This window comes from Galendromus occidentalis, unplaced genomic scaffold (genome assembly GCF_000255335.2).
Source record: "Galendromus occidentalis unplaced genomic scaffold, Mocc_1.1 scf7180000077466, whole genome shotgun sequence".
NCBI lineage: Eukaryota > Metazoa > Arthropoda > Arachnida > Mesostigmata > Phytoseiidae > Galendromus > Galendromus occidentalis.
In genome coordinates, this window is record NW_003805454.1 from 578,073 (window position 1) to 647,051 (window position 68,979).

At 51.1% G+C, this 68,979-nt stretch overlaps 8 protein-coding genes across 8 annotated transcripts; 3 read left to right on the forward strand and 5 right to left on the reverse strand.

Moving 5' to 3' along the window:
* Window positions 1-516: 516 nt before the first annotated feature.
* On the reverse strand, window positions 517-1,169 carry LOC100904187 (uncharacterized). The gene is made up of 2 exons (XM_003744406.2): window positions 964-1,169; window positions 517-863 (listed from the first exon to the last, which is right to left on the reverse strand). Exons 1-2 carry the CDS (start codon window positions 1,160-1,162, stop codon window positions 679-681), a joined length of 384 nt encoding a protein of 127 aa, XP_003744454.1. The 5' UTR covers window positions 1,163-1,169; the 3' UTR covers window positions 517-678.
* An 8,765-nt stretch (window positions 1,170-9,934) lies between these two features.
* LOC100908935 (gliomedin) lies at window positions 9,935-15,698 on the forward strand. Its single transcript, XM_029111765.1, is given in 17 exon segments — window positions 9,935-10,087; window positions 10,269-10,454; window positions 10,724-10,787; window positions 10,921-10,965; window positions 11,043-11,204; window positions 11,452-11,496; window positions 11,626-11,754; window positions 11,995-12,147; window positions 12,241-12,369; window positions 12,472-12,639; window positions 12,909-13,067; window positions 13,542-13,613; window positions 13,692-13,838; window positions 14,065-14,517; window positions 14,995-15,146; window positions 15,226-15,405; window positions 15,528-15,698. Coding segments are annotated over 17 exon segments (2,568 nt in total).
* Window positions 15,699-16,331: 633 nt separating this feature from the next.
* Window positions 16,332-21,148, reverse strand: LOC100904326 (sulfhydryl oxidase 1). Its single transcript, XM_003744407.2, has 12 exons — window positions 20,989-21,148; window positions 20,553-20,787; window positions 19,894-19,994; window positions 19,629-19,786; window positions 19,301-19,537; window positions 18,749-18,992; window positions 18,486-18,660; window positions 18,069-18,269; window positions 17,818-17,986; window positions 17,581-17,691; window positions 16,886-16,989; window positions 16,332-16,784 (listed from the first exon to the last, which is right to left on the reverse strand). Exons 1-12 carry the CDS (start codon window positions 21,001-21,003, stop codon window positions 16,738-16,740), a joined length of 1,797 nt encoding a protein of 598 aa, XP_003744455.2. The 5' UTR covers window positions 21,004-21,148; the 3' UTR covers window positions 16,332-16,737.
* Window positions 21,149-36,106: 14,958 nt separating this feature from the next.
* Window positions 36,107-38,439, reverse strand: LOC100904473 (17-beta-hydroxysteroid dehydrogenase type 6). Its single transcript, XM_003744408.1, has 7 exons — window positions 38,127-38,439; window positions 37,725-37,783; window positions 37,477-37,630; window positions 37,211-37,393; window positions 36,863-36,995; window positions 36,560-36,725; window positions 36,107-36,423 (listed from the first exon to the last, which is right to left on the reverse strand). Exons 1-7 carry the CDS (start codon window positions 38,380-38,382, stop codon window positions 36,235-36,237), a joined length of 1,140 nt encoding a protein of 379 aa, XP_003744456.1. The 5' UTR covers window positions 38,383-38,439; the 3' UTR covers window positions 36,107-36,234.
* Window positions 38,440-39,955: 1,516 nt separating this feature from the next.
* LOC100909082 (microtubule-associated serine/threonine-protein kinase 2) lies at window positions 39,956-42,266 on the reverse strand. Its single transcript, XM_018639956.1, has 7 exons — window positions 42,123-42,266; window positions 41,608-41,931; window positions 41,193-41,420; window positions 40,862-41,073; window positions 40,581-40,702; window positions 40,251-40,462; window positions 39,956-40,162 (listed from the first exon to the last, which is right to left on the reverse strand). The coding sequence occupies exons 1-7, from the start codon at window positions 42,264-42,266 to the stop codon at window positions 39,956-39,958; spliced, it is 1,449 nt and encodes a 482-aa protein (XP_018495472.1).
* Window positions 42,267-45,387: 3,121 nt separating this feature from the next.
* On the reverse strand, window positions 45,388-46,312 carry LOC100909223 (trace amine-associated receptor 1). Its single transcript, XM_003744439.2, has one exon. It carries the CDS (start codon window positions 46,231-46,233, stop codon window positions 45,388-45,390), a length of 846 nt encoding a protein of 281 aa, XP_003744487.2. The 5' UTR covers window positions 46,234-46,312.
* Window positions 46,313-49,365: 3,053 nt separating this feature from the next.
* LOC100904766 (peptidyl-prolyl cis-trans isomerase) lies at window positions 49,366-51,598 on the forward strand. The gene is made up of 3 exons (XM_003744409.2): window positions 49,366-49,765; window positions 50,759-51,051; window positions 51,302-51,598. The coding sequence occupies exons 1-3, from the start codon at window positions 49,508-49,510 to the stop codon at window positions 51,432-51,434; spliced, it is 684 nt and encodes a 227-aa protein (XP_003744457.1). The 5' UTR covers window positions 49,366-49,507; the 3' UTR covers window positions 51,435-51,598.
* A 635-nt stretch (window positions 51,599-52,233) lies between these two features.
* On the forward strand, window positions 52,234-53,474 carry LOC100904908 (methyltransferase-like protein 9). The gene has a single exon (XM_003744410.2). The coding sequence runs from the start codon at window positions 52,260-52,262 to the stop codon at window positions 53,259-53,261; it is 1,002 nt and encodes a 333-aa protein (XP_003744458.1). The 5' UTR covers window positions 52,234-52,259; the 3' UTR covers window positions 53,262-53,474.
* The last annotated feature ends 15,505 nt before the right edge of the window (window positions 53,475-68,979 follow it).

Here is a 68,979-nt window from a genome sequence, read left to right on the forward strand (position 1 = left end):
ATAGCCTAAGGCGCGTCTAGAAGGCCTAACAAGCAGTCGGAATCGGGAAAAATCGTTTCGTAGTGAAAGTGTTTACTGTCTCTTCGAAGCGAATCCTTCAACATGGAATCCTATCAGAAGGGCAATCGTGACGAGTGTCTTATGAGCGAGTTTCTGTTATAAGCGAGTTCCCAAGTCTCCTATATGCGATTTTTTTAACATGGGAGTCCATGGGCTCGGGAACCGGGGAATAGAATCTGTCTCTTATAAGCGCAAGTCTCTTATAAGCGCAAGTCTCTTATATGCGTATCTCTTATAAGCGGGTCCGCCTGTACGAGACGGACTCCGGATCCTGGGTCGATATATGCACGTACGCCAGAAGAGGAGACCACAGGCAAAAGTTCCCGTGCTCCGATAGGGATGGTGCATTCGAGAGACGCCGTCGCCGAGACGCGACCCCGCTCCAGAAGGCTATGAGCTTCGAGCTCTCGATCAGCTGAGCGGTATCCTCGCGCCGAGGAACGATCGCAATGGTTATATATTCGAACATTTATTTTTCGACTCTAGTTACTTAAATGCGGTCATCCATATGTGGGTCTACAATCCTTCATCGAAAAAGAGTGAAGCACGAGTTGATTTTTTTCGTCACGGCAGTGAACCAAGTTACAAATTTGAATAAATATCTGTCAACTGATGCTCTCAATCGTGAATATAGTATTTGTCGAATTCCGGCGCCGGTTGTGCGCAGAAGTTAGCGATGAGTGTGTTCATGGTGCACGGCCCGTGGAATTTCGAACAGCAGAAACAAGGCGCGCTCTGCGTTCTATTCATGCAGACGAGCTCCCTCGTGCTCCGGTGCCACATATAGGCCGAGAGCGGGTTCGCTATGGGGAAAAAACAAACGAGATGTGAGTTTCCGAAACAAGGGCTTACCACCGGAGAAGCTGATGCGTATCGAGGTATGAAGAAAGGAGGAGAACTTACTCGACATACCGCCCCTCTTCCGTCGAGCGATGCCTCCGAACGGTTTACACACCATAATGAGAATATCGGAGAGCTTGTCGCCGCACATTCCTAGCTTTGGAGAATCGTCGACAACCATGCTCGAATCCAAGCGCACATTTTGTGACAGACCCACTGCGATCAGAGCGACGAAAGTCAACAATGTGCTCAACAGCTTCATGGTCGCAATGAGTGACTCAATGTGCAACGGCTCGTTTAAGTACGCTACTCGCCGGATTAGTCGGAGCTATGAGACCTACGCAATCCGCTACGTCATACAGATCGCCGCGTCTTGATTGGTCGTTAGATATCGGTTTCTTCATTCATAGCAAAATTGGGAAACCTGCAAAACTAGAACCCCCTCCGAGAACAACGACTCCGGGGCTCAGCGAGCGAGCGTCAGCAATCGCGGGAGGCTTCGATGCTTCAGAGCATATCGGACGGAGATTTCCCGGCGAGATTTGGACCTCGAAGCCGAAAGCTTCGGTGGAATAGATTCGTCTTTGTAGGCACCGGGTGTGACTCAATCCCGAGGTTGGTCGTGATTCTCCCGGATTAAGTAGCGAATTTTGACACGCACACTCCTTCCTTGACGAAGTCGACGATGCGCCACAAAGTACAAAGCGAGAGAATACCTGCTCAGATGCTTTGACGAGGAAGCTTAGAGACAGGCCGGTTTTCACTTCTGCGAATTTTCCCAGACCCACAGGCTTCTTCAGAACTTTTAAGGATCTCCATGCTTGTTCACGCATGAATGCCCCGGAGAATTTAATATTTCGGCAGCATACTAGGCGTTCAGCATATCAGCCCATCGGGTGTTCGCCTTTCGTCCGGCTGGCTAGTGGGAGATAGCATCCTGATAACGGAAAGCTCGTAGCGGTAGATGGGTCCGCCGATATCACCGCCGAGGGTGTCGATTTCAGTCGCGAGCTCTGACATCCGTTGAGCCAGACTTGAGCTCTGCACATAGTCACGCTCCTCAGAAGCCATGACTCAAGGAGGTAGATTGATCGGGTTAACGCGGGATCCGGCGCAGAAATGAGCCATCCTGAGCATTCAGAGCTGAATCGACTTCCAATATCCAGAAAATAGACGAAACTCAGAGATAATGACAGCGGAGGAAGATGTATTCCAGATTCGAAGTTGTATCCGGTATCGGCCGGGCGGTGGAATGTATAGAGCCAGGAAATGCGGCGATCTGATCAGCTGGGCTGTTCACTGAATTTTTTCATTCCTTCGTGACGCAAATATTCCCAAGTCCCCGAGATTGAGGTCGCCGATGACCAGAAACACTGGTCCCGAGTTTTGAAATTTCGCTATGCTCTGGGAATGTTCGCGACGCGTCACGGACGACATTTGCTCGAGTACATAGCCTACTTTCGCCTTCAATTATTCTGCTGATCACCACTTGAGCTTAATGTTGTCTCACTTAGTAGCCTGAATAAATTTGCAACAGACTCCCCGCTCGTGTCTGGTCGCTCTTCACCCCATATGAGTTTCATCTAGCTCTGCGATCTCAATAATGATTTTCCTGTGAGATATTCACCCACGTGGAAGACGATCAATTCTAGGAGGAATTTCGAGAGACACGAATGAGACCCGGCAGGCGACCGCTGCGAATTTCCTTCGAAAAGCTGAACACGAATCGAATATATGCTGTCCGACGTTTCCTTTTCTTAGCTGACCGAACATTCAAGGTACCCTCCGAGGTATTCCCTTTCGCTCCCGAAGGGAACGACAATGGCCAAACTAGCCACATCATCCTGTCGACGGAATAATTCGGGCTTCAAAGTTAACGAAAGCGATCATTCTATATTGCACGCTGAAGACATCGATCGTGGGAAATCGCACATCACTGCGCATGGCAAATCCTGGTCACTTGAAGTCGTGGAATGGAGCCAAAGTGTAAAACACTCATCTCGAAACCATTTCTCAACGAAAATTGAAAGGGGAGGTCCTCGATTCGAGCATGGGGGCCACGAATCTCGGATGTGTCTCTTCCGCCATGTGAAACGACTTTACACGCAGTTCACGCATCATTCCGATATGCCGAGAATTCATGCTCCGTCAAAATGACTCCCCGTCTTTCGGCCAGGGCGTCGCGCACGTAATCGGTGTGAAGGTCCTTGAAAGGAACTATCCCTCCCGCAATCATCCCGACATGTTCACGAAGTCGATCACCGACTTCTCCCATTGAAGAGAAGCGAGCCCAGCTATTCCATACGATTGTAGCTGCTAGCGGAAGAACTCCGTTCGCCACGAGGAACGACTCAGTTTATTGATCACCTCTGATTGAATACCCGCTCTGTCGCCTTACGCGATCGAAGATTATGAGGCGCAACACCATAACAGCTCGTCGTTCTCAGTTTCCTCTTACAATCAGACTACCTACTACATATTCTGCTGTGGCGACGCTTATCGCATCCTGACTCCTGACACCGGATGAACGAGGGACCAACCAAGGATCAACTCACGCTAATCGTGTTTTCTGCCGGCATTTTACCTCTATAGAACAAAGTCAGCTCTAGATGATCGACAACTTGACGTAAACTTGTCTACCCTCAAGGTCGGCACGATAAGGTTCGCTTTCATGCTCCCTAGGAACATGTAGCTCATTAGGGTGCACATAATAAGCCACAGTTCTAGCATGAAGCGCCCGAGCCATGACTCTGATGGCTTTTCCGATGATGCGGGATCATTAACGATATTCATCTGAGCGTCCCTATCCAATCGAAGCAAGTATTCATCCAGTCCTGAGGCTTACGGAAAACAGCTGACCGTCCTGCAGAAAGGAACCGAACATCGTAAGAGACCATCGAAAGGACGGCTCTTTGACGGTCATCGACTTGGGTCGACTGCCGAGCCAATTGTTGCTCACAGACGCAGTCACAGCAAACGTGAAGCTTCCGAGAAGAGTTAGCCAGGCCAGAGATCAGAATATGGAGGTTCGGGACTCCCGATCCCGAAATCAGGCGCTTCTCCGGTGTTTTCCCGGTTAGTGAGGAATACCCCCAGCAGCGTCTCCCGGAACCTCCTCAATCGGAAATTCGGACTTTGCAGTCCTTTACCGTCGAGTCGAACGCGACTGCGAGCCTGGAGTATTGACGTATCAATTCTCTATCTTCGAGGCGGAAGTACGTCGCGTAGATCCGAGCTGTCCCCCAGAGTTCCTCCTAATAAACTGAACGGATCGCGACAGGTCCTGTTACTGTCTCTCTCTCCGTCGTACACGGCTCCGAGCCTCAAAGCAGTCTATGCTCCGGTTTCCCGACTCACCATTCCGTAGTGGACCTCGGTTGGTCCTCCAATAGGCTTGTGAACGCGCTAACGCTCGTAGGAGTCCCCTCGTTCCAAGCTTGGGAGGCGATGAGGAAGACCCGAATCATTCGAGTCAGACGAGACCACTTCATGATTTCCCCGTTCGAGATTTACTCACGTCAAGAATCCAGTTCTGAATGAAGCCTGACCTTGGGTTCATCCACGCTGAAGTTTCACGGATATCATGCTCAATTCCACAAGTGGCGATCCGCAGAGACCCAGAACGCTCATTTGTCCTGACACAGGATCCGCGGATGAGATGTTGTACGGCTATAGCTGGGAGCGTCATCAACTTATCACGATCAGCCAAAGGTCGATTGGGTGTCATCTCCGGTGCTCAAACCAGATTATCTCCTCAATGGGAATGGTGCAACTCATGGGGGTAACCTCGATGTGCAGGCTCCATCCGCTCCACGGCTCCATCCCTTGATTATTTTGATGGATTTACGACGATTAGCTCTGTCGAAACTCGCTCCTATATCACAAGTTGAGACCCGATCGCGGTAGATCCCCAAATCGAGAGCAGCGCGGAGCTCCGAGACGTGGACGAATGACACCGAGCAACAAAAAGTCTAGCCCTGCCGAAAGCTGCGATACCCGCATGACTCATTTGCATGCGACGTCGATGATGATGCTGAGCTAATGGAAAGATGAATCAGCCAGAAACCTAAGCGCCGCTATAAGCGGTTGCAACGTTTATGGGAGATATGTACATATATACTGGATTCATTTGTACGTCTCGGTCTCGGGTTTGTCTAACCTTACGCAATCCATCTATAATCTTCAGGGGAAAATTTCGATGCGCCCTGGTCCTGCCCTCATCCCGAATTCTACTAAGATGTCTTTGGAGCTTCACTTCGGGTCTATGGTGCTGCGGAGTCGGGAATGAGGCAGTTGCATGAAGTCTTATCAGACTCCAGAGAGGTGAGGATTCTAGACAGCCCGATTCTCAACGTCATCTCATGCAAGCCGGTCCTCTTCGGTATGTTCCACGTCCAGAATCCAGAGCGAGCTGCCACTAGAGCGCAGAATATTCCCGGACGAAGTTTTCTCTGATATTTCATTCACGTTTTCGCCCTCGTTGCCCATTGCCGGAACGGAGAGATGCTGTTTCGATTCTGAGTTCCGGGATTCGGGAGACGCGTCGAGCTCTCGGAGCTTTTCCGATGTCTTGGGTTTCTCTGTCGCTTCGCCTTCCATCTTATGGTTGTCGGTTGCTGGTCTGAATCCAATCCCCTTCGATGAACGATGCATTCATCTCGATCGAAAACTGTCGGTCTTCTCTTCAACACTACGAGAGCTCCTACTCCTGAACCATTATTCGGCCCGAAAATATCTATATCCATATTGGCGTATGGAATCCCGGTCCAATGAGAAGATCCGTTTTTCCGTATGCAGCGTACTGCACGATGCAACTTGCGCTCCGTCAATTCCTGCTCATGCGGAGGACCGATTCAGCGAAGAGAAGGCATCGGACACATCGGTATCCGTGCTATGTATCGGGACAGGAGCCAGCCGGCGACGGCTCCCGCGACTAAGCGGCAAACAGACGCGCTGGACTGCAAACTAAGGGCTTCAGCCCGAACTGGCTGGCTGCCAAGCAATCTACAAACGTGACAGCTATCGGGAACCACTGGAGCTTGCAGTCAACTTTCGAGGGCGTAACGGACGAGGCGGGGCTCGCTCGTGGTGAAAAACCTCAGAGCAGCAAGCTGTCCGACTTCGGCCGTCCTGGCTGACCGGTGGCTCACCGGAACGCGTTCGTAATGGACCCGCGTCAGGAGCGAGAAGGGTTCATGGAGTCGGCTCCCCGTGTCGGATCGACATTCGAGTCTCTCAAGTGGTGTCCGAACCCCGGTCCACCCCAATCGGAAGGGCATGGTGACAATGTTCAAAAGTTCGCTCCATGATTTCTGTCTAAGATATAGTCCAACCGGGAAAAAATAGTTCAAGCAGAGGAGCTGATACCTAAATCGCGGCTCAGTCGAGGTTGTAAGTGCCGAATGCAGCGACCGTTTCTCCGAATTCGCTCTGGTTTCCGAATTATCTCGATTCTTCGGGTTTTTTGACATTGGAATTCTCCTCCGGTCCAAGTGACCTAGAGCTAGAACCTAGGCTTGGACCATTCCTGTCACGAATTCCGTGTCGTTGGAATCCCGTTGAAAGCACAGCCTCAATTATCATCTTTACTCGGAGACCATGGCTCCTCATTACGTGAAGCTCAAACCGGGGATGGTCAAGGTCTGGGTTTATATGTTCCTAAAACATGGCTCCAGCTTACCCTGGAGCGGTGAAAGACTCGGAAGCTGAAAGATCTGAATAACTGGATCACTCCAGAACTAGAGCGAATTCAAAGAAACGTTCACCGGATTCGGGACCCACGATCCCAACCCACCCAAATCTGGGCACGAGCTTTTCTGATGCATATTGGCTGTCGGGCTGTCATTCCTACCGCATGCGAGCGGTGCATATTCCGCTCGAGATGCGTTACCTGTCCTTCCTTAGACCACAACTGGAAACTTTTTCGCGCAAACATCTCGGATTTTTCTTCTAAGGATGGATATAGCCGGTGATTCCAAGGAGCCTAAGCACGATCCCGCAGATGAATCATTAATCATTATTATCAAGGGAGTATCGCCGAGTTACCTCTATCGGGCTGCCCCATCGAATATATGCCGTCGAATTTCTGCTGTACGTTTTGTGAAGTACGGTCTCTCATCGAGGTAAACGAATACGGTAAAGCCTGTCCCTCTAGAGCTCAAGCGAATTTTCCCATTCTTCAATCGAATAATAAACTACTCTCCTCCTAAACATCGTGCATGCTGGAACCCTCCAGGGACTCGAGTCGTTTGGAGAGCAATAATCGTCATCGCCAGCTGGCTCACTAACGCGGAACGTTTGAGCACAGCCGGAAAAGTCACGTTTGTATAAAGAGTCGTGCTGCGAGTGCCCCGGAGTGATGAAATACTCGTTTTCAGTTGCGCGCTGACCGTGTATTTCGCAAGGTCGGCCTGTTTGGCGAAGGCAGCCACGGATGGCAAACTAGAAAAGTTCACGTTTTGGTCATTGCATTGACTCTCTCGCTATTCTCGATCAATACTCCGTCCCTGCATCAACGCAATTGAATCCATCGACAAATAAAGAATTCCTCTTTCTCGGAATAGGCTGGCGGGGACCCTGATGAGTATTTCACAGAGCCTCCGATCATCGATTTAGACTACAGGGGACTTCCCCAATTGAAACGGCTGATCTGAGATCCCCGGGACCTCATTGGCAATGAGAAGCCCCAGTGAGAAGTCTCGTGCCCTTCAACGATTTTCCGGGGGCGTCGGAGTGTCCGCGGCTTCTCACGGACCGTAAGACAAGAAGTTGAATGGGAGGCACGCTTCGACGAGGAATCTCGAGCGCGGCCGACTCGGCTCTTCATCGATCTCTATTAATAAGTCGCCTACCGTGAATCAATGCTCGACAAGCAGAAGGCTACTCCTTCGGTGAGACGCCTCTGGCGGCGATGGGGGCGGTTCGCCGTGTGGGTGAAACGTTAATCCTGGTGTGATACGTCGGCGAAGGCCCGTCAAACGGAATAGATTGGCTTGAGTTTGCGTTCAGCGATTGGATGTCGCGGGCTCTACCAACTCGGGATTGCGGATTCCGCTAATGAATTCTGCTCGATTAGGTCAAGCTCAGAGAAGACCGCTTCGGGATAAGCGCTCCGTGTCGAGCGTGGCAAGACGGAGTCAATTCCATTCATGTTCGCTGGTGGCTAACACCCGGCTGACGACAATCGTGTCCTTCAACGGGACCCAGCAGAGAGGCAAAACCTGTCCACGAACAAAAATAGATGAAAACGCTGAGATCCACCCTTCACGGTCTCCCAGTGAGTCGAACATCCGCGGAACGACTCCAAGCTCGGAACATCCGAGATATTTCCTCATGCGCTCCTTCTCTCTCTTTGCCAGAAAACCGCGGTCGGCGTCGTTGTGCGGTCTCGCTCGAGAGGGCGAGTTCTGCGAGTTTGTCCCATAACTGGATCGTTATGCCGAGGCGCGATAGCCGCCAGTGAATTGATTTCCGCTTAACGGAGCCGCGAGTACCCGGAGAAGGACAAGAACTTGATTAGCCTTCCGCTCTATCTTGCTAATGGCGTTGCTCTTGACCGCACTTTCTCTTTTTTGCTCCTTCGGTCGGAGCGAAGTTCGCCGGGCTGAGCGGCTATCTCTCGATCTTGTAGCCACCAGGAACTCTGCGGACCATGCAATGGTTTCTTTGGGTTCTGAAGTTTCCCCAGCGTTCAGTATAATCGAGAGGTCATCGGTAGTAGGAGGTGCGGTACATACAGACGCCTGCGCCCGGCCGAAGTCTCGACGAGGATGGTCCTCAGGGCCGATCGGTCTTGATACGTCCCGATAATGCGCGGAGATTCAGTCATCACTAGTCTGGTAGACCTCCATTCTAGCGCAGGATTTTGGATTGGCCCTTCCAGGCTTTGATCAGTACTTTCGGATCGCTCCTCCGATGAAATCATCAGCCGAGCCCTCCCGAGTGTCCTTTCCTCTCGAATCTAGAATGGAGACCTCTTCGCGAAATATTGTATCGAGAGAGAGGGAGATGGAGAGTCAGAGAGGAGAGAGAGCCAGGAATCATGATGCATTGAGGAATGAATTGGTCGAGACCTGAGACGAGGTTATGGGTTTCACCCCCGCAGACTGAGGCAACCTCGGGATGAATACTCCGCTTCTCTTGGGAAGAGCCGTTTACGAGAGTCAAAGCAGCGAGAGCCCGATGAACTTGACGTCGATGCAACGTGCAAGCCGCCGCAGGAGATAGACTGGCCCTTTGGACCAGTCGGCTGAGTGTCGGAATATTTTTCAACAGGTCCAGAACGCTGCCAGTTGAGCTCTGTCTGAGAAACGTCAACAGCTGCTAAAAATAGCGATTCGTCAAAACTCGGGTCCTGCAACACCAGGCTCGCCATATCTAACATTTGCCGACTGTTCTTCTTTTCCCATCTTTGTGAACCGGTCCAGCGCGAAATACGCGATCTCCGAGAACCGAAAATCTCGACCGTTTTCTCGACGCTCTACGGTGCACTAGGACCCCACAAAGCTCCTCGATTCGGAGTATCCTTATGAGAAACAACGATATCAAACCTGAGAGGATAGCGATAATTAATTTCCTTACTGCACCAATGTCTGAATGGAAGCGGGAGAGCTTCCGACTCGAATGAAGAAAGTCGTCTCAACTAGCCGGGTCGAATAAGAGCAACAGATGCGAGAGGTCTCAGCTGGGAGAGCAGGAGAAACCGGCTCGCTGCTCTTCCCACTGATTGTCAGACAGCGCATACGAAACTCAGGGTCTGGAAAAGCGCAACAGCACCGTGGCGTCTAACGAAACCGATGCCGGATATCAGCGAGGCTCATTAAACGACGCCATCAGATCTCGTCTGAGCGGGCTGGACAATCTATTCGCGCTTCTCGACAGCCGCGGACTCATCCGATGTGATTCCGAATGCGCTCGATACGTTCCGTGATATGCGAGCACCTCCGCTCAAAGTTCCGTAAAGTGTTCTAAAGTGTCTCTTGAGTGCTCCTCTCGAAATTTCGATCCGAGAATGGTGCGATCGACCACGGCTGCTATGACTTCTGATCAGCCCGCGATCTCCCGAACGCTGATCGGCTACTTAACGGTGCTCGGTGCAGTGTCAGTGATGAACCTATGTCTGGTGATCGATGCTCGTTGCCAGCTCCGAGCCGCCTCAGACGACCAGGTTGGCGCCGTGGCGAAAGAGGTGAATGCGGTGGAAGATCGGACTCTATCCCCGAAAATACGTACCGGCGCGGCGCCGGGGGTGGAGCGCATGGATTTGAGTCGCAATGCGAAACCCAACCATTAATTTTATATAAATAACTATGCGGAAGCATGCTCATGACCGACATTTCATCATCACACAATATTCTTTGTTGTATCAGGTTCTCCGGTTATTGGAGCCGCAGACCGTTCATCGCCGTCAGGCGAAGCGCCAAACTGACTTGGAGGGTGCGATTGCGCCCGAAGTACCGGAAGCTGGGACGGGCGCTCCGAGTGGAGGCGTTTCCTTCAACGTCAATGGAACTCGTCAACACCCCAAGTCGCCGGAATACTACGCAACGGTACCGGTGGGTGGATACGGATCCTTGCGAGACCTTCGTCCTTCCCACGATAGCCGACGCGAACTAATTGTCAGATCAAAACGAGAAATCGGATCTCCAGACTCGAAGCTCTACGATGGGAGTTCCGAGCCTGAGTACGAGCGATACCGATTTGTGCTCGGATAGATATCGATTGAGAAATGCCTGGGAAATGCATCCCCCGCGGCTCTTACCCTGACTTTGCAGGAGCATGTCTCTGATTGCCGCGACAGTCTAATTGGAATCGAATTTCGCAGATGGACGTCATGACTCGATTCTGCAAAGACAGCTCCACATACTGCAACTCGGAATACGTGCGTGGTGGGTTCTGGTGTTTTTCCCTGATCGACTGTAAATCGATGATTTGATCATTTATTAATCACAATCACCATAACGCATCCCGCGATCGCAGGGAACATTTTTGAATAGTGATCGTGATACGATATCAATGTAGGTGAGAAAGGAGAATTGGGACCCATCGGCCCACCAGGATTGAAAGGTCAGCGGCATTCGAATTATAAATCGACGATTCTCCTCGCCCCGCGATGGATTCAAAGATCTTCACTGCGGCTTCAGGCTCGAAAGGGGAGCCTGGCCTCGACGGCGTAGACGGAACTCCCGGCCAACCCGGCTTGGATGGAACCTTGGGTGCCCAGGGTGCTGATGGTCCCAAAGGCGACAAGGGAGAGCAAGGGGAGGATGGAATACCCGGTAGTCATGGAACCGACGGCGTAAACGGTTAGTGAATCGATGGCATACCTAGATAGGAGCGTCCATTATTATCGGATCTATGTAAAACGCTTGAGACAGCATAAGTATCCCTCACTCTCGGTATTTGGAGTTCTGTGGAAATCCGCCTGACTTCAACTGTTAGTCTCTTCCTAATCGATGACTCCAAATCGCCCACTCGAGGCGGGAGCGCTCTGCACTGATTGGGGAAATCGGTTTCAGTATCATAGGGATCCTCAGGTTGTTTTTTCCGCAGGAATCGACGGCGTTCCGGGCGAGAAAGGAGATAAAGGCGACTCAGGTTGGTCACAGTAATCGGAGAATCGGAAAAAGAGAGGGTTTTCACTTTTTCGAATGTCTATTCTCGTCGGGATTGGATAATTGACGAGGGAACCCTTAAAAATATTCAACCACATTCCATGGCGAGCAGGGTTTCCTGGCTTGCGGGGACAACGAGGTCCGAAAGGAGACCACGGCGAAAGGGGTGAAGCTGGAATCCCTGGAATACAAACGTGGATTCCCGAGCACTCCGACTTGAAATCAGCGAAGGATCTTCTGAGTGAGTTTTCTGTCGCGCGCATACTCCGCCATCAAAAAGCACTGCGAGTTCGATTCCTTCACGGTTTGATTCTTATAGGTCGTATTTTTTCGAAATGATAATTCAACCTAGTTGGGCCGCATGGAATTCCCCCCGGGTACTTCGTCTGTACGGACGAACGTAGAGAGATTTCGTTGAAGCTTGACGAATAAACTGACGGTAATGAAAGGAAGCGAGAAGACTCGATTTCGATAATTCCAGTTCCTCCGGAGATTGTACTTAGTACGGAGTCGTCGTCCGTGGAAGTGAACGAAGGCGTGAGTCTGGGCCTCGTCTGTTCAGCCACCGGCCAGCCAACTCCGAGCGTTGCGTGGTCCAGAATCGATGGCAAGCCGATATTCGGGAATCCTCACGGTTCGTAACCCCGAGGAATATCAGCGAGTGTGAGTCGCAAACTCTTACCTCATGAGAGCGGGCTCCGTGGCGCTAAACCCGTTTACACTCCAGTGTCTAGCGTGGGAGACAAGCAGCTGAACATGAGTTTGGTCACACGTGCCGACATGGGGGTCTACGCGTGCACAGCAGCGAACGGAGTTCCGCCGATCGCCTCCCGAACGATCTCATTGAACGTGGCCTGTGCGTGAGCTGCCGCGTGGTCATGCAATAGAAGTTTGGTGAGGGATTAATCTATCGCGCGAGGGTGCGAGACAACCAGAGAAAGAGTTCATCTGCTTTCAGTTGCTCCCTTGATACGGATTCAAAAATGGAACGTGGCGAGCTGGAACGGCGGTGGGGTCGTTCTCGAGTGCCTCACCGAAGCCTATCCGCCTCCAGTGAATTTCTGGATTTCGCGCTCGGGGAACATCATCGGCGAGTGGAACTTCGGGTTTGAAGTGAACTACGTAGGCATGTACCTACTCACGGAAATGCTGTGTTTTTCCTTTGCGTAAAATCGAAGCGGAAGAATGGAACGTCTGCCGAGCTATTTGGCTTTCCGGTGATCGCTTTCGAGATGAGTCATATGGAGGCAGTAGACCATCTCAGGACCCGTGCGGAGAGAATACGGATCGCGATGTCGAATTCGATCCCGTTTCTGTTTGCGGTGGCCACGCGGTGACATCCGGAAAAGAACATGCATCGCTTCGATGAATTGAAAATCCTCCCTCACGTTCCAGAATCGTCTCTGAAGTACGTTCCCAAGGACGAAGCGCTCAGCTCGTATCAACATCGAATGACATTGAACATAACCTACGTAACTCCCAGCGATCTTGGGAGCTACCTCTGCGTGTCGAAAAATGTTCGGGGACAAGCCGTTGGAACCATCGATCTTAGTAGTAAGAAGAGTGTAGACGGATGTTAGCGATCGAACGAACGCCACAGAGCTAGGAACACGCGCACAACGAAGAAAAATGACGATTCCCAAATGAACCGGGGACCGAATGAATGTCGCACTAGCTGGTTGGCTGGTTGACTTTCGAATGAATTCACTCCGAGTTCCGAACAATTCAACGGAAGACCAATTTCTTCTCTTGCGAGACCTCACTCAGTCATTAATTCGACCACGTTATCAGAAACCGCACAATGAAAAGGAGGAGCGATGAGAATCACACTCCTAGTCTGCCGATCACACGACGATCACGATTTCCGAAAACACATAATCTACTGATGACAGAATAGCTTGCAGTGACTCGATCGGCGTGGATATTCTGTAGATATCTTGTGTTCCGGACTTGAGTGTTCACTGCATGTTTGGGAGCGTTGCAGTCTCATGAGGCTCTTCGCTTGAAGGACACAACTAGTAATTGTAGTTATGCATCTCCCAGATCAAAACGAACCTCTTGACTGGAGGTCGTCCAGCGAAGAGGCCACGTTCGGCACAGGTGAGTGATATCTGTTCCGATAAGACCCGTTCACATCCTATACGGGAGCCATCCAGTCGCAGAGCTTATTTTCCGCAGAGGCTAAGGAGAAACAGCACGCCCAATGTTTGAGGAAATGCCCGGAGTGCCGCTGTAAGAGCGCTCTCCCGGAGATGGCGGACGTACGCAATGAATACAGCGATGTGGATAAACGCAATTGGACCAGGAAACCAGACAGGCATCCGGGTGAGCTCGCGCTGGAGGTGACTCGGGACTCCGAACTCGTTTTTCCGCATTTCCAGAGAGGCGGATCCCGCAACACAGGCTTGCGAGGTTTTAGTCTCTGCTAGTGCGATAGTTCCCAAGGCTCTGGAAAGATAAAGCCCCAGACAGTTCAGAAATGTCCGCGCAATCCTTGCCAACGAGAATTCCCCACAGTCGAAAGGGCTTGCTCGAGTTTTTGATTTTTCAGGGTGCACTCTGGACTCTCGTCTAAGTCGCGTGGGGAAACCGGTGATGTATCTCGAAAACGGCACATCGTATTCTGCCTGGTGGCAGGACGAGGTCTACCACCCGGATTCTGAGAACGCCACGCGTGTCTTCTATGCTACCAAACACGGGGACAACACCCATCTTTACATGTTCAAAGTTTGTAGTCGAATCAGAGACACTCTTCCTGATCGCTTGCAATCGCCGCTCCGAATGAAGTCCTGGACAATAGCACTTCCATTCCAGACACGAGAACTCTTCCAAAATGGAACGTTTTCGAAGGGAATACCGCTGATCTCTCCCTTTCACGGAAACGGCAATCTTCTGATAAATGGAACCTTTTATTATCATCAAAACGCATCTAACAATATAGTGCGTGTTCCTCTCCATTCGAGATCCTTCGAGTGAGTATTGTGATCGCCTCGACGGCTCGGCGGTCTACACCCATGTTTATTCGGTTCGAGCAGGCTACGCGACTCCGTCCCTGGGAGACAATCCGCACGGTTTCGCGGGAGTATTCGCCCTAACACCCCCGTGTCGGACCCAGAACCTCTTCCGAGAGCGGCGTCTCTGAAGGATGTGTAGTCATTAGCTCGAACGCAGGTCCATTGTATGCACCATCGACTCGAGCGATCCGTCGGTGTGATACTGAAAAAGCCTCCAAGTATTTGTTCTGGGGACTTCAATCTGATTTTCCGCATCCCGATTCACGAGCTCCTATGACTCATCGATACCCATGCCATCACGTGGCCCCCTCCGAGAGAAGAAAGGGCATAAGATCGTTTCCCCGAAAATTTTCAAACATTCTCTCTCGATACCGAGAAAAACCATGAGCCGCTTGGTTCGTTGCTCTTAGGTGCAGAAAAAGAGGGATTCTCGAAATGAGGTTTTGGGGAAATTTCCAGGAAAGGAGAGATGTCCGTCCTCGCAGTCGAGGATATGGCATTCTCGAATCGAACTTTTCTATTCGGCCAACAACAAAACTATGCGATGATATCTGCCGATGAGAACGGACTCTGGATCATCTACTCCAGCACTCGATCCAACAACACGATGATCCTCAAGGTGTGAGGCTCGACGAAAAATTTCGATCCACAGTCTGACGCACCGCTTCTGATTCATCTGATTTTTTCTTCGCTTTCAGATAGACGAGAAAACCTTCGAGAAACAGTTCATCTGGAATTTGACGCTCCCGCACAAGAAGATCGGTCAGATGTTCATCATGTGCGGAGTATTGTACGCAGTGAACTCCGTCACGGAACCTAATGCGCAAATATACATGTACGCGTACGACCTATTAGCCGACACCATTATCAGCCTTGAGGTAGAGATCTAAATGTGGAAGAGCCGAACAATCCTTGATTCCAAGCTCCGGAATGATGTTTGAAAGACTGGCGATTTTATTGAAAATACATCAAGCAATAGGATTTCTTGTCCGATCCGCAGGCTCCGATCGCTTTCACAAATCCATTTGCGAACACAACCTTCCTTACGTACAACCCTCGAGAGCACGAACTCTTCTCGACGGACAACGGCAACCATTTAGTGTATCCAGTGAGGACGCTAGAGGAGGATCGCCGAGCCGAGCTGCTAGAAGTACAATTGAGGACATCCTGATCGCGGCACGAGTCCTCAGGGAGCTCACGGTCACGGGAAACTTGGGCGTTGGAGTTCCATCACAACATCGAGCCTATCGAGGTCTCATCAGGAGCTCCAGTACTTCCTCGATGCAGAATGGAGAGATTCACGTCTAAAAAAGCAAGAAAATACAAAACGTATTTCAGGTATATTAATTCATCTCGATTTGTAAAACAGTGAGCAGGAACGTGCGCGAAGCATCTTCCAAGCTTTCTGCCAGCGAGTTCCCCGACTGTTTTCGAGTCAGCCTGAGATCTGAGATCGTGGAAGAGCTCCCGTAGGTTAATCGTCCGAAGCACAGATTCGTTGGGTCGGGGTGGCGCCATTGAGCAACTCGCAGAGAGAAACAACAGGATAAAGAGAATATCAATTCTGAAAATAAACGCCAACCGAAACTTATCGGGGGCTTAAAACTGACATATCCGTTGAATGTATGGGTCTATGACTCCTGATCTCGGAGATTCCGAGTGATCCTCCCACCAAACGCGAATGATAGAATTGCATTGATTCTTATTCAATAGATAGAAGTCGACTATTTGCGAAATACGGGAAAAAACGACGTAGTGCCCTATCGTTCAAGAGACCGAAACATTGGTGCGGACCATCCCTCGACAAAACGATAGTATTTTATGAAAATACGTTGTTCAGCGTTTTATTCACAATGGGTTTCAAGCGACCTGAGTATCGTCCGTTGTCTTCCTAAATCACAGCCAAGATAAAACAACCATCAATGAAACTTTGGCAATACACAATGAGCCTCGCTCGGCAACGAGGGGAGCACCCAGCAGCGGGGCAGAACACATCCCATTTTGTAGAGTAAACGAGACGCGGCAGACCGGCAGTCCCCAGCGTAACGTGAGCGAGGTAGGTAAGCTATGAGATATGAACAAGCGTACGGAATTTCGGAACCCTCACTCGCTTCGTTAAGGTCTCTGTGTCTTGTCCCTCGCTTGAGTTGCTTGTGGCAAGAATTCGGGGTCAATATCGGCGCCGTGGAGGGACGGCGGAGGATTTCGTCTCACGGCGACGACGCCGATGTGGAGGATAGGACAGACTTGCAAGCTGCTGAGTAACGATATGGATATGTGAGGCAGAATCTAGGAGTAGAGCTCAGAAAGCTTCCATGATGTGCTAGTGCAGGAAACTGTGGCTCTTGTTGAAGTTACCCTTTCTCCGCCGGCACACCATCGTAACAAAGACAACAAATAACAGCGTGATAGATAGAGCGTAGATCACCAGGAAGATGGTGAGGTCGAAACCGGAGAAGTGTCTGAAAATATCACACAATCGTTGAGATAGGGCATCAATCCGACGCGAGGAAAATATGGAGAAGCAATCTCGTGAAGGATTGATCTTCAACGACCATGTCTGCCAGGGAGCGGCAGAGAGCTTTTTTTCCGTAATGAGGTACGGACAGGCATAGTCTATCGATTCGATGTGATTAGGGGCACGAAAGAGCTCCGAGAGGGGATTTTCTCGCTTTCAAATGCCGTCGACCTCGATTCTCTACTTTGCATCAGTGACGGTGGGATTCGCGCTCCGGAGAAATTCCGTTGGGGTAGAGGAGTTCACTTGGATATAGATGGATGGGTGGATGAACAAAAATCATCAAGTTTTAAGAGGATGTCGAAGCGATGGAGGTCGACCAATCGAGCGCCGTCCAGTCGCAAATGCGGGGGTGGCGATGTTGCAAAGGCCACCTCCGATTTCCCTTTATCTCTACCCCCCCCCGTTTTGACGAGGCCCGCAGACCGAACCCGCCCCTTCCCGAGATACATCCGAACCGTCCCGGAATCCCGAACCCGTCACTGAGGGCATTGACAAACTCCGAAAAAAATATGTCGCCGGAGGTTTTCCTTACTTTGCACCGGGAGTCGAAGCGACAATCCGATCCGGTGATGTCCGTGTGTCTGCTGATTGAACCAAATTCTGTTCGCTGTAGAAGCGACCCAGGAATTTCAAAACATTTGACCTGGAACGGAGGTACGGCTGAGTTTCACGGCGACTCCCCAAACAAAGTGGAGACCGTATATTGTTCTGGAGTTGTTGAGAACACTATTCCAAGATTGAGAGACAGATATCGATTTTCCTCCCTCACTCGTTGAATTTGTCGCCATTATGGCACTCAGGGCACAAGGACATCGGGGGGAACTGAATTTTCGGTCTCGCCGGATCTTCGGTACCGTCTCCCTTCAATCGAGCATTGACTGTATTGTGGCTCCGCCACAGCCATAATACTGACTCGTTCGCGTTCACGAGCTCGGATTCTGCCAAGATAACGAGGTAGGAATCAATCGACTAGCCGTCTGAATATCGTACATCTCGATGAACGAAGGCATTGATATCCACCTATATTTGCGGCCATTTTTTCGAAATGGCTCCTGCATTCACTGCACGAGAAGAAGTTCAGAACGTAGTCCTTGATAACGAGAACGGCTAGATTAGGGTATTCGATTTTTTTCGCGAGGAACTTCGCGTGACTCCCCACAGTTATGTAATGGAAGATCGTCCACAGCGAGCACGTGTATCCACGTTTCCCGGGGTCGCTTCCTGAGGGGAGAAAAATTATTTTATATTCAGTCCATGCTCAGCCAGTGGCGTCTGCAGCATTTGTCTTGGAGGGGGCTAGATCGGGTCTTCTCATGGGGCTAATACAACATGGCGACTCCCTCCTATATCTCAGTATCACGGACGCTCAATCTGGGAGCGGGCCGGCAATCATGCCCCCTCCCAGCCGAGTGGAGGACGATTCCTTCAGTGACCTACCTTTACAGCCGATGAAATTCGCCTCCGGGGACAGGTAGGCTTCTGGTGTTTCAGCGGCTTTAAGTAGCTTCAGGAAGTCGGCCCCTTTCAGCGGTACAGACACATCGATGCGATTCGAAACATTCCTGAGATAGTACCGAATACGTGGTGGCACATCAATGTTCTCGTACATGAGCTAGAGAGGAAAATCAAAGAGTCAAGCGAGAATCCACGCGTCACAGGAGCAAAGACTCCGTGAATTGATCGTCGTGGATTATAATCACCTGGATGAAACTCTTCAGTATGCTGAGCTGCTTCGTTGAAATTTCTTGCTTCAGAGGAACTTCCTGCGTCAATGTGTACAAGATTCCAGTCTCAATGTCGTCAAGGTAAATTTTGCTGTAGTCGCCGATTAGGTCATAAGCTTTGGTCGCCTGTGTTGTGTGGTGCTCGTCATGTACGAAGCTGATGCCGAGTTCAGTGAGCTTCTCCTTGAAGAGCGCTCGTGCTTTCTTTTCGTCCGTTTCTCTGTGAATGATGGAGGATCGTCACCTTTCGAATTACTACGTCGCAGAAGGCTTCTCGGTTCCCCAGGGATAAGGCTGGGAATTATTCACGGGATTTTTACTCAAAAATTTTCGCCGTTTTGCGCCCCTAGAGACTTTCTATCACAGCTTGTGGCGCGACGTCGCTGAATTCCAAGTCCTGCCCATGGATGATATAATGAAGGCTTCACATTCGGAGAACAACAAGACTTGGGAAACGCAGCATTCTCGTTAGGCATCTTTCCAGGCTCGAGGTCGCCAGGTGTCGATTTGCTTGTTTGGAAAACTCACTTCGCTATGAGCCGAGGATGTACTCCTTTCTCGAGGAGGAGCAATGACACATGATCCTGATGGCGGAGTTCTTCAGGACCATCGCCTCTCAGGAACCTATGCACCGCAGCAGTTTTGATCGAGTTGAAGTCAAGGATCAGTTGACGTCCGACATACGAAGATGGCCTCTCGACAACAACGAAAACCTGCTTGAGATTTGTCGGGACCGAATCCCAGATATCTTGAAGGCTTCGCGCACTGCAAGTACATGTTTGTTCAATCCGATCTCTCTCTACTCCCACGAGCTGTCGCACATATAGGACACGGCACTTGAGAACGGAAGACAAACCTTGACGGCGTTAGGCTCGGGAAATCATGGAGCACGGCTTTGTCCTTGGTCCTTGCCTCGATGAAGTCCACGATTTCATCTTCAATTCCCGATGGCTCTCTCTCTCGAATACTCGTCCCGTTTGTGCTCCCCCTGCCGCCTCGTTCAATCCAGAACAACTGAAACCAATATTCTTGAGTTATCGATGCTGACGAACAACGGTCGATCGTAATTCTCTTGATAAATTCTCCGATTATATCGGAGAATCGAAATATTTGACGCTCACTTTCATGGTAGGAAAACCTTCAATGCCGTTGTCTCTGCACAGAGGCCCATTAGCTGAGTCCGCACAATTAATTACTCCGACCCTCACCGCTGGACGCCAGGCTGGGGAGAAATTGAAGACTTTCAACGCGCGCCAAATAGTTGTCGTTCCGATATTCTCGTGGAGCAGAGCGGCGCGGACGCGTGAGAAATCGAAGAATTCGATTCCGGCACACACGCGCGATCCTCATGAGCTTGGTCTCTTTGGGACGGTCACGACAGACGATCGAATCATCGAAAAACAGTGAATTAAACAATAACATTAGTCACGGAGACTGACTTGTCACCGACGCACGCCTCGAGGAACAATTAAATGCTCGACGGTCACGATCTGAGGACACCCATTCGTTCATGAGAGGGGAACTTCCTATTGATATCTGGCGGAAAGAAATCCCACTGCGACACGAGAGATGACCACAATGACCGGTCAAGTGCGACCGTAACCTTCTGCTCAGTCAACCGATCGACCTCTTCAGTGATTTCTGGATGATCGAGGAGTTCTTCGTGCCTAGAGGGGATCTCTCTCGGAGCGATTGCTGACGAGACATATTATTTTATCACCGAAGCTCGAAATTGTGTCTTTGAGAGCACACTGTCGTTCAGCGATTGTTGGTCACTTACCACTCACATCAGCTGCGAACTTCTTGAATGTCGGAGCGAACCTTATGCAGTGCCCGCACCAACTGTTGTAAAATTGCACTAAATACACTCCGGGGGCCTGGCGGAGCTCTCGGTGGAAATTCTCGTGGTCAAGCAGCCGGAGCGGATCCGACGTGTCATAGAGCGGCGCCCCGAAATTGGCCGCGAGTATCGTTGTTGCACACGCAGCGGTGGTCAAGATAAGCATTCGAATTGACTATAATGAATGATCGGATATCCTTCTTAGCTTCCTCAGGGATGGTTCTTGAGCAATAGAAGGGCCGGATCTCACGGCAAGCTCCCAGAACACCTGTTCAGAGCGAGAGCCCGCAATACCATGGACGAGAAATCACAAGTTGGATAAGCGGACTCTCCACGAACAATGGAGCAATCCCGAGAAGAGGCGGAGGAGGCATACCTTTGAGCAAGACATGGCTTTTCACAGGATGTCAGACTGATGTCTCTGAAGGGAACATTTCACAGGATACTATTCAGGGGGGGATATGGCAAGAAGTTTCATTCAGAGACCGCAATTCCGACTGAACAGCTGTGATCTGCTTATCACAGTGAGTGCTGTCAGTCGTCGCGGTATCATTGGTGCTAGTGCTTTGCCGATTCCTTCCCTCTCCACTCGACTTCCCTGCGTTGACTGTTCTCTGATGATGGCTGCAACGTTGTCTTTGTTTACACTTGGGGCGCGCCAAAGTTCAAACCATCACCTCACTGCCGTCGAAGCGCGAAAGACGTCGAGAAGGATCTCTCGGTCTAGCGACGGTGCCAAGACCTGCATAACCTTCTTTCGGGTGTCTGGGTGAATTCAAGGCGGCTAACAAGGCTAGGAGCTGTTCCGATATCGATCTGTCCTGGGACCGTCTTCGTCTGCATTCCAGAGTAAAGAGTTTCTGAACACGCATTGCTTTAGGACGGTCCGAATCCATGGTATCGCAGGTGACGAGAATTCAATCCTTCAGCACTCCTTCGAGCTGCATCCTCCGGCTTCGAATCGATTCGTCAGATTCAGTTTTATGTTGATGCTCGGCAGAATCTCCGTGCTTCGAGTTTTCGGGGCAGCCCCCATCGAGGGCAAGGCCAAGTTTCGGTTCAGAAGCGTCTTACGCAGCCGGCTCAATCGACGCCTTCCTTGGCGATTGAGCTTCGAGAGAATTGCCCTCTAATGAATTTTCCTAGAAGAGGCTCATCGAATCTGACCTCGGGTTCTAGCCTTCGTCCTTATCATTCAAGAATCATCTCGTCTTGGATAAGTCACGCTCCTTGAACGAACCCTCCGATCCGGAAGTGTGAACCTTAAGAGGCGGACATCACTGTGATTGTGCGATCCTCGTGCTTCCTGTCACGTCTTGTATCGAGGTGGTACATATGCGCTGCATCCTCCCCGGCTCATAGAACAACAGTCCGGGAATAAGACGCGTCGGAGACGTTGGATACTCTGTAATGTCTCTAGCGGGAATCCGCCAAGTTCAGTCTACATCGTTCCAGCTCGATGCTCATCTCTCCCATCGACGAGCGCCGCAGTAATGAGTCCAAGAAAGCACTCTTAACTAGTCACAGACCAGTGTGCATAGGAGAATTCGAGAATGCGTGTATGCCCGAGAACTTCGATCTAACATAAGACCCGTCTGTTCGGAAAATGCGTCATCGATCGGTGCGTTCGGATGACCTTCGGAAGGGAATGAAACGGCGAACATCTGGGACGGAACTTCCGATCCGTCGGGCTCAATCACATTTCCACGTCAGCTCGATGGAAGAACGATTTGGAAAATGAGGCCCTTGATTCTGATAGAGACACAACAAAAAATCAGAAACTGCTCGCTGACTCATACATCAAGCGCGGAAGGCGCAGAAATGTCGGAATCTCTTGGCGAGCTCCGACCACATCGTCTGCCGAGGATGGAATGTTTGGCACACTCGAGCGAACTTCCGAGACGGACCAGCAGACCTCTCATCTAAGGTTCGCCTCCCCGAGCGGAAACCTTGAGGGACAGCATTCGATGGCGGAAAAACTGCGGCCTTGCCGACCGGTGCAAGCGAGAGGAAGTTCACACTCGCCGAAGCCTTTCTACACCGCGCCGGTGGTTCGGGAGCTATCCTCCCAGCGATCGTCATTCTGTTGTCTCAGCCTAAACGGACGACTTCATTGCACGATGGTACCGCGATTCGTGCGGAGGCGAGCACAGGAGAGGGGGGCGCCAATTTTCCGATCAGAAGGCTGAGGTTTGAATCTTCAGGACGCGCTGCATTATCTCTGTCCCCTGGCCCCCTCCGGAAGTCGAACTTCCCCTACCCCGCCCGGGAAAAATATTGTGCGCGCCCCTGGATCTAAGGAGCAGTAATTCGTGCTGAGAATCGAGTGTTCCTGAGACCGTTCTGGGTATTTGGGGTGTACTCTCAGCACATTGAACGAGCCCATGCCGGAGAGCTCGGAAAACGACGATATCCCACAAACCTCTGACCCTGCGAGAAGCTCGGTCTCGCAGTCATTACTCTCGAATTCCGACATGATGTGAACATCATGTTCGACTCGCGGAACACTTCTCAGGCACCATCGCGACTGAAAGCGCAAGCGAACGATGATAATACTGCGCATCCTTCAAGCGCGCCGCACCTTTCCTGTCGTACTAATGCAATCCGTTCAAGTCCGTCTCGAGCTCATCCGAGATGTGGGCAAGCATATCACTCGCTATATTGCTGGGTGCTGGGGATATAAACAATAGATCGTCTCAAAGCTGCGCCTTCTACTGCTCGCTGTTCAGCCTGCCTCGGCAGAACGCTCCCCGTGACAGGATTCTCTGGATGAGTTCGTTTCGACCGAGTCGCAATTTCGCAGCGAATAGACAATTTTTTGATCTAGCCCAAGCTTGAGTGGAGGGAGTAGATGCGATGGGAAAACTGGTCGATCTCATTGAGAACTGAAGGATCCGCACTGCGTAGGGTCCCGGTGCTGTATTTCGCTCCAGTCGGTGCTGCCAGATTCGGGTAGAGCTCAGAGACAGATCGGAACCTGTTTCCCTGATCAGACTCAGAGCTATACTTTGAATTCCCGCTAGAGCGTGAATCCCCGAGGGCTGAACTCATCTCTAGTAGTAGTCGCAGTCTCTCCAACACTCCGTCGAGGAACCGAATGCTCCACTTGAGCAGATTTTGGTCTCTCTCACACGAACTTACCTCTTATGTCCGCAGCGAAGTCACTGAAGATCGGAGCAAAGGCTCGACAATGCCCGCACCACTCCGCGTAGAACAGGACGAGTTTGAGTCCTTGACTGGCCGACAAGAAAACTTTCAGACTGTTGGAGTCTAGATTCTCGACATTCGAATCACCATCGAAGAGACCTCCTCGGCTGAGCACATTTGCGGCGACAAACGGTAGCACTCCTGTCATAAGCCACACACACGTACAGGTGAATAGTATCAATGAGAAGCAGCAGAAGTGCATCTTTTTATGTTTGCGGTTCCGTCTGAAGAACCGAGGAATCCTTTGCAATGGCTCCAAGGTGGCGTTTCGAATCTGGCGCAATTTCTCAAAACAATCTCGCCTGCGTGTCCGCGAATCCGAATCGTCGTCGCTTCGGCGGCGGTGCGGCCGACGCCGACGACAGCGGCTCGAATACAAATTCCGCGTGAAGCAGATTCCGAACGAACGTACGAAGCGTCGGCGTCGCTGCGGGAGCGATGAGGGAGAGCAGCGTGGAAGCGATCGCTAAATACTCCTCAGTCGCACACTGGACGAGTCCGAGATGTCTCATGCGAGCACCTCTGCCTTCCAGCTGTCGATATCCGCGCACGTGGGAAGCGAGAGGGCGGTCGGGTGAAGTTCACGTACTCGCGACATACCTCGATCGAAAACCAATGGTTTTCGCGCGGCGAGAGATCGCACCGAGTCGGGGTCACTGCCTCCCCCGGCGATCTCCAACTCGCTCGGCCCGACTCGGACTGTCTCAGAATGAACTGCGTTGTTGTCCGAAATTCGGGTACCTAGCTTCAGTTTGCTAACTCTGAATATGCCGGAACCCCAGATGTTCCTACGGGAGTGCTGGAACCCGTCCTTATCTCGCGAACGACAAGCTTGTGGGTGATGTCTGCAGCAAATTCTCTCTCGCCTAGTTTCTCCTTCGTTTTTCGAGTCCCGAGCGGGGAAGTGACGCGGAACTTTGGAACCGAGTGCGATCGGTCAAATGGTTTTCTTCTGGGCGGATAAGTCAAAGCGGAAACTGCGAGCATTCGATTCGTGACGAGACCCGGCGCTTCCTCCGGTCAGAGCGACTCGGCGCTCCCAGACCACTCGTCACTCGGGATGCGCGCACTGAATCGTATCCAGCGATTCGACTCCATCCTGAGCCGTTGGCTCTGAGCGAGAACCAATATCACATTACCGTGATGTGACGTAATTTTTTGGGTACTTCCCCAAGGGAGAAACGCTCGTAACCATTCAGAATTTGGTTGTAGAATTTTTTCCGTTGTGTACACATTCCAGAATTTCTCAAACGTGCCCACAGAGCTTTGCCTGATGCCCTAATTAGTCCTGGTGTCTCTGGCGAGAATTACGGCGAGTATGCAGCACACATTGAGCGGGAACAGTCTCGCACATTGCTCGACGGAGCAACGGTTGCATGGCATTGGCGACGCTTGTTGGGGAACATCGATTCTAGCGACGTATGACATCTCGGGAGCTTTTTCAATGTGAATCTTGAGGTGGTGAGCGAGACAAGGACAGCTCGAATACTACGTCGGGACACAACACTACGAGGACAGTTCTTACTACGGATGGGGTCGCAGCTTCGGTTGGTCTGAGTGAGGGCGAAAGATCGAATCCCTACGTTTCCGTTTGTAGTGTAGGAGAAGTCTCGGACTTTGCGCGAGATAGACGCCCTAGATGCAGGGTGCAGCCTTCGCCAGGGAGCGGGGGCATGAATGTGTAAAAATCAAGAGTCGGGGACACCTGCATGTGATCGATGCGTATGATTTGGACGATTCGATGGTGGCACTTGATCGGAAAGAGGGACGATTTGAACTCTTGGATGATTCCTTGTTTGTTTTCGTGCGCTTTCTGGGGTTCCCATTCTGAACGAGTCGCCTTCCGGTTTCGAAGATACTCACACTCAGTCGACTCGAAAATGACATGGCCCTCCTGCTATTCCGGCTGAGACCTCGGTCCCCCATGCGACGCGACGCCTTTAACTTGGCCCAGCTGATGCGTCTCCTTCCAATACCCTCAGGAACATCAAGGTACATATAACATCTACATATTCGGAACTATCCGCCGTCTCGAGAGAAAGGGAGCCGATGCGAAACTCCCTGTCTCCGGTAGATCCCTCGAGTCGATCGATCGGCATGCAGTCCTGCGGAAGGACGAGGTCTGATTCTGTCGTTGGCGATGCACATCGTTAGGGTCTCGATTCGACTGCACAATTCTTCACCCGGAAGTCGACCTTCAACGTTTCCTCATGAAGCCGCAGTTGTTCTCCCCAGATCGACGCCCGGCCAAGTATGCCTGCTGGAGGCATCAAACAATGGTTCGGAGAGGGTATTCTGTCGGTTTACGATTTCGTGACGGGGAAGAGAGGAAGAGCAGCTCCTGCAGGTATCCGATAGTGCGAGAGCTCGCGTAGATATCAGGAAGTGCGAGATCGCGTACATTTCTTGCTGAGATTGTCAATCAAGCACGACGAAATCGCTTTATTCCACGGTCAGGAGTTGTTTCTGGGTGATCCGAGAGTAAATACGCACTTCACTAAGAAAAAAGAGTTCGGAACGCCTACGAAATTACCCATGTTCGATGGGACATCAATGCGCGTAAGCATGCCATTCTGGCTTTCGGGTCCTGGTTCCGAGTCGACATAGCGTGATTCGGTTTCATCGTGAACTTCCCTGATGGGTCCTCGAATAGAGAGGGAGAATGTAATTCCGAGCAGATTCCCTCAGAGGCTCCTTCTTCCCCGCTGAAGTTTCTCGCTGTCGTCTCACGAGGGTGTGCGGAGAAAAATTCGTGTCTCCACGTGACTTCGGGGGCTCATCAGTAGGTAACGCCGAGCCTCGTCGAGCTGACAGGTTTTTCCCTATGCTAACATCAGGGAAGCCGCCTGAGTTGTGTGTTGACCGGAGAGGATCGTTCGGCTGTCGCGACTCGGTAGACACCACGATTTCTTCAGCGGGAGCGCCGACGACGATGACACTTGGAAAGTCAGCAGGCGAGCTCTCTCACTGAATGAAGCGTGTCAACAGGAGCTTTATCCGAGCTCCGTCGGGTCTGGATAGTACTTGAGGAGAGAGTCTGCTCGCCACCATTTGCCAGAGACAGGGCGAAGTTTTCACGCACAAGCTGAAGCACCTCCGAGAGAGAGTAAATCGTGGTCTCAGGAAACGGTCGCCCGCTGCCTGATCATGGTCCTGATGAAATCCTGAGCTTCGGTCCCTCGCGCTTCAGGATCGCGAACCAATTCTCGACGAACAATGTGGGATCGATTCGAGGATCCGCGACCTCATCTTCGTCCCGCCGCGGATTGGTTCCCAGGGGCTGAGTCGAGACGACCTCAAACTTCTCGTTTGCGTTGACCCGATCGCAGAGGAGTCGCTCAGTTTTTGAACTTACGGACTTGCCCAGGGTCCTCACGGCCGTCAGCCAAGTCTCAGAGCCTCTCAGCTCTTGATCGAAGACTCGCTCGAAGATCTCCTGTATTGAATGACGCATGTTGTCAGTAATGCTCGCTCGGCGGCTTTGCGACGGATGAGTCGATGCGCTGCCGGTTGGACTTCTTAAGCTCGAGCCGACGAGAGGGATCTCTCCCTCTCATCTTCTTCCTCGTTGTTATCTTACGGGATATTATTCGAGGATTTAATATTTCAGGGACCGTCATAAGCAGTATCACAAGCTCCGTTATGAAAGTTCAGTGGAGAATCTCTAATCGCTGTGAGATCTCTGTCCAACCAGAAAGTTCGGAATGAACGAGCACTTTTCTAATGGCGGCTTCTCGTGGCGATTCGCCGAATTATGAGTGTACTTTGCGACGCGTCTCTTGTCGATTGAAGCTTTTTGCTCTTTTTGTCGGGAGTTCAATCAGCATCGAGTGTAAGAGATTTCCGGAATCTGGAGAGCTGTATGCGCCTTCGCTGGTCGAGAGATTCATTATCCGTGTGGGAATGATGATGGCCAACGTCGGAGCTCGAGGCGAAAAAACTCCATCGGGGAAAACTGATCATGAGAAGGAAGAACAAGCAGCAGCGCTTGCACGAGGTTGTTACCTCGCATACCTCGCTAGATATCTCATCGCTTGACATTTCGCTCGCCCTCGCGATCGTCGCTCGCCGACCCCTCTCCTGAGTACGAACGTCTACTCCAAATAACCTGCATCAAGCGGCTCTGGATCAGAGTCAGGGGATGCTTCCCGAAACGGAGACGCGGCCACCCCGCCGGGAACGGAAACTCGTCGATGACGATGTGCGATAAGCCGAAATCCTCGAGCTTCCAGAGACTGGAGGCGACTCATATAGACGCATCGACGGAATTTGTATCTCATTTCGACTGCGGGCGATTTCACTCTAATGGTGCGATTTGAATAGATACTTTAGGAGTCGACGTGAAAACAGAATAAAATCATATTAGAAACAGAATCATCGGAAGGTGTCAGCAGTAAATTTTATTTGCCATTCCTATGACACGCGGTATTCAAGCTGTCTTCCCACCACTGCCGGCTCCAGATACCCGAGCAATTAGACTACGCGTTGAGCTTGGCCGCGTGACGGAACTCGGGCTACATGGCCTTGACGGGTAGCTATCGCAACGCCATAGAAATCGGTGCGTGGGTGTCCGAGGTGACGCATGCATACTAGGTCTGCTTGGAGGAGGTGAGCGACGGCTTGGGGAGGCGTACCTCCGAGTCTCGACAGCATTCTTCGGCCTTAACTTTCATGAATCATTCCAGACTTGTAACAGTGACTTCGAAACTTCCGAGATGCCTGACAAATCGCTGTCGAGTCAGCGGAGACGAGAATCATTTCATGGGATGCAATGCTCGCGATTTCGCAGACCCTTGATCGCAGCGAGCGAGCGAGCGACCATCGATTATACTGCTGTAAGGTTCTCGGAAACTTTCTTATCGGTGAAGAGGGAGCATTTCGACAGGAGGAGGGGAACATAAAGAGTAAAATGACTTTCGTCGGGAGATAAATGTACAAAGTTTTTCTCGCATCATCGTAAGCTACCGAATCTAAAACTCCCACTCTATAGAAACAATCAACACATCCCCGTCCGATGCTCCGAGATACGTTCGATAAGTAGGTGGACGATCTGATCTACGCAGGACTCAAGAGAACTCAATCGGGTCAATCGTCACTGGACTCGCCGCTCCTGCCGCTCTTCGTGTGTCTGATAGCAATCGAAATCACGCTTTCTATCAGTGTTGATACGCCCTTACTCATGAAGTCAATCGCATGGATTATGCTTCCGAGGATGCCCGATGACTCGTTGCTGGCGTTGCCTCCAACCTCCCCACGAGTCGATGTGAGTCCAATGTAGAGCCAGATGATGCAGACGGCTGTCAAGTTCATCTCATGTTGGAGTCAGATTTGAATCGGGAAGCTCACGCTCATCCAAAGCGAACAAGCCGAGCGCGAGAGATAGAAACTTCATAAGACTCACCTGTCTTACAATTTGAAGGCCGAAGCATTCCGTCCACAGTCCCAAATTGAGAAGTGAGCAATTTCTCGTAATTTCTCCCAGCAAGCAGTCCGAGCGCTCAAGTCGAACTCGTACAAGCTCGTGGTCTCTCTTGAAACAAGGAGGCTCGGACGCGAGAGTCACGACTTCCGTCGGTCACGGTATCAAGAGATTTCCTTAGTGGAGATCCTCGGGGATGAGTACGGGTGTTAGAAACTGACTTGGTCGTCATTTAGCAATTTCTCCTCTAACAATTCAGTGCACCGAGAGTTCGCAGGCGATCAGCCGCACGGAAGACGTGATCCGAGTTCTTTCGAAATTTTCCAAGCTCGCCTTTGAGAAGCCCTCTGCTGAACGGAGGCCGCTAGTTCAGATGACGAGAAGATGAACAGCTGTCTTCGGCAGACACAGATCTTCCGCGACGACACTGACGCGACAGTATCCGAGTTCATATTCTTCCTGTGGGGTCTTCCGGAGAAGCGATCGCTCGCGGGAGCCGAATCAATCGAGAGGCCGTGGGGATTCCTCAGGCGTCATCCCACAATACAATCCATCTACTGACCATCATGCACGTGCAGATGGATCGGGGATCCCAGGCATAGGAGTGTATTCGGCCGTAATCTGGGAAGAAAGCTTCGAAATCTGTCCTGAGGGGATTTGAGATCAAGAGCTCCCGGAAATGAACTCCATTTGAAGTCTCCGCTGGAGGGAGCTGGCTGCAGCATCCTCATCGACATAGCCTGACACGGGCCGCTCGGTCCACACGGGAATAAGACTCTTTTAAACCCTCGACCTCAGGGATGTATGGCCCGTACTCCACTGGGCGCAAAGCGCCCTCACGGCTGATTTATTGGTAAATATATTCATGAATCATTCAGGATCTCAATCTGACGTGTATATCACATGTTTGCAATGCTCCGTGAGCTCTCCGATCCCGTACAATCAGTCATCATAATCTTGCTCATGGGGATCGTGCTTGACGTGTCTTATCGATGTGGCCATGATCTGCTCGATGAGCGCGATCACCGCGCGCATGATCTTATCTATCGCATCAGGTCCTGGTTTTGGGTCGCCAGCTTTGTCGTCATCGGCATCAACCTTGGCTTCGATGGACGTGAGGCCAACGCAAAAACAAAGAAGGCAGACGGCTATAAGATAGAGATCGGTTACAAGGATAAGTCATTAGGAGCTCAGAAGATAGAAGAACGATTTTCTCCGAAGATATGATTGATGATTCCATCCAGCCTACCGATCCTCGTTCCCATCGACAGGCCAGCCGACATGCTGATACACGATGCAGTGATAAAATCTGATGAGAAATGATTCCGAATCGAAGAGCCCTTACTTGACCTCCTCAAGAATCCCTCTGAGACATTCAGAAGAGTTGATCCGGGGGGAGAAACTCTTCGAAATATCACAAACAAATATGACCAAACTTCATTGTTTCACAACCAAGCGGTTTCTTAACATTAATGATCGCATGTCGCATGTAAGGATGATGCTTCGTACGCGTATTACGAGAGCCTACTCGTCCCTCTCGCTGGACTCATCCAAGTCCAGTTTTCGTCTCTCGGCACCCTCTCCGAATCATCAGACTCATATCGATGACTTTTTCTTGCTGTTCCGAGCCCATAATGCTATGTTGGGATAATCGCAGGCTAATCGCCCGACGTCTCCAAGAACCACTGGGACAGGTCTCGCGACCCTCAGGCGGTCACTTGAACTTCGGCTGGGAGCCCTGCTCGGAAGGGCACGACCAGATTCGTACCGACTGAGTGGATAGAGGAACTCGCAGTAGCCGGAGTAGCTCGCCCCGGGTAGACAAGCATCTTTCAGGCTCCCAGCTCTCACAAGACTCCGTTGCAAGCCGTCCGTCCTGCGGCCAGCGATCCTATCGTTCTCCAACAAGATCGGGACTGCCTGGCTGACGAAGGACAACCGGCTCGAAGGTCTGAGGGAAGACAGGCATGGGCCGGATCATCATCCCCTATAATAAAAGCGTGATGTCTGTCTGTCTGTCTGTTCGCACCTTATGGACTATTTCGCTCCATCATTTGGACCTGATTTGTGTTAATTACATAACCCCCTATCACCCCCTACGATATCACCCCCTATAATAAAAGCGTGATGACTGTCTGTCTGTCAGTTCGCGCCTTATGGACTATTTCGCTCTATCATTTGGACCTGATTTTGTGTTCACTACATATGGAACGATCCCGTCCTATGCCTATGTGACTTTGACATCATTCCCAACCACCGTTTCCCAGAAGGAAGTGAAATACTCCTCCAGTATGCACACTGACGTCATCGTGAGTCCAAGATGGCGCACTCGCACCAGAGCTGGCGCGACCTCAGGATTTGACGGCCGAGCTCTTTCGAGCCTCGCTTCGGGTATACAGTTCGGATCAACTGCTGCCTATGGATCGTTTATCGCTGATCAGACGTCGCGAGAATTCGCCCCTCCCTCAAGAAATTATCCATCCTCCCGAGGACGATCCTCGAAAATCGCGCTCTTTGGAGGCAGAATCGTGCGAAAACTTCCGTTTCCCTTCTTAGATCAATCAATTTCGCGCCCCCTGAGAAGCGTCCCCGGGGAGACCAGTCTTTCCCCATTTTTACGCTTATGAAAAGCTCATAAGTGAACGGGCTTCAGCAGCTTCGACAGACGCGCGGGAATGTTTCCCACTTCAGGAGATTCGCTGACGGTACCGAAGAGCTTGAATTTGCTCAGGCGCTTCAGCAACTGCCTGATTGAATCCGGGGTAGTCACGCTCGGATCTCCTCGAGTCTGTCGCGGGAGTCATTCCTCTGACGTTCCGAGTCCCGAAAGCTCATAATCAGTATATCTGATCCTAAGAGCCCTGAAAAATGCTTATGAAGTGGCTTGAGAGCTCGGAAATATTTTCCTTCCCCAGAACGCGGCAAATTAGCTCGAAAAGGGTCTGCTCCGGAGGGGCTGGAGCTCGGGTCATTCCCAGTTAGAGTATGAATCAGACAAGTTCACGTGAGAACATTACTCAGAGCTCATGTGAGCAGGCCCTTCTGGCAGAATGATCCAGTCATCCGCAGCGAGCAAAGCGCAGCAGAGTGAGTTTCAGCGAACGCGGGAGAGCAGACAAATCTTTCGAGAGCTGTGAAACCGCCGCGATCAATCCTCATGAAAGCTGGTGAGTGTTTCGCGCGTTCGCGACCATCCCGATGATATGAATTACATCGACTACTCAGCGTCTTCCTGACCTTTTTCACTCCCCGCAGCTATTCTTATCTTCGTCCTCCTGCTGGGAGCTGTAGCAGCGCAGGAGAACGACACGTCTATCGAGGATGATCCTTGGGACTCGTTCTTCGAGAATTTCTGGGAGAATTTCATGCTCATGCTGAAACAATTCTTGAACGACTTCGTCAAGTTTGCTTTCCCTGAGGACGATTCTGATACGACCACTGTTGGAGACGAAGCTATGACGAGCCGGTCGGTTGACTAGTACTAACATCGAGGAATCACAATGAGGAGCAAGGCCCTGCGGAACACCCGAGATAATGTGCTTCACTCGTTCAGCGAAATCGTATTTCGGTCATCGAGTGTCATGTGCTCGACTAATGAGCTCTACGTGGATGTTCTTGCCCGGTCGACTTGGAATCCTGTATTTTCTTAGGGATGAATATTAGCTTAACTTCTCTTGTTAACCGCGTCGGCTCACAATAAAAAATATTACTCACGTACCAATCGAACAGAACCTCAACGGAAGCGGTGCCAGCCCTTGTGATCTATACTCGTAATAGTTTCTCGATGCGTGATCGCTTTGGAGATAATATCCGCGCGCCGATTCGATCAGCTCAAGGAACTCCCTGAATCCGACGGTCCGGGTTTTCCAATGCAAAAAGCTGCTGAGGGAGCCTCGGCACTCGAGAGAGAGTGATCGGGTGCTCGCAGTAGAGCCAATTCATCGCAAGCACGAAAAAAGCTGTCCGAGACAAGGTTGGCCATTCGCGAGATCATGATAGATAGCCTCCAGATAGAGAGTTGTTGCGTTTAGATGAAGCCCATCAGAGAGCCACCTGTTCTGGAAAACTTTTGCGAAAAGATTGTTACCCTCTACCGTTGCTATATATACTTCTTGCTCTGCGTCTAAGTGTTAGACTGACTACGGAACATTCATCGCTCTAGATTGTGAGGACGATAGGGCCGTGGGGGTAGCCCGATAGGATTGAGACCTGTTAATACTGATCCGAGTGCTCCAAGGCAATTCTCCTCCACCCAGCGCAAAATATCATACGTATTTCCGATGATATCGTACAGCTTCGAAGACTAGAGGACTTCCGAAAAATGAATTCACGGATGAACCCTTGAATCACCAACGCGACATCGCTGGTGAGCTAGAGGTAGAGAGGCATACACTAATGGGGAATAATATGGCTGTACCTTATGCCCTGATCTCAGAATTATATCCTCCCTAATCACTGGAATGTACATGTGTTCCTCATTTTTGGTTCCGTCGAGTAGCGGACTGTGGCTTCATACCACGAGGAAGACCATGGAATCACTGGGGGAAATATGCTCATCACCGTTCCGAGATCGATTTTATTCTCTTCATTCAGGCTATTTATTCAATTGTCATTTTTTATTCTGTATAATTTTGTCCCTGCATTGCCATTGCAACTTCGCGCATTCTCATCGTTCACCACATCACTGAAGCTCACGACTTAGAGCTGAGCTATTTGAATCGCGACCAGAGTCCTCGAGGTGATGCGGGCGGGGCCATGACTCCTGTGATGCTCGCCTTTGAATCCATCTTCAACAAGTTCCGACGATACCGGAAGTTCTGACCCAGGTCGGGGGAGACCTGGGCTGAGAGAACATCATTAATTGCGAGGCCGCGATCCCACTCGGAAAATACGAGTATCAGGACTGCAAGGAGAGTACAGTTCTCCAGTTGGCACTCGGACAGTGTATAAGTGATTTCGAGGGATCACTGGAGATTTCACGGAAATATTGCGGGGAAACACTCGGGAACTTACCGACTAGGCGTCTCATCCTGAGCTTGACTTTCCGGAGAACTGCAACAAGATCGAATTCCAATCAACGGTGAAGGCCGAGGGAAAACTCCAATGGCCTCGCTCTCTTTTCAATTGGGCGTTTCAGCGATTCCTCCGTGGAGAAGCGACTCGAATTCAGACACAAACTCGAGCGGATAGTGACACTGACCCACCGCTCCGACAATTGGCGCTCCGTAGCGGCTGATCAGGGCAGGATGGTAGTCCGCGCGATTTATGAGAGTCATTCATAATGCATTGTTTCGTTCAACCGAGGCACAAACGAATATGAATCCGACTGTTTCAATGCATACCTCACGGACTTCAACACTGTGTGGCGTTTCTGACACTTTCAACGGATTTGGACAGCGATCATGCGGCGATGTTTCAGCAAACTATGGCTGGACTAAGGAAACCCGTTCGCAAAAAGGGGGAGAATCCTGTCATTGAAGAGGGATAGCGCGACACATGTGCCGAGTGACTCACAATGCCTTGCGACTAGAATTTCACCCACCGAATGACTTCTGGAGCCGACCCCAGACCGCATTTTCTGCTAATATCACGCCGACCACAGGAGCGACTCCATATCATAGTAAAGCCTAACATCAACATTCGCTCTCGCACTCGGCACAGGAGACGATTCCTACCGGAGGAATTCGGATAATATTCTGGTCCCTCAACCCTCCGGAAGAGTGCTTTCGGGCGGTTCGATCATTTTCACGCCGACTTGCGTGCGGGATGCTGTCTCGAGTTCTTCGCTTGGGTACAAAGTAAAAAGAGCGAAAACAGCCGCCTGAACTAGGTTTCCCGACGACTTTGGATGCCGATTGAGATCCGTGAATCACACTACAGAGCTTTATTTGTAAATCCAAACCAGAGCCGCTGGTCTCTAGGTCAGTCTTTGTAATTCGCTAGAATCATCGCTGCTAGTGCACAGCAACTCAGCAAGGGCATCCGATACACGTGATATTGTATTCATGCGCTTCGCTTAGATCGGGTTCATACCATAGAATTCGGAGAGAAAAAATATGATGCTGCGTCTGAGGGCTCGGCATCGATGATAACATCAATCTAGTTAGGAGGACCGTGGGATGTTATGCAATCGAGGATAGAACGAGCCTGGAGATTCTTTGCTCCAATCACTTTTGAAACTTGCTCGTCATCGTTATTATGCCTGAACCTGTCCATGCCGGTTGTTCGTAAGCCCTGAGTTTTTTTTGCATTCGATTTATTGCTTGCGTACTCCACTCAGCGAGGGAGTTGTGACACTCTGTGATCGAGAAACGGACAACAATGAGCGTTATCTATCGAGTTATCCATGTCAGTATGGCTTCCGACGGGATCTTATTTACCCTTCAGCCTACTTTTCCGGATTCTCGGGGAGCCACGGGAAGGGAGGGTCATCTCGAACGAGAGCTATGTTCAGTCGGCGATCCGCCGCTATCCCACCGCTGCGTATTTAGGCCCGAAGCAGGTTCGATGCTCGGTCCCCGTGCAGTATTCTGGAAACCTTGCCCTGTTTCACTTCCCACATTTGGAAACGGCGAGAACACTCTCTCAGATTTTCTCCGTATTTCCACCTTAGCCGGCATCCATTGCAGAGATGAGCGATTCGCTCTGAGCATCCGGATCAGCCCGCGGAGTTTATGTTTTTTCTGAGTTCACAAAAATTCGGAGTTTTCTCCTGACCTACGGTATGTGAAGCGAATAATATCTCCGGTTAGGGGGCTTTGACCCAGAGGGGTTTCGATCACGTGAGATGTCATATAAAGAATCACAGTGCATTGCATGATTGAATCGATCTCTCTCTAATGATTCGCGTGCTCTCGATGGCCCCGAGGCTCCCCTGACAGCTGGCCCGGGGAGAACTGGGAGGATACGTTCCGAAGCATTCTCAGCGCTACAATCATCGAATCGGATAAGATTGACGCGACTTACCTCGCGCGACCAAATCCTCGAATTCACTGGTCAATTGGCGGGTGCCACGACCGCTTCGGGTTCGATCTGATTTTTGATCAGCAACTCCATGCTAAAATCTGCAAGTTCCAAGGGTAGGTAGTCGAGTAAGTTGTGGAAGAGCACCTGCCGCCAGCTGCCAGCTCTGTAAAGGGTTTCGGGCCATACGGTGGTAATTGCTCGCACAAGTTCTGAGACTGCCTGGAAAGGGAAAGTGCATTCGACGATTCCGAGCTTTTGTTCTGCCCGAACCCGACCTTCTCAACAGCCACGAATCGAGAACGAGATATTCCTTCCACGGAGCCTTACATCATTTATGGCAATAGAATGTAATAACCTCTTCGCAGCGTGGATTAGCATTGTCCGTAACGAATCGGTTCATCGCGTTCCAAAAGCCGATGAAATAATCATGACCATAATCCCCGCGTAGCTGTTCAGGGAGTTCAAGTAGGTCCTCTCTCATGAAAGAAGTCTTCCTCTCTGCGATGCGTGACAAGCCAGTACTGCAACGATGATAACTCGATAGTCATTGGATTCTCTTTCGCCAGAGGCGAAGCTTGTTTTCACTCGACTTCCATTGTTTCACTTTCGTTTTTCTGTATACGCGGAAAGCCAAAACCGCGAAAAGGACGAGACTAACTCGTAGAGAGAAGGCTGGACGACCGAAACGTCAATGTCCCACTGTGCTAACTCCCTTTTCAATCCTCGGCCCAAACTCGACACAGCGGCTTGACTCACGGAATAGCCCACTAGCCCGGGGAAGGGCGCATCTCCTGCGGAGGAAACACGATGAAAAATCCTTCTGGGAACCCAATGCATCTGGCAGGATTGTCATTCCAGCATTTTTACTGGACATGAACGTAATTCCGGACCCCTCTCTGCACTACCCCGCTTATAAGTCATGCGATGAAGCTTCTCATGATCTGCAGTAGCTCCCCCGTCAGCGACGATTAAAAGTTCACGGGCAGATGGAAGAATCGCGACTCACCGAAAGCACTGGAGGATATAACCACTCGCCCTCTGCTCTTCCTCAAGAGTCGCAGGAAGGTTTTCACCATTCGCACCGATCCCATCACGTTAACATTCAACATCCGTTGCATTTTGTCCACAGGAAGCCACTCCATTTCTCCGATTTCCATCAGGTTTTCGAGGGCGACAACAGCCCAGAGATCTGCCAATGTGGAGTCCCGAGTCGTATTTCGTATTTCGACCATGGGAGATTCCGCCTCCGGACGCATCTTATGGTGAGCTAACCGTTCTCAGATTCCTCGAGCTTCATCTCAACGAGTCGGAAAGTATCGTCGAGACTGTTCTGATTCGTGACATCTAGGCTTAAAACATCGACCCTCGAAATCGACTGCAGCTTCATTGCTTGTGGAGACTCAGGATCGGAACAACCCGCGAGGACCTGGAATTAGTGCCTCAGATTTCTCGAGTTTTGCTCCAACTGTCCATAATATAGCTCTTGGCCCGATCAGGAAACTTTCAAGAAGTGAGCTCACTCGGAATCCTCTGTGGGCTAATCTGCGGGCCAAGATGTTTCCGAGGTCACTGTCGCATCCTGCGGAAAGTCGAAAGTGAAACTCTTCAATTTTATACAACAGGAATCCACTGGGAAGTAGCGATCACTCATTTTCATCAATGCTCAGCCGAATTCTCCTCGGCCTTCTCTTATCAATGCACCGGAAGCCCCACACGCCGACGCTTAGTTTCCCCCGTGACCGGCTTGGCAACGCTCTCCGGCCATACCGAAGCGTACCTCCCACACTCTCAGGATATCCTCCGAGTCCCCGAGCTCCGAGCAAGGAGTAGACTGAGCAAAATACACTCTTCTTGAAGCGTCCGAGAAACAGCGGATTCTATTTTATGGAGAAATTCCCTCCGATCCCAATAGAGCATCTCACCTGATATCAGAACAGCTTTTTTGTAGCTAGCGATGGTGGAAGCAAGAGGGTGCCTCTTGAGCCATCGATAGGTGACGAAACCGAACCAGCAGGAGAACGCAAGCACGAATGCGTACGATGAGACGTCCCAAATCGGGAGCCAATTTCGGGACAAGTGGATGAGTTTGAAAATTACGAAGGATAGGAGGAGCATATGATTCAGGTTCAGCCAGCCGGAGCTGATGCCGGAGGGACGGTACCACGAATCCAGAACCATTATTCCACAATTGACGAATGTCAGCGTCGGATATCCTTCTCGGTCACCGCGCTCCTGTAAGTCGATGGTTCCACTCCGCAAGGCAAAAACGTCAGGGGGATTACCGCGAGGTGAGGGGTCGGTGGATTAAAAGATGAGCTCAGGTCCGAGATTTGCGGATAATTCACAGCTTGCTGGATTAATCGCCCTTGTTTTGCTGTGGCAGCGGAAGATAAGACCCGGATGGAACTGGTGATCTGAAGTTCCAGTATTCCCGCCGCGGCTACTTCCGCGGAGCTCGAAATTCAATTGGAGCTGCTGCTGCTGCTGCGGAAGCTCCGACATCTATAATCGGCGATTTTTGGAGAGACGTCCTCAAGCTCCACCGGCAGCACCAACGTACTCAATATGGGTTCCAGAAAGTAAACTCCCGTTCGTTGAGTTTGCAAACGTACGCATGTTCAGAAAAACGAAAACTTCTCGATGAGGATGAAAGAGTCGCGACACAGAGTGATATAATCGAGGTGGGGAGATAACCGACACTTCCCATTAAGCCCTCCCATTCCGGAAGCTTGGCGCTGGTAGCTCGACTGCAATCACGAGTCTCCTCTTATTCTCATCTTTTGCCACGAAGTCTACGGTCTACGGAAGAGCCGCAAGAATCCCCTCGCTATCCTCGGGCACGTTCCGAAGTTTTGCTCGATCACCTCCCCTCTTGATGGAATTCTGCGGGCTCACACCTGTTCCCGGAAACGTCTGGGTGAACTAGTCCAATGATTCCCAGAGATCAATGGCGTCACAAACATATCTATGTATGCACGTGTTTGCACATATACACATGTATACATGGCATGCAACGGCTACGAGCAGCCAGTATCCGCCGTGGCGATCCGTCGACGTGTGGCCCGTATGGCCGGGATGACATTTCCCTCCCGTCATAAGCAGAATCAAGGTATTCCTCATCTCAGAAGGCAGTCAAGACTTCGCGTTCCGAACGGAGAGCTCTTACGTGTACTCAAGACTCTGTGGCTTTTAGTCAGTGATCTTTGGGAGTCTCTCCGCTGGGTTTGCCTATGGTTATTGACGAACGTGACAGAAGCTCGTTGATTCACGATGGGGGCGTTTCCTCCCCTTCCCTTTCAAACTCGTTCGTTGAATCGCGCTCTTCTCGTGAAACGGCACCATTCGTTTTCTGATCGGGAGTCCGCGGGCACCACCGATAAGAATGGCCTGCTCTTTCTCGAAGTACACATCTGACTGCAGATTCACACCGGGAAGCTGGCTCCCACCTGTAGGCCAACAGGAGTTCGCCGATGGCTCATCACTCATCATCAGGAAGTAGTGCTGCGTCGAGCCTACCAAGCGACCTTATAGAGGCTAAGGGAGGTAAGGCTCAAGCGGGATGGAGTTTTTGGCTTCAAACATCATTGATTCTAATGTCTATGTATTCCATAGGCAGTATTATTGTATTATTCAAGTTTTATGAGCACTTATTCCCAACCACAATACAGTCCCACAGCGTATCACCACAGCTACGAATTCCGCAGGTACTCTAGAAATGAGACACTCGTCAATCATATCATTATGAGCGCAGTCAGTAGGGAGGCGCCGGACTCTTACTCTTGAAACGATAATCCACTATTGTCAGCGACGGTTTCTGAACCTCGCTGTAGAAGACGTCAGTCGGCTCGCTGAGGTCCCCCTCCGATATTGACTCGTCCGTCAAAGCCGAGCGTCCCATCATTTCCCGCAAGGCTTCCGAAAGATACGTGAATAGAGCCTCGTTTGTGACTGTCTGACTCTGCATTCGAACAAATGAGTAACCGGACGTGTCAATCTCATGATGTTTCTGAGGTATATGTATATACGCAGAACTCTACCCGAGCTACGTTGACGTCTACGATTCTTTTGCGACGCCTAGCTTTTATAACCAGAACTTCCCTCTTGGGGGACCATCTGCCGTTGCTCCTCCGATCCAACATGGTATTCAGGAGCGCGAAACTCTCCAGCGGCTCCTTGCCTTTCTCGATTCTCGTCCAATCGATAGTTTTGAAGAAAGGGTGCTCCTGGAATTCACTGAAGCGCGCAACAGTGATCCGTTCTGAAATTGGCGAACATCCTCGAATTCAGGAGTTTTGTCGTATATTCGAAGAATACCGACAAAGACCTGAGCTTCCCCGGACACAGCCATCAGGTGTCATTTGGGGGCAGAATCTCACTGTAAACGTCTTTACACATCAAACGCCGGGAAAGAGAATTCAAATCAGCATCACCGGAGACGCGATCCCCATCCAGATCCGATTCGACGATTAGGTCTCGCAGAATGCCATCGTCGCTGCACCTGAAGGGCGGGCGACCCGATGCTAGGTAGTGTAATGTCACCCCGACAGACCACCTGTAAACTTCAGTTGAGACGACCAGCCAAATTCGAGGAGCCAGCGGATACCGCCGGAACCGACTCGAATCAAAATAGAATACGAGAATTCCTGTATTGATTTACCAATCGCTAGCTCTACCGTAGCAAGCGCGCTTAATGATTTCCGGTGCAAGATACATGAGTGTCCCGGCCGACTCACAATCACAGAACTCCGTAAACGTTTTCCTTATGTAACTTTTCAGTGGTCCTCTCTCGTATTTTCCAGTGCATATCTTCGCGGTATCGTAGTCTATGAGTTTTATTCTACAACCTTGCATTATCATGATATTCGACGGCTGCGGGAAACGTAATCGCATTTTCAGAAGGATCATCGATCGTACTCGAAGTCTCTACATGGGAGATAGGAAATTACCATTGAATTTGACTGAGATTTGGATTTTAACGAGGCAGAAACCTTTATGTCTCGATGAATGAAACCTTTCAACTGAAGATAGCGCAAAGCATGGCCGAGCTGGGCGAGGACCACGCGGCACACATTGACCGGCAGTGCCGATTGACTCTTGACGCACTTTTGCAGATCGATCCCTCTAATGTACTCTTGCATCGACAAGTAGTAGTCTTCGACGGCAATGCACGCGTAATAACGACACAGATATCTCGACTGTGTCATGCTCGCGAAAACCTGCGGTTCGTATCTTCTTTATGGCCTCGTCCTAGTTTCCACAACAGCCCCTTCCACCGGATGCTGTGTTACTTCAATGAATAGGTTTTCCGAGAATAGTACACATCGGCACGCGATTGCCAGGCGCTCGCGCGATGGAATTTCCGGGAGTTGAATTTGAGTGGACTTAAACGATACAAGAACTCGCCTTGTCCCCTGCCGCTTGTTTGAGTCTAGATATTCGTTGGCGGGAAACAATCTTGAACGCCATCGGTAGTTTTCCCCCGAAGAGAACTTTAGTGCATGATCCGAAGCCACCAGCGCCGATGACGAATTGTGTTTCAATTTTTTCGAGAAATTCCTCAGCCCAGGAGATACTCTCTGAATTGTTGGTCACAGAACTGGAGTCACTATCGTCAAAGCAATCCAAAACGGCAATCCAATTAGTCTGCTGCACGTTCGTCCTCTCTTCCAGTTGAGCCGCCAGATCAGCGACTATATGGATGAGCCTCCGGATCTGGCTGCGTAGCAACTAAGGAATTAGATCATTAGTAATTAGCGGCTGAACGCTGATCCTCGCTTCAATGGATAGGTAGCCATTACAGATCGAAAAATTTCAAAGTGTCTGGAGGACAATCAAAATAATTATTCGTATTCCCATCGCCCAAGAATCGAATGGGTCGCGATTCTTATATATGTATATTTACGATATGCATCAATTACTATCTGCGCCGCTTTCTCCAATGCGCTGACGTGGTCGTACAATGAGGTGAGGTTCGCTATATCTTCTCTTATATCAAAGAATGTCAAGCGTCTCTTGACTAAGCGGCGCTTGATTTCGAGTGCCGTCAGGATCGACTGCTCCATCACGAACCATTGCCTCGGAGTCCAATGATATTCTGGGGAGTCATGCCCCCGTACATAATCCGCGAGGAGGAGATTCGCTCCTTGTAAAAGCCTGAGGATTCACGATCGAAACAATCAGTTCCGGTGCATGTATTTTCAGAGCAATTCGAATAACGTGTACTCGAGGGTCAACTCATCCGAATCTGCCTCCGCATTTGATTCTTCTGAATGGGATCTCCGTCGAGGGAGATCCCGCGCAAAATTCACCTCGGATGCGATAAAGCGAGCCCTCGAATGGCGTCTTTCATCGCTTGTTTCAACATCAAAACCTTCCCTCGTAGCTCTGGAGGCCCAGGTTTCACACGAGCATCCATTCCTGCCGTTCAGATCTCGATAACCTCACTTAGCACGCGAGAATAGGAGATCGCCGACGCTCTCCGAGTGCGACCAGTTCACCCTCATTCGAAGGAGTATCTAACATTTTCTCGGGGGCTTCGTTATCGATCACTCATCAGGGCTCGGATTTGGCTTGACGAAGTCCCTCCATGCAATGGGGGACTTATGTGCGCATCCACGTGGTGCGATGCCTTCAAAAGGGCCGCGAAGGACTCCTCAGCGGGGATCTCGTTCATCGCTTGTTAGGGGTGACCGAAGATGGTACATCGGCTCAATGTACGAACAGGACCCCTGATGGCCTCCGTAAGCAGAATTACGTATCTTGCTGGCGCTTTGTTTCCATCCATTTCGTCCCTGCGGAACCCTCGGAACGTGGTCTCCATCTCACGCTCTCGACACACATTCTTCGCACATGACTCATAACTCATAATGATCGGTACCATCGAGCTGGGAGATCCTCCCCTAGGTGATGGTGGATACAACCGTGCCACCTTGACCTGTGCCGTTTTAAATAATGGAAATCTTCGTCACGGAGGATTGGTATTAACGAATCGTAAAAGGTCATGCTTTACATCTGCGGAGGATGAGACTATTGTTGCCAGCATGACCTCATCTTCCGAGCAACAACCAGGGAATACGAATCATGCAGGGATGAATGAGCTCTGCGATTCGTAAAAGCATGGATCCCAGAAAGAAATTACCTCTTCGACGTTCGCTGAAAATCGCCTCCATCGAAAGTAGATTAGCTCGGACACGGCTGGAAGTTCCAGCCTGGAACCTTCTCTTTATGGAGTCGCTACAGCGAGAGGGCAAAAAAACACATCATGAGCGAATCACTCACGTGCTCGATCTGAATCTTCCTTCCTGGATACACCAGCTGGCGTTCGGCAGATCCGGCGGCAACGTCAGGGAATCGACTTCTGGGGAACAAGACTGGAATGGAAGTTTCTTCGGTCGTATCATACCTTGGCCGTACAAGTACGTTTCCGATGCCATCGCCGATAGGGAACTCTCGAAATTCGAAGAGCTCGAGCTTCCTCAATATTGCCGGACCCTCGGGCGAATCAACACGGTATCGGACCACTGGCGCTGTGGAAAGTTCTGAAGTCGTCGAACGCTTTATAGACTCAATGGGCTCTTTCGCAACGCGACGTCGGGTGCTATTTCAAAACACACCGACATTTGTCGAATGACAAGCGGAACATTGGCGATGGTGGTTCTTGGGGAAAAACGAGCGGTCGCTCCATTCGTATCGAGACCATCCCTTTCAGTACGATGGCGATCCTATTCGAATACGTAATGAATCGCCCATTCTCATTATACGTAAAGCGTGCCTCGACAGAATCTACTCGGAGGAGCCGTGGGCATCCCAAGGGCTGTTTCGGCACCTTCTGTCATGCGAGATATCCACAGGAATTACTCTCGGCACGAGCATGACTCATGAAAGCGTGAGAAATATTCTGAGGGCCGCTCGTTCATGTCAGACATTGGATTCTCCCCGGGTTCATTCGCCTGTTCGATTATTCGGTTTTTCTGAAAAAGGAAATTCATGCCGCGAGAGGCGTGCCAACTCGATGATGTGAATAAATCCGTTAAACCGAAAAGGGAAAAACCCTGTCGAACACAACTGTCGGAGACGTCAATAGCGTTCTCCAGAGGGACGAAAATCTTCAAAGGATCAGAAAATGTCGTTCAAATACACCCAAAGATTGGAGCAGAATGACACAGCACATACAGGAATCCTTTATGGAGTCACTCTGCGGGCACTAGAGGATGACCTCTCCCTGGACTATCCGATTTTATTGACAAGCTAACCCATTCATCACATGTTTCACATAACAGTGAATTTGAGAGACGACTCCGGCACGCCGAGATTGATTCGAGTCTCACGCCCTTTCTCATCGTCTCCATTGGAGCCTTGACTCCGAATGATGGACTACGGTATCGAATGTTCCGAGTCTCGCGGGATGATCCTCATCTCGTTGATCTCGCGCCGACCCACAGAGCTCGCTCAACACTGCTGGACGATGAACGAAACACAGCATTTGTTGTTCGTCGAGAGCCTATGGACGTCGGCGTCGTCAATCCGTCCAGGAGACAATATTCGGAGGAAAACAGGATGGTGATCCACTCAAGGACACTATGGACTTGAATTTCCATGGAAAGCTTCTTCGCACGCATCGTTACTGAAGCAGGTTACGTCGAGATTACGTGCTATTCGACCGAAGTTATTCGCGCGTGTCATGATGCAGCGATAACGTTTCGTCCAGCATTACTACGACTAAACGGCGCTCTTTTCTTCGAGTGTTTTACCGTTCCAGTCCTCAGAAATGCCGGTCAGCCGACCACAGCACTGATCGAGAATCGCTCATTCCAGATGCCGGCGAATCCCGACGCCGAACGTGGTCGATGGGGGCTTGTTAGAATCCGACAGGAGATAAGACTCCAAATTCAAGACGATCTGGTCTGGATCAACGTTTTCTGCCACAGAATTCCCCGCCACGCTCTGCGCTCCTGATAAGCGAAAGCCGATGCCGGCGCTGACTCAGGCGCTGATCTCGTTGCGGCTTATCTTGCGAGTCTTCGGCAGCGCGGACTGTCGTCGCTCATATCGAGTGTGAGATTCGGATGGATCTCGTTTTGGCATTGAAGAGGCGACGTTTACACCGACAATCTGAGCGGAACGCTTCATACATCTTCGCACGAGAATATTCCCGTCCCGACATTCTCAATCCCGGAACCCGTTTCATTGTTTCGGAAGAGATCCGACCGAGCCTCTCGAAGTCGAGGCAGTCCCGTAGGTGCCCGTGCTCTTAAGAGAACAACGAGAGCTTTTGAAGAGCTCGGAAAAAAAAACTTTCCGGAGCTCTTGGCGAATGGCTGGAGAACACATGCAGTACACGTAGAAATTGCACGCCGTGTTCACGTGAAGAAGCAACAACGCTCCCAGACGGAACGTTTCGTACCAGAGCGACGATGCCCCGTTCGGTGGGGCGAATATGTCCTTAATGCAGGTCGGCGTGTAGCAGAGCACGAAGATTGTCGTGATCGACATGATGATGAGTTTGATGCGATCTTCAGCCTGTTCTTGAGCTCCAGGTTGTTGGTTCAAGGTCGAGCTCCTGTTGTGCTGGTGCCGTCTCAGACTTATGACGGTGCACGTGTTGAGAAAGGCGACAATGATCGTCGGTAAGGTCCTCGTGAGGGTTCCTCGTATCTTATAATAAACGTACAGGAAGCCATCGACCTTCACGTATTTACAAACGTAGCATATCGGGGTGAAGTCACTTTCGGTCTGTAGACCCACGGTCTGGGTCATCAGAATGTACCTGGACGGGTAGAAGGTTATGAACCCCAGAATGAGACAGATAGCGGAAACGAGTGTGGGGTTGAAGCCCTCGCTATTTGTTCGGCTCTGCATTGGGAAACAGACGGCGTAGAAACGTTCTACGGTGATCACCAGTACAATGTAGCTGCTTGTTGCAACCAGCCACCCCGAGGTGGCGGGTGTTACATTGCAGAACAGGTAAGCCCAGTCGTGGACCACCGGTGCCTTAAGCACCCTCCATGGGACGAGGAAATCCAAGAACATGGTGAGCAGGTCAGAAACTGCTAGCCAGTACAGATAAACGTAAGTTCGATGCTTGAAGCGACGTAGCACCAACAGGTTAATGAAATTACCGATCGAGCCGATCACAGCGACGACGGGGAACAAGATCGCGTATATCAGCCATCGGACGAACTCTATGTCCTCCGGTATCTTGTCCACGATAACGAAGAATTTGGCGCATGTAATATTCACGTCACCCTTATTCCAAAGATGGAGCGTTCTGTTGTACCACTCGGTGGATTTTGGAGACAGGGGCGGGTACACTTTCGGCAAACTTTCGGTCAAGTTTATGAGGAGGGTGGAACTGTTATCCGCGTATGTCACATCTTCCAATGGGAGATACACTTCAGTGTGGTTGATGAGATCCAAAGAAATGTTCAAGATTTGTAGAGATGCGATTACCATCCCAGACACGTTTGAGGATGGAGACAATGTTTGGTTCATGTCGAGTAGGATTGAATCACCTATAGTGAGAATGACCCTTCCAGCTCAACTGGTGTCTAGCCACATCACAGGACGCTGGAGACAAACGACCGGTACAATGTGAGCTGACTGAGACCGGCTATCGAAGACCAGCGCGAATGGTTCGAGGCTCCGATCGTCTTCGCGCGCTTGCCAACTGGTTCCGGAGCATTAGCTTAGGAAAGAGGAGCCTGGAAAGAAGGAACGTCAAGAATCAGAACGAAGAGCCTCTCTGTTGTTTCCGCGAGCTCGGCTCTCGCCTCCGAATACAGGGGAATTTTTCGGCATCCGCGGAAAAAAGATGAAATGATCCATGGGCCGTTCGGCCTGAGATCTTGCGGGTCAGCTCGGCATTCTCCTCATGAGACCTCGCATAGATACACAGAGTGATTCCTGTCATCGAGGCGTAGAGTTCGCATTCTCTCCACTGACGTCAACGTCCGACCATGCGGAAATTCCGATACCGAGCCGCCGATGTCTCCTTCCATCTCTCGTCGGATGGATCGTATCTTCGTCATTTTCAGGCCCTGCGTGCGCGGTTCTCGAATTCGACAAAGACCGGCCATCAGTCACGGTCTCTCGTCTGGTGCTACTTGAGTACCCAAAGTCAAACGTGCGAATGACGCTATTTTCCGAATATCTTGAGCGGCTCCTCATTCGGAGGGAAGCTTCCGAACCCAGGGTTTTTCCCGGGAGTTTCTGACAATCATGGAGGCGGATCCGACCGAAAACAATATCGCCGACGTCGATGGTCTGTGGCTCCGGCAAACGATTCTCTGCGTGATCATCGAATAGGCAAATGATTTCCTGTTCCATAGAAGACTCAATTGATGGAATCGCCGCGCGAGTTTTCATTCAGTTTTCGAAACATGCCGTTCACTAGCTGCATTTCCTTCCCTACTGCCTACCAAGACGTCTCTGGTAAGATTCCTCTCTCTCGGGGTCCTGCCGCCTGTTCACGAGGGTTCTGCGGGAAAAATCCGAGTCCTACTCCGAAAGAACCGCGTCAGAGTTCCCGCGCGATTCCGAGGTTCCCTCGACAAACTTCTGAGAGATCGATTGTTGTGCTTCGCCGCCGTGATTCCAGCCCTATTCAGTTGAATGCCATTTAGTCTCTAGTCCTCCATTCAGGCGTAAGAATGAGGATGTTTGTTTGGCTGGAAAGGAGAGCTCATTTCCTCAAAAAACTCTCGCGTGTGAGAGGCGTGCGACGGAGTCGCAGTAGGTTTGCACAATTGTCGATCAATTCTAGGGATCGGAAACTTCGCAGGCTCGGGTGAAACTGAGAAACCTCAGCCGACGACACGGATCCACTGTCTTGCAGTCGGGATAGAACTCTGGCTCGAGGATCCTCAGAATCCGAAATCATCAGGAGTACGCTCGGGGAGTACGAAATCATCAGGAGTACGCATCTCTTTTGAGGGGAATCTGACGCGACTTTGATTAGGCCCGCATCGAGTCAGGGACCACAGCTCGTCTCGTCATAAGATTGCTCAACGCGGATACGATACTTGCCGTCACATTTCCACTGCTGTCCATAACGAGCATTCTTCATGGCACCGGACAGATTTCAGATTTCTCCCTCCGTGCCTCAGCAACGACCATGATGATGCTACCGTTTGGAACGATCACTCTCTTCCAACAGCATGTGTCTCTTCGCGCATTCGCGCTTCGGATATCACCTCCGCGGAGCAGGATTGCACGCAGCTGGCGGTTAGGTACGAGCTGTTTTCGGCTGAACACATTGCGATTTCTGGGTGAGTCCGACGTGGAAAACCCGTCACTGAAGAGAAGTTCATCCATTGTCAGATGTCATTCACCGTCTATTACATCGATCGAGACTGCCCTCCACAGAGTTTCTGTCACCATTGAGCTTCAAGTGATAAAGCTTTCACTGGCTCAGAGGGGAGACTTTCGCGGATATCGGAAGGTGGAGCCCGATCACGATCGGAGGTGGGACATGATGGGAGCGGTCAAGTTATCTCAACTGTCTGCGACAGAATCATTCCCCTGGGCTGTGACCTATGACGTCTCAGAGGCAATTCATCTGCGTGACTTCTGAGGCCGGTCCGCGGTGAACTTTCTCCTGCTCTATCAGTGACGGAATTTTCCTCACATCAAAGTAGTTGAATTCCCCCTCCGAGGCGAGGAGACTTCAATGGGTCGAATTCCGTCTCCGCATCGAACGATCATTGTATCTTCCGGAAATTTCTTCCCCGGTTATATTCTCTCAAAGCGCTGGATCGAGGTGGCCCTCTCCGAACATTGGCGACTGTCACGCGGTGGATAGGCCTCTGAGGTTTGCCAATCCGGCAGATTCCTAGCGTCCGATGGGAGCCGCCACGCTACGATGTGCAACGTGGCAGTCGCCGTCATAACACGCTGCTCTCCATCTCTAAGCGAACCGGCGCGGCAGTCGGCTCGGCCGCAGTCCGCCAGACGACAGCCTGTTGCCGCACCGCCCGTGACACAAGCCGCGCCGCCGGAGCTTCAGCTTAGCTCCTATCAATATCCTCTCGCACGCTCTAGCATGGAACACGTCCATCGGAAAATTCCGCCCGGCGTCGAGCTTTGACGATGCGCCACAGGGGTCGCTTCGCGCGCCCCTTCCGAATCTGTCTATAGATGCAGATCACGGCTCTCCGCGCTCCCTCAGAAGACCCGAATTCAGTGACCTCCAAAAAGGTGCGCGATCACCGCGTGGTTCCCAGCTCACAAGTTCGAATCTCAGCTGAGGTTGCGTCGTTGTCTCAACTCCCTTTCTGGAAGTCAACGCAGTTCCTGGAGGTCCGGCATGGCAGCGATCACGAGGCAGCTCGTCCAGGGCGCCATGGCGCTTCCTGCGCGAGGGTGCTGCCGCCTAAATTCGCCGCAGCCGCTGCTGCAACGAGCCGGTTACACGAACAGCACGCCGGTCTCATTCAGTCTTCGAGTTCTGCAACGAGCTGGTCTAGCAACCTCGGCTACGAAAACTTCGGCAAAAATGACGAACCCGAAAGTATTCATGGATATCAAGGCCGACGACCAGCCTCTCGGTCGCATCATTATGGAGGTAAGTTCTCGCATTGGAAACTAATTCACTACTAGGCGTGAGAAACCAGGGCGGTTCGAGCACGCCGGTCGCGCTGTCACGGAGTGCGCCATTGGAACACTCGACAAAACTCATTTCACTCGTGCGTGTCCGCGATAAGTCGTGTCTGATAAACACGTATGGCTATCGTATCGTGTCGGAGCATCGTGGATTGTGTCTCCAATCCTATGTCTTCAACGAGCCGCCGAGGAACGGCGTTGCCGGTGCTAGGCCTAAACATTGAACGGCTTCGAGAAGCATCCATCGGATGGCGCCCAGAGTCCCAATTACCGCGGACGACGGGCGTGACAAGGATCGCCCCGGCTTCTCCCGGGGGCTCCGGAACCTTTTCCAGCTCACTCCGGGGTATTCGAGGGGTTCTTCTCTCGGGAGATTCCTACACGGGACTCACTCCCTCGTGGGATGGGACCGTCCCCTATCGACTACATGGTCGAATGCGGTCTTCCCCTGACGAACTGGGCATAGTCACGCGCAAATGCTCTGTGATAATGCCGATCCATCGAGAGGGGATCGAAGTTGTTTGGCATATTCCTGTGTTGAGAGCCCTTATCGACGGCTTATGATCACGAGCGTTGTATCATCAACCCGATCGGTTTCACTCATACTTGAAGAGACTTGGTCTAGTCCAGACAGCGACAGGCGAGGCGGACGAGAATCTTACGCTCGATTTCCGTCTGGTTCTCATCTAGGGAGTTTTGCTCGGATCTGTTTAGTTCTCATGAACTGAGCTCTTGGCTTGGTTGATCTCTTTAACAGTGTGGCACTTCGCCGCGGAGCCGCAGGGCTCTTTCGCAGTGTTCGGTGGAGGCGCTGCTTTTGTCGAGAGACAGAGCTCATCGCTGGTCGGGCCTTGTGCGGTTCGCCCGCCGGGTTCATCGAGCGAATTTCGTATTGCGGAAGTAGAGAACAACAGATCCTTATCAGCCGATTGATTGATGTTGCCATTGGTTACAGCTCCGCGCCGACGTCGTCCCGAGAACCGCTGAGAACTTCCGCGCCCTGTGCACCGGAGAGAAGGGCAAGGGATACAAGGGATCCGTTTTCCACCGTATCATCCCGAACTTCATGTGCCAAGGAGGTGATTTCACCCGAGGGAACGGAACTGGAGGTGAATCAATCTATGGCGCCAAGTTCGAGGATGAGAACTTCAACCTGAAGCACACCGGGCCCGGAATCCTCTCGATGGCTAACGCCGGACCCCACACCAACGGGTCACAGTTCTTCCTGTGCACCGTCAAGACCGCCTGGTAAGACATTTCAATCAGCAAGTCGTGGCTCGTTCTTTCACCCGTCACGAGTGGGTGGGTGGCAGTCTCAACTGGTCACTTCCCTGAATATTGATGCACAAGAATCGTCTGGCAAACTTTCGTGATTGATCTGGAGAAACTTCTCTCAACATTCTCCCGCATCGACTAAGGCACACTTCCGCGTATGGGATCTGGGAGACTAAAGCACGAGAGACACGGGGGGTTTGACGATTGCTCCTTTTGCTTGCAGGTTGGACGGAAAGCACGTCGTTTTCGGCTCTGTCGTGGAAGGTATGGATGTCGTCAAGCAGATGGAGAGTTTCGGAACCCAATCTGGTGCCACGAAGAAACGTATCACCATCGCTGACTGTGGACAGTTGTAAATGATTTGAGAGGGGACGTTTAATAACTCTATGAATCTTCGCTCTGTTTGGCTCATGGTGTGACCGAATTATCCGAATCCTGAAAGAAATCCGTGAATTTGCATCGCTGTGAACGATGAGAAAAGACGCGAGAGCCTGGGAATAAATTACTCCTTTTTACACACCACCCGAATTCAATTTTCTTCCGCGGTGCTCGCTAGGCCGCCGTGCTCTCGCCACGCTTTCGGTCAGGCCGATAAGCCGGCAGAGTTTACCCGATTCTCAACGATACGCCATGCAGTCCCATGCGGAGCGCATCCTTGATCGACCAGGAGCGAATCACAATCTTCGGAGCTCTAAAGGAATAGAATGCCGTCGAGGCGTCCTGCCTAAGGGGGGCTTTCGGGAGTCACGAAAAGAAATCTCCGGCAAGACGATCGCTTGCTGTTCGCTAAGGGAGTCGACGTATGCCAGTGGGGAAAGGCAAAGGAATCGGAACCGGGACGCGTAGGGAGCACGAAGGCAAATCCAATCACTGCATACAGGGAAGCAGAAGTGCTGATACTGCAACGGGAGACGAGACTTGGCTTGAAGAGGTGCGCGCGCGCAAACCTCAGGTACTACCACAGAAAGGCTCAACGCACTCACTGTGGAGAAAGGGGAACTCGATTGGGTTTTTCCGATGGCGCGAGGAGCCCAGACTATAGCTCACTCAGTCAGTGTTCCACCAGCACCCGGCAACAACCGTGTAGGTCTGCTGTCTGCTCGAGCCGACTGTATTGACAAACATCGCTCCGTTCCTGCCACTGCCACTGTTGCCGGTCATCGAGCAACGTTTCTGATTGTATGAAACTTCATGACCGTCTCGTGAGTGTTCTGTCCTCCGTCATTGTCGTCTTCATTGCTTGTGCATTCGTGCTAATGGGAACCGAGAAGCAGGTTCGACCCTACATCCATACACCGATCGCCAGAGCCGTCTACGAGCGATTGATGAAAGAACGGGAGTTTGAGGAAATCGATCGGGACGAATGGTATCGCTTGAATTTGGATGCGATACTTAGCGAAGACGTACGGTCGAAATTCATTCAGATGAAATGGGATGTCGACACTCAAAAGTTCGTTGATCAGAGCTCAGAAAAAAGCTCCTGGATCGGAACTCAGCTGTGGCACGCTCTCGTGACTTTCGTGGCCGGATGGAAAGCCTCAAAAACTTCCCTGAACGGATGGCTGAACCGCGGATCGATGTTCGTCTTCTCCGAGAGCCAATTCCTGAGACTGACCGGATGGAAAGAAGACCACCGCAGCGACTCGCTATTGGATCTCGGGGCCGGAGACGGTAATGTCACCGCTCGCTTCAGCCGGTTTTTTGGGGAAGTCTTCGTAACGGAAGTTTCGTCCGTGATGCGCAAGGTGCTCGTGAGCCGGGGCTATCAGCTGAAAGATGTCGGCCAGTGGGACTCCGAAGACGATCCTCAGAAGTATTCGATGATTTCGGCTCTCAACCTGCTTGACAGGTGCGACGCGCCGATCTCTCTCTTGAAACAGATTCCCAAGAAACTAGCCAAGAACGGATTCGTTCTAATAGCACTGGTATTGCCTCTCAACCAGTATGTGGAAAATAATGCGCCAACATTTGCTCCTTCTGAAATTATCGGAGTGCGTGGCAGAACAACGGAGGAACAAGTCGATTCGCTCGTCGAATGCGTTTTAGAGCCTCTCGGATACAAGCTCAAATCGTGGACGCGGCTTCCTTACCTGTGTGAAGGCGATCTGCATCAACCGTATTATTGGATGCATGATATCGTCCTTCTGCTACAACACGAGAGCGCCATGATCGATGAGGCTTAGACATGATGTCTCGAAACTATGTGTCAAAATCCAAACTTATTGTGTTGTGCACTTTCCAATGAGCCGATTCAAATTTGTCGTGTACAGAATGATGATGATGATGTCAGTCGAAGGAGCGTCTCATGCATATTTCAAAGTGTATTTATTGTGCGAGAAAGCCAAAGAAAATTTAAGATGTACTTAATTCTGAGGCTGAATTCAAGAATAAAGTCCAGTTCATACCGGTATGATGCGCGTTTTCGATTGAGACGCTCACGGAGCTCCTCAACGCCATATTGCGACGCAGATATCCGATGGACGGCTAGAGGAGAATGATACCGAGAGCATATTTCGAACTTTGAGACGAAGTGAACTTGCATTCCAGTGATGCGATACTGGGCTGGTGGAATTCCTTTACATACGCTTCATCAATGGCTGCTCCGCCCTCCCTGGGAATGTATACGGTGCGATTTCAAGGATGCGGCATCTGCTTCATGATTCGGACCGTCAACATAGGTTCCGTTTCGATTGTTCAAGTCTTCGTCTGGAAATGATTCCATAATCTCACAGTAATTTGATCATGATCAACATCGAGTTCCAAGGAGTGATTTTAATCGGACCGACTACCTGCTCTCGTCCATCGCGCGAGTAAATAGAGTCCCATGGAAACCGAGATGGAAAAATCGCATCAAGGCTTTGCGGTCGACCACCAAGGTCCCCTCGTTTTAGCTTCCTCCAAATCGAGCGATTCACGCTGCTCGTGAACCATAGGTTCCCGTTTCTCTCACAGCGGTGGCGAATGTTTCCAGGGTAGACGTGGCCGCTGAGGATTCGCGTTGTAACCGACAGAGGAAGGCTGCCGAGGCCGAACAAAGGGAGCCTATATGCCCGGTGTGATCAGAGCAACACCATACTGGAACTCTTTCGCGAACCTTCACCGTTATCTTCACGCAAATCCTCAACGAAAAAAAATTGGTGCCGCCGTCAAGCGAACCCTGTGAGACCTGGTTCGGCTCTGCGGGGGCCGCTCCTGTCAGGGTCCGTCGATCGCATGCCTCGTTCTCAGACTAGGCCAGCGGAGAGGGTTGATTTTCGAACAGTATTGGTCACAATGAAATCCGTTTCGAGTTAGATTCCGTTTCCGCGCTTACTATTCCGCGGGTTCCTGGCTCCACTGATAACGATGATCCGTTTCGAATATAGCAATGGTCATCATTAGGACTTGATATTTTTCGCGGTGATCGCGGAACTCGCGGAAACCGCGATTTTCGTCTCTCTCTGGCGATTTTCGCGAACTCGGTCTTTTCCGAAGACAGGAATATGATCATTCATTCACTGCTTTCCACCATGGAAGGGCAGTGAAAACAACAAGTTGACTGTTCCCTTGACTCCAGAAAAGCAGCCGGAGTCGAATAAGCTCCAATTTCCGACAAGCACAGACCTTTCCCGGACGGATTCGAAAAAAAATGGCTCGAGATTTATCGAAGGCACCCTCATTCGCCGCGAATAGTCCGCGAATCGTGCCTCCTTTCCGCGAAAAATCTCCAGCCCTAGTCATAATCAGATCGATGGTCTGCGTATTCTCAAGTTCGAGAACATGCGATAGGTCTGGATTAGTGCCCTCTCGTCATACAAGTCTGTATCTCGAGAACGCAAGGTGTAACTGCGTCTCATACAGATCGTGGTGTCACACGTCCGCACTCGGCAGGCTCAAAGGATGCGATGAAGAAGTCATCGTTCCATCCGATGGAGGCAACGGGATCGGAGGCTGCTTTTACACCGAAAAGGAACAAAGGGGAGTCATGAACGGTTCCGCGATCACCTTATTCAGGGATCGAACGGAGACGATGGACGACATCCGCAAAACAGGAAAAGAATTAGGGAAATTGCCACCTGAGTAGCAGTTTTCACCACGAATACATAAGTCGATGAAGAGCCTTCCGACGCCCGCAGATAAATCACGAAGCATTGCGATTTCGCCCTCGAAAAAGCACGACAGCGGCAGGAGGGTTCGGGTCGTCCTCCTTGGGATCGAATGGAAGTCCGAGGAATCGAGGGACTCGAGCTCCATCTCAAGATGGCATTCTCCGTCTGATTTTTATTCGGACTCGGATTCGGAATTCGAGGGTTTTTCGAGGGATCCCTATCGCCCGAAGCGGAGAGGGATCGGACTCCTAGCCCGATGCTCTACCGGGTCGTTCCGGAGCGCTACATGTGATCGACTTTCTTCTATCCCAAAGACGGGCAGTCTCTTGCGGCTAGAGTCGGGTTTTGATTTCAAACCTAATAGGAGCCTCGCTTCGTCACAAATCGACATTAGGCGACTCCACTTCCCACGGGAGGGAGGTTAAAATATCCTCACGAGTTTCACGCTCCAGCCAGAGAGAGCTTCCTCGTAAACGCCATCTCGTTCTCTAGCCCATCGACGATCGATATAATAATGATCGTAAATTTAACCGGGCGGTCCCTCACTCGATTTCTCTTTATTCTCGGAAGCGCTGACTTTCGGAGAGGTGCAGACAACATTTTCGCATGGACCTGAGATCAAGGATAAAGCGGGGCCACCCATCGCACTTTCTTCTCTAGATGTTCGGGGAAAAAAATGGCGAAGGCTTTCACCTCCTCCATAAAGAAAAATCGATTTTGATGCTTCTTCTCGTAGACATTAACCCTGAGAGAGTGGTTTGACTTTTTTCACAATCGTAAACTGAAAAGCAAAGGGTCAGCCCACCGCACTTTTGCCTCTAGAGCACATAGTTTCCGGGGAAAACTCGAAAGCCGAGGGTACGACCATCCTGTATAATCAGGTAAAGGACAAACCCGAAAGCAGCTGACAAGCTCGCACCGTGATGCCACTCTCATATCCTCCAATGGTCTCCCTCAGCGCTCGTTTGCGGTGAGGGGTGGTAACCCTCGAAACTCCGTTTCCATCGATATGTTTCCATGGGTATATTTATAGATATTGAGCCACCCTCTTAAGCATAATCCCCATTAGTCCACCCTTCCGAGAAAAATCGAGCTGAGCTTCTCTCCGGACGGATCGTGTCTTCGCTGTATCGAGTCCCTGCTCGTTTCTTCGGCCCTCATCTTAAGTATCTGTTCTGTCTTGCTCCCCTCGCTTCGCTAGATCATAGGGATCATCGAAGGTAAATATGGCTTCAATCTATGTCATAATTTTCGGCGCGACTGCAGATAACGGTCTCGTATCAGCGTCGACTGGAGGAGCGAGCACTCTGTCAGGCGACCCCTCAACCCGCGACGAGACTATCTACGCTATCGGATTTATCGGAACAACGCATCGCTGAAAGTGTGTCCAGCAACCCCCTCGGGTGAGAGTCCGCTATCTACGGGAACGATCATTCTTCGCAGCTTGACTCTGAGAGCTAAATTAGAGAAATGAAGGTTTCACTACATTAGCCGCGAGTGTCGAAGAGTTCACGTCCATGAAAGATGTCCCGTCGGCCGAACCGGCATGCTGCCATCATAGGGGATAGCGCTGTGATATTGACAAGACTCTGGTCTTAGTTAGAGCAACAGTGATGATGATCGTGATTTATTGATGAGAGATCGTCTGCCGCGGGCGGCTGGTATGGTAACATCTTCCCCTCATCGGATGAAACTATTCAATGTACCTCGTTGAGAATACTGACTAAGTATTCGAACCATATAACTACTAACTATCCAGGTGTCTCGATTCCGTCGTCTGAGGTCTGATGCTTTCGGCTCTGCTGGTTGACAATAATTAGCCGGCCCCGCAGCTGTCTCCCTTTGATAAATTATTCTATTTTCACAATTATTCTTATATGATCAATCGAGCGGGCGTTATGACCGGGTGCCCGCTTCGCGTGTATGTTGTCGTATTCCTGTTACTTTGACCTGGCTCCGACGTTTTGTTGAGGGGTGTCGCTGGTGAGGTTTGTTCCCTCGTTGTTCTCTGAGCTCTTAGTCGTCGCTGGACCAGAAGTTTGGCCGTTTTGAGTGGTCTCGTGACTCGTCTGTGCTTTTCTTTCGGCGTCTCGGCGAGGCTCGGTGGGGCTGCTCGTTTCCGGCTTTCCCTCCGTGCTCTGTCGGGTTGTCGAGTTCCAGGGGGTTTCGTTGTTTTCTGGGTGTTTTGCCGTCGCTGTACACTCTCTCCTCTCGAGTTTGGCACGGCTTTATCCCTGTGAGAAGTTACAGTGCGGTTAGTCGGTTTGTCGTTCTCTGCGTTTGGGACCCCAATCAAATGTCGTTTGTTGCGCACTAGTCTGGCCGCCTCGTCTGTTTCGATGAGGTAGGAACGGATGTTGACTCTCCGGAGGCACGTTCCCGATTTCCACTCGTGAGCGTAGTCAGTGGGCTGTTTGCGGACCTTTTGGCCTCCCGACAGGGGCTGCAGTTCTTTCGTATTTCGGTCGTATGTCCGTTTTTGTTGAGATCTCCTTTTCTCGATTTTTTGTTGTAAGTCGATTGAGTCACTAGGTTCCAACCTTTCCTGCCTTGTCGGCAGCAGGGTCGGACTGGGTGGACGTCGGTCCGGCGAAAATGACAAGCCCTGTGTTCACAACGAATGCCCGGACGACAGTGCCCGAAGCACCCTCTGTCGCCGGCGATCTTTATTCCCCCTCATCCTCAATAACTTCCCTCGATCATTTGCGAGGGGCTTCGCCTTCATCTAATAGACGCGCGCGTTCCCTTCCCATCGCTTGGAGTTTCTCCGTAAGCTCCTCTCTCTACCTGATGCTGCTTCTACCCCGCTCTCCCGGCTTTTACCAAAGTACAATTACAAGCGCCGGGTGATAGGGGCATCCCAACTCTCCTGTCGAGAATGTCGCCTTCGGGTTGGTCCAAGTTCGGATCAGTCAGATGGTTTCCAGACTCCGTGACAATATGATAACCGCGTCTGATAAGATGACCGATCACATGGACCAAATCGCGAAGATATTCGAGGCGCTGAGATCAGCTGGGCTGACGGTTCGTCTGGGAAAATGCACGTTCTTCATGCAGGAGGTTCAGTTCCTGGGATTCCGCATATCAAGAGCGGGAGTTCAACCGGGTACGCGCAAGCTCGCCGCTGTGGAGGAGTTTCCACGTCCGAAGGATGCGCACGAAGTGCGAAGATTCTTGGGGCTGACGTCATTCTTTCGGCGTTCCGTGAGGGGGTTTGCGGTGATCTCAAGTCCGCTGACAGCGCTGTTAAAGAAAGGAGCGGAATTTCGTTGGAGTCTGGAGTGCGAAAATGCGTTCCAGCAATTGAAGGGGGAGCTGCTCAGAAAACCGATTTTGGATAGATTCGTTCCTGGGAGACCTACGCAGTTGCACACCGACGCGAGTGCGGTGGGGCTCGGAGCATTGCTCTTGCAGGCCGAAGAGGGGAACTGGCGAATGATCTATGCTATCAGCAGGAAATTGTCCGAATCTGAGAAGAACTATCACTCAACGAAGCTGGAGCAACTGGCAGTAGTTTGGAGCCTAGAGAGGCTTCGACACTACTTGTTCGGTCAGGAGTTCGTCGTGGTTTCGGACTGCAGCGCCGTTTCAGCGCTCCGATCAACAGCGGGGACTCCGCAGCTGAGCCGATGGCTGGACAGACTCTCGGAATTTAACTTCACGGTTCAGCATCGAGCCGGCACATCGATGGGGCTTGCGATGCTTTGAGCAGACAACCATGGGAAGAAGGAAAGGAGATGGTGAAGAGAGAATCGCCCTCCGATCTCGAGCAGAAGACAGTCTTTAGTGTATGAAGTCAAACAGCGAATACATAATGACGCAGGCACTCGACGAAGAGATTAGGGAACGAGTGGCCGCATTGGGGAAAGCCAAGGACGAGCGTAGCAAGAGAGAGCACGACGTATGCGAGGGTTATGGCATGATCAGGGGAGTTCTCTACAAGATACGCGAGGGAAGACGACTGTTCGTGGTTCCAAAGTTGCTGAGAAAATACGTATGTGTCATGGCCCACGAGAAGGCAGGACATTTCGGAATAGAGAAGACTATGGAATTAATTCGAGGGGCATATTGGTTTCCGCGGATGAGAGCTTACGTGAAATTCCATCTGCGAGCGTGCCTAGATTGTATTTTCAACAAAACGGTGACGGGGAAACAGGACGGAGTCTGCAATCCGATCCGGCCCGAGAGGAGACCCTTCGAGAAGGTTTATCGATCATATGGGGCCATTACCCGCGTCGTTTGGAAATCAGCACCTGATCGTGATGGTGGATGGGCTCACGAAATTCGTTATGTTGGAGGCGGTTAGGACAACCTCGACACCAGCGGTGATCAAGTTCCTTCAGAAAATGTTCATGACGTACGGCAAGCCCGCAAAGCTAGTATCCGATAGGGGAACAGCTTTTACGTCGAATGCATTCAGGGAATTCTTGGAGCAGAATGGGATTCGGCACACGCTGATCAGCACTCAGCGGCCGCAGAGCAACGGGCAAGGCGAGCGGTTGAACAAGGAGGTAGCAAGGCTACTCCGCTCCCTGTGTGAAGACGAGCTTGGAAAGGATTGGTCAAGGCATGTCCCCAGAGCAATGATGATGCTCAACAGGGTGACTTCAAGAAGCACGGGGGAATCACCTTTTGAAGTACTGCACGGGTATCTGCCGCGACTGAACAATCACTCACAGGAGATCGAAGAAGCGCAGGAGCAAGTCTGGCGACCAGCGAAAGAACTACAGGAAGAAATCATCAAGAAGTTGGAGGAGAGTCAGGACCGATACGCGTACTACTACGACCAGAAGAGGAGACCGCATTACCTCCGCTTTTCAGTAGGGGATGTGGTGGCTGTGAGCCGTTTGCCAATTCACACCGGGCTGCCAACGAAACTACAGCCGAAATACAGGGGTCCTTTAGTCATAACTCATAACCGAAGTCTTGCCCAGGGATACTTATAGACTAGTTCAGCTAGGGGAAAACATTATACCTGTACTGCACTCTGTTCCCAATTGAGATGGTATCGAGTGCATAACGAGAAAGCAGATAACGCGATGCCGTTTTCCGAGATTCCAGAAAATCAGCTGGGGGAGCGTCAAGAAGTCGTTCCGAGTGAGCCAGAGCGCAGCGAGACGGAGCTTCCGTTCAACGAAGACGCTGCGGAACCTGATACCGCCGCAAGGGACAATGAATCTGTCCGAGAGACACGCGAAGCGGAGACACTCGAAACACTAGACGAGATTCTGGAGACGACGGAGCTGAGATTCGGAACGGATTCCGAGCAACAGGAAGAGGAAGCGTCGTTCGGAAAAGTAGACAAGCCCGAGGAAATTGGAGAATCTACGCGAGTGAGAGAAAGCTCTATCCGGCCCCAGAAGTTGGCCGAGAGTGTGGATACTTCTTCGTCGTCAGCATCATCAGGGGAAATTCAAATTCACGTAGATCCAGCGATGTATCTGGACCCGGAACAGCGGGGGTCACCGAAAGATTTGAATACGGCTATAATGGAGTCCCCGGGAGCGGGATTAGGAAGGGGAAACCCGCCACCTAGACGTTCTAGGAGAGCGAAGTCGTTCAGGGATACTTATTCGAAGTAGCTGGCGGGGACGCCAGTAGTGTAGCGTGGTCGAGCGTAGGGAGGAGAGAAACAAATGTAGAGCGCGGACGGAGGGAATGAGAGACTACGAGATGGAGTCGGAACGGATGGTATAGAATGTCAGTCTTGTGCGCGGTTTGAGATTTCGTCAAATGTTCGGCTTGAGATATCGGAGGATGTCGCGTCGTCGAGAATGTTCAGCAATGTCGAGGAAAATGTCGCCGAGCACATCGGTTGGAGGGAAAGGGGATTCCGTTCGAGACGAGAGCGCCGACGCGATCGTGAAGTCTTTTCGTAGCAGACTCTGGACGAAGCGGTTGAGTGTTTCCAAGTGGATTGAACTAAGTGTAGCGGACAAAGTAGATCGGACAGAAGGACAAAGTGAGAACAGTGAACAAACAAGTGGTGAATCGGACACGGAGTGATCACCGAACTTGCAGTGAGAGAAGAAAAAAAAGGTTACGGGGAAAGTGGCAGATCGAAGGTTCTGCGCGGGGTGTGGGTGTAACACCCACTCCGCCGGTTCAGTGCGGTGCAAGGCGCGGGAGGCACGGTGCTCCATGTGCCGGCTGGTGGGGCACTACGCCCGCTGCTGCCCGAGGGCAGCTTTCGAGACGTGCCTGTCGTGCGGGCAGGTGGGGCACCTCTCGACAGCGTGTCGAGCACGCTGGGTTCGGCGTCGGCGGCCGCTAGGAGGGCAGCCAGGGCTGAGGAGGCGTCCTCAGCTGCAGCGGGGGGTAGTCGTGACGCGGCAACGCTCACGACTCCCCCCCGCTATATTTTCAAAACTTTCGGAACCTTCCGAGGAAGCTACATGGAAGGAGTTCTCAAGGGAACTTACGGGATGAACTGCTCGTCCTTGTATTCGACATGTGAGGAGTCACCTCTCGAGAAAACGTTCCCCTTCCTCATCGACGAGCTCTGAAAGTCGTGCCGACATTGTTGACCGTGACTGCCTGAGATCCCGCCAAGAGCAGACATGAAGCATTTAAGTTTCTTGAGCGACTGATGCGACTAAAGAGACGACGAAGCCTTCGAAATTTAACCATTATTCTGAGGCACAGAACAATGGAACTCGAAAGTATGTGGCTCCGCTCAGCCGTCGCGGAAAGTCATGACTCATGACATCCTCGATTCATGAACATCGCTCAATGATTGAACTCACCCATTAGATCACAAGGATTCAGTACTGAGTACTCGTCAAATTCCAGGGAGACGACTCGGCGCCATTGATCCCTAATCAGGAGCAACCTCTAGGCGAGGACGAAGTAGATGTCGAGCCGGAAGACTCGGACACAGGCCCCGACCCCGAAAAGTAGCCGAGGCATCGTTCCTAAAATGGGATTTCTTCCTGACCTTAGGTTCGAATAAACATCGGGTTTGCCCCCTGGAACGTTCGTTGTTGGATCCCTTCTAGAGTCTTTAGGCCTCAGACTGGCTTCGATATGATCATTGCGAGGAAAAAATTCCGTGGTTAACGAGGAAATTGGGTCTCTGAACGACGTTGGACGGACTTTTTTCTGTCCTCTCAAGGAGCGGAGTGACTTTTTTTGTGAATGAAGACGAGGCGTTCAGCCGTATGGACGATGATGATAGATTACTTTCTTTATTGTTTCCCGCTGTCATTGATCCACGATGTTCGAGCGTTGGTGACAGAAATGTTCATGCTCTCAGCGAAGCTCTAGTCGTCGCTACCTATCGTGACATTTTTTTTTTGGTGAAGCAGCTCGCAAAGGGGTGACCCTATAATTCTCAAAAGGGACTGCGAGTGCGAAAAGGGGGAGGGAGACTGAGGGTAAGGTAGGAGGAAAAGGTGAAAGAGCCATAGGAAAAAATGCATTGACGCACTACCCAGAAGAGTGGAAAATTCAACTGGAGTGTGGGGCTCATGTACATAATACCCACTAAAAAACCTATGGCTCTTTACCTGAAGGGAGAGAGCGGATAGTGTTGGATTTGAAGAGTTTCGGATCGTACGTTGGAGGGAAGACATGAGGAGGAAGGGCATTCCATAGACGGGATGTGCCGGGGAAAAAAGTGGAGGCGAATTGAGCAGTACGATCGGAGGAAAATTGGACAGAGTAGGGATGCCGGTTGGTCCTACTCTCTCTGGTTACACTGGCGGGGACCAAAATGGGGGGAACGAGGGAAGAGATTTCTTCTGAGCATTCTCCATGGAAGTAACGATAAAATAGGCAGAGGTCGGTAACGTTACGACGTGAGGATAAAGATTCAAGAGAAGAGGATATGGCTGAATCACCGATGAGACGGATAGCACGTTTTTGAATAGAGTCCAGGATAGAGAGGGATGAAGGAGCGGCTTCACCCCAGATATGCGAGCAGTACTCAAGAGAGGGACGGATTTGGGTTTTATAGAGCGAAAGGAGGTGAGATGGAGAAAAATAACGTTTGGCTCAAGAGGAATCCTAGTTTTTGGGAAGCTGACTTGGCCATGTTTGCTATGTGATGGTGCCATTTAAGGTTTGATGGAAGGCGCACGCCTAAAATAGAGATATTCGATGAAGGAAGTAGCGTTTCGCTGTCGAAAGAGATGGTAGGACTAAAGGGCTTGGTTTTCTTCGTGGAAAGGGTAAGCTGCGTCTTCAGGGAATTGAACCGGACCAAATTAGTTGAGCCCCATTGCAGAATCTTCCGGAGATCACAATCGATGGAGGAGAGCAAGGTGCTTCGAGAGGAACTTGTTTGAGTAGAGGTCGGCTGCTTCGTGAAAGAGTAACCAGCATGAAGTGTACTGTCGTCGGCAAAGCTGTGTATTGGATTTGTGGTGGAGGCGAGAAGATCATTGATAATACACCACAAGGTACAGAGATAGGAACAGCACAGAGGATCCTCGCTGCAGAACCGTCAGCAACCAGGTCCGAGTGGCCTCGAACCTTTCCTCGACCACGGGTAGGTCCTCCAGACTCTGCCCAGCCGGAGGAATTTGCACCTCGGCCTCCTCGGTGGCATCGCAAATCAAGGCTTCTTCACTCAGTAAATAGCTCTGGACGGATTCCAAGAGGCGATCCAAGAGAGGGTGTGAGGAGAGCTCTATCGTTTTGCTCTCCTCGAGAATTATGATAAGGACCGCGATGAAAATAATGGAAGCCGTAAAAAAGATGAGATGCGAACTTCAGAACGAGGGGAGTTGTAGGAGAAGAACGCAACATGATTGAGTAATAATTGATCGTGTACGTCATGAGCAAGAGTCCGATCAGCGGCAGAGCGAACTTTTTCGGGGAAGTCAGCGGCAGCCAACAAGAGAGCGCAGTCAATGCGGTGTCGATACACATCGAGATGACGAAACGATGAAAATGGTACGAGAATCTCCTCTCGATCACGAGATCTAATAATTGTAGAATGTAATCGAAGTAGTCGTCGAAACTCCCCGGTCGGAGACGGAAATCGGCAGCGAGAAGACGCCATTCCGCGAATCGACTGGTGATTTTCTCGTAGTCTCGATGGAGGACAGGTTTCAGATTGAGTTTCTTGCTGCGTACGTCGTGGAGCCAAACTCATGTTCTTCATTCGAGGCGATTCGAGTCTGATGGCGATCGCGGCGCCATCGTGAGACTGCCCGTTATTGCTGCATTTGGGGATGTTTCGCGACCTCACTCCACTACCACCGGAAAGTTGCGTGATGGAAGGAGGATCCCATGCGACCATTTCTTCAAATAGAGCCCTCTCCTTTTGATAATAATAACTCCATAAGTATAAGACTGATCATAATTACTGTCATCTCCTAATCGAATTGCACTTCGGGATGCTACCGGGACAGAATCAAACCGCAATCGGGCGTGGATCCAGCGACGCCGATTGCGTGTGTTGCGGGAGCGTGAATTCGACTCTTCGATATTCGCATCATCCCATTTTAGTTTTTTCGCTGAACCTCCGCCGGCCGGTAGCAGAATCCCGTTGTCGGCGCAGTTGTCGCCAAAGACCTTCGGTTTGTGATCGACCAATCGTTCAGCTCGCTCCCCCGTCGACTGCCTGCGTAATAGTGCAGTGTCCTAGGCCGAGGTGCAAATTTCTGTGTTCGGCGTCGGCTCTGGATCTGGTACCTGCATATTTTTCCGGCAGCAGGGATCGAACCCAAACCGCCTCCCGCGCGAGCGGCGTCGTTGCGGCTATGCACGTTTGCACGAGTAGTGACAAACGCGCTAACCACTTGACCACCCGTCGGTTATCCCGCGATCACCAATCGACGACGAAGATCCCCGCGAGATCGCCACCCCAATTTGAGGTGGCGTCTGTGCGTCCTGAGATTGTTTAGGTGTCGAGAGGAAAGCTTCAAGAGGGCCTTCCACAAATAGTTCTCTTTCACCAGACCAGTTTGTTCAGCTGGCATGATGATCTCTTCGTTTTTGATTGAGTGATAAATGTCCGATAGGAGTTGTTCCTCAAAGTCGGAACCGCCGTTAACACCTGGAAGCGAAATGGTCTCGAATTTGGAACAGGTCCGGACAGCGAGCCACGTTCTACTATGCCTTCCGGTTATGAGGATAGCTTTCGCGAAAGCCGTATATTTAGCGCGGCTCCATTCTCGATACCGCAGGACACACGTATCGTGAGCGACACGAGCACCGACAATAGCCCCAACGGGAAACGGACCGGTGAAAGGTCCTCGGGAGGAATTGATTCCCATACCGACGAGGATCCCTCCCGTGGGAATCAGCCGGTTCTCGATGTCGTGTTCGACAGCTCCGGAACCGTCAGAACGAACTACCTAGTCCAGAATAATACAGCTCCGAAAAATCGAATCTGTCTAGATCTAGCTGGGAACGGGAGCTTTTCCCCAGATTTGAAAGGAGCATCGCGACAGTACCTGCATGCAGAAGACCATCTTTGAGAAACGGAGAACCCACCAGAGAGTAAGCATCCTTCATCGAGAAGCTCACAATCTACGCATGCCGAGAGGAAAATACACAAACCTTTGAGATTTTTTATGAAATCTTCTTCCTTCATCGAGTTCGATTGTTTCTTCACAACACGATTGTGTTGGTCAACGTTCAACATGATGATGGCGTATGCCAGCGTGAATGTGGCATCAGCCGAGGCGAAAGGTTGATTGTTACTCGTCTGCAAAAATAGCTCCGGTCAGCTCGCTTGCCGACAGCTGGAGGCAGTTTCCGGAAGGCATCTGCATACCGACGGTTTTCACTCACATGCCAATGTTCGGCGAACTGTTCCAAGACTAAAGAGATCGGGAGGGCCTCGCCTGGCAGCCGGAACGATTCGAGGTACATTCTCAGAGCTTCGTCGATACGGGTGTTGGCGAAAGCGAATGACATGACGAAGGCTCGCAGTGGTTCCGTGTTTTTCCGATTCGAAATATATTCTCCGAGTTTGTTTTTGTCCAACTGGTAATTGGTCCTCAAGAACTCCGCTACTTTCTCGGCACAGAACGGCTTCGGGAGGATTCCGTTCTCCATCAAAAAGTCGATACCGCTCGCGGGTTTTTGATTGAATAGCTCGGTGCCCTGGTAGCAATCGCTTCTTGTGTCTGATGACGGCGATTTCGTTGTGGGTCGGAATATGAGCGAGCTCTTGAACGTCTCTGTAGGTCTCCTCGGATGTCTCATTCCCTTGACAGCTGTTCACGACGGCAGCCAGCTGCGTTCCAGACACTGCTACGGGTCGCGGAGCTTCCCCTTCGTTGCCGCCGGTTTTTCCGAAGTAGCCTTGTCTTCCTTGGACGACACCATCATGAAGTGGCAGTGGGTCTCGACTGAATCGATAACTGCTAGAAGGGCCTCCAAGGACAGATGATGGATACCTGGAAGACGCTTTGGTTTTAAGTTGAAATTCATCATCCGAGTAATGTTGACCGTGGTGTGAGATCAAAGACGCAACGATCGTTCGGGACAGGAGCTTACTGTAGATAGCCGTGACAGGGAAGGCAGTTTTCGACAGTGTTTTCGTCAAATCCTCGAACAGATTCGAGCAGTACAGATCACAATCATAGTTGAGGTATAACTCCGTTACGAAATCCCTCTCAACTGTGCCCCTGATGCTATTTTACAGGTAGGTACGATAGTTCGGGACTCGATTCCTGGATCCTCCAGACCTCGTGAGCTCCGAGCCTATTTTCTCTCCCTCAACTCCTCCTCGCCGGATCGGACGAGGGAACTAAACGATGAAGGTGTTCGCTTGAAGGTTCCATTCGGCGGTCTGCTTCGCGGACATCTGGAAGAGTGCCTACGAGAGAGAAGAAGACTGAAACTCCGTCCCCCGATGTTCCCGAGTCGGAATCGAATGATCTCGCCACGAATCGCACTCGCAGCAGCAGCTATCCCCAGCTCTGGGCAGTAGTCTCCCAGTCGATCAAATAAAATCTCGAGTCTCGGATGTATGGAGTCTCATTGATAGTTTTCTCCCGTTTCGGAGCTCAATCTCCTATTATCGTCAGCAGCCCTTCCGTTTCGAACCGTTCGACAGATACCGCGCTCCAGAACAATTATTAAAAAGAAAGGCGAATTTCCTCGATATCAATATGGTATAATATTGTTTATTTCGGGATTCGATCTTTCTCGAGTGTATAATGGGTTCCGCGGAACTCCTTAAAAAAATCACTCCCACGTATTATTATTGTTTGGTTCGGGGGGAATTTGAAATTGGTTGTAGTGCTGTTGTCAACTTTTTCGGGCTGATCCACACAGCCAAGGTTTAACGTCCCGGGTACTGTTATTCACATTGCTTCCGAGGACGGATCCATAGAGCAAATGTACCCAGGAGGATCAAGGCCGAGTACCTGCATATTTTTCCGGCAGCAGGGATCGAACCCACACCGCCTCCCGCGCGAGCGGCGTCGTTGCGGCTATGCACGTTTGCACGAGAAGTGACAAACGCGCTAACCACTCGACCACCCGTCGGTTATCCCGCGATCACCAATCGACGACGAAGATCCCCGCGAGATCGCCGCCCCAAAATGAGGTGGCGTCTGTGCGTCCTGAGATTGTTTCGGTGTCGAGAGGAAAGTTGAACTTTGTGTCGACGACGTGAGCATGAGAGAAGGACCGTAGTTGGCGCCCAACGATGACGCTCCCGCCGTGTCTGATCACAACGTGATCCCACCACAGGATTTTCTTGTGCCATTGAAGAAGGGGAGAAGAAATAGAGACCTCTGCGATCTGTGGTCGGTTATATCGGTCTTTGAGAAGCCACACCTGCGGAACCGAAGCATCCGCGAAGGCTCGATCGTGCGTTTTCCGAATCGGTGAGTTTATATAACAGACTTCAGATGGGACTTCGAGCGGATAATGCTCGTCTGGTTGAAGCAGTGATGGTTGTGGTCACCACTGGCGTGAGCGGATCCCACGTTGAGCGGCTGAGCGGACACCGTGGGGATCCTCTCCTGAGCCATTTTCTTTGCTAAGAACGATATGAGCTAAAGAAGTTCAAGGTGTACTGAAACTGTACGGTGATTCTTATCAAAGCGCTTCGACGACTTTGGCCATTCTGGTGCTTTCCCGCTAATTGCAAGGGACAGCCTTGAGGAGAAATCGTGAACGACGCGACAGCGCAGCAGAAGCTTAGCTTTCGCGCTCCGGGGCTTTCTCCACGACTCGACGCAGACCTTGCGCTGCTCCGCGTGAAAAGCGTGCGTCGATCGCTCAACTTCTTTCTGAGACGCTCCCTGTCCTGTTCCGGAGCCGGATCTCTTTCGACTGAATCTTCGGAGGATCTGCTTGGTTTGCTAGACCATTTGCCTGCTCAAAGAAAAACGTCAAGACGTTTCCTGCGTTTCCACGCGTCTGAATAATCCGCATGCGATCGGCCTGGGGAATGTCGGAATTCCATGGAACAATGTCGAGTTGTCATGGAGATTGACAATAGTTCAGGAGTCGATCCGTAACGCGATGTTGTCGGATTGATTGTTTATGTTTCGGCGGCTCTGGCAACGCAGGCAGACGGCTAGATTCTTCTCTGCGCATCATCTGGTCGACATGCCCCTACGGGAAGAGGAAAACCCCACTATTATGATTTGTTTTTCGTGTCTGTTCCGCTTGCATTGAATCGCGTTTTTCTCCTGGTAGCGTGTCATCCCGTCTGGAGTATCTCGAGCAGATCTTCACGCGATTCCAATATGAGTGGAGCCCTTCGGAGGAAAATAAGACTCTCGCCTCGAACGAGATCGAGGCTGAAGATTCAGGCACTCAGCCCGAGTCAATTATTCGTCGTGGAAAATTAGGGAAATCCTTCTAGTCTCATTGTGGCAAGCGCACTTCACTA

Bases quoted from the DNA above. Each gene is read 5' to 3' on its own strand.
- LOC100904187 (XM_003744406.2), bottom strand. From the start codon at position 1,162: ATGAAGCTGTTGAGCACATTGTTGACTTTCGTCGCTCTGATCGCAGTG. The intron at 864-963 runs GTAAGTTCTCCT...TTTTCCCCATAG, and splicing joins GAAGAGGGGCGGTATGTCGA to CGAACCCGCTCTCGGCCTAT.
- LOC100904326 (XM_003744407.2), bottom strand. The intron at 19,787-19,893 runs GTGAGCGTCAAA...TATTGGTTTCAG, and splicing joins AAGGTTTTCCTACCATGAAA to TTGTTCTGGATTGAACGAGG. The intron at 19,538-19,628 runs GTTTGTCTTCCG...ATGTACTTGCAG, and splicing joins CCGAGCCTAACGCCGTCAAG to TGCGCGAAGCCTTCAAGATA.
- LOC100904473 (XM_003744408.1), bottom strand. From the start codon at position 38,382: ATGGTTCTGGATTCGTGGTACCGTCCCTCCGGCATCAGCTCCGGCTGG. The intron at 37,631-37,724 runs GTGAGCTCACTT...CACTAATTCCAG, and splicing joins TAGCCCACAGAGGATTCCGA to GTCCTCGCGGGTTGTTCCGA. The intron at 36,996-37,210 runs GTGAGTCGCGAT...TTTCCTCCGCAG, and splicing joins TATATCCTCCAGTGCTTTCG to GAGATGCGCCCTTCCCCGGG.
- LOC100909082 (XM_018639956.1), bottom strand. From the start codon at position 42,266: ATGGAGCAGTCGATCCTGACGGCACTCGAAATCAAGCGCCGCTTAGTC. The intron at 41,932-42,122 runs GTAATTGATGCA...CTAATTCCTTAG, and splicing joins TGGAGAAAGCGGCGCAGATA to TTGCTACGCAGCCAGATCCG. The intron at 41,421-41,607 runs GCGAGTTCTTGT...TACGAACCGCAG, and splicing joins AACAAGCGGCAGGGGACAAG to GTTTTCGCGAGCATGACACA.
- LOC100909223 (XM_003744439.2), bottom strand. From the start codon at position 46,233: ATGTTCTTGGATTTCCTCGTCCCATGGAGGGTGCTTAAGGCACCGGTG.
- LOC100904766 (XM_003744409.2), top strand. From the start codon at position 49,508: ATGGCAGCGATCACGAGGCAGCTCGTCCAGGGCGCCATGGCGCTTCCT. The intron at 49,766-50,758 runs GTAAGTTCTCGC...CATTGGTTACAG, and splicing joins TCGGTCGCATCATTATGGAG to CTCCGCGCCGACGTCGTCCC. The intron at 51,052-51,301 runs GTAAGACATTTC...TTTTGCTTGCAG, and splicing joins TGCACCGTCAAGACCGCCTG to GTTGGACGGAAAGCACGTCG.
- LOC100904908 (XM_003744410.2), top strand. From the start codon at position 52,260: ATGAAACTTCATGACCGTCTCGTGAGTGTTCTGTCCTCCGTCATTGTC.